General features: G+C 53.1%; 1 protein-coding gene across 1 annotated transcript; it reads right to left on the bottom strand.

The window, feature by feature from the left end:
* Positions 1-18,540: 18,540 nt before the first annotated feature.
* LOC125961111 (collagen alpha-1(XIII) chain-like) lies at positions 18,541-52,688 on the bottom strand. The gene is made up of 3 exons (XM_049697324.1): positions 49,859-52,688; positions 31,070-31,139; positions 18,541-18,661 (listed from the first exon to the last, which is right to left on the bottom strand). The coding sequence occupies exons 1-3, from the start codon at positions 50,150-50,152 to the stop codon at positions 18,621-18,623; spliced, it is 405 nt and encodes a 134-aa protein (XP_049553281.1). The 5' UTR covers positions 50,153-52,688; the 3' UTR covers positions 18,541-18,620.
* Between the last annotated feature and the right edge of the window lie 8,260 nt (positions 52,689-60,948).

Raw genomic sequence — 60,948 nt, 5'->3', positions numbered from 1 at the left:
CAGGGTGGAAATCAATCAGGGCTGGGGCATCCATCAGACTCTGCTGGCTCTGACCCTTATTCCGATAAGGATCTGGGACCTCACTTGAACTTGTCATCCTTGACTGAATCTCCAGGAAGCCACGAGATCCTCCCACAAGCTCTGGAGGTACCTCCCAAGAGGAGTTACCTCCTGCCCCACCCCCACTGCTCACCTTGGGTCGTCCCCAAGAAGTCAGCAGTGTGCAGGCGATGCTCCCTTGCCACATCCAAGAGGCACACAGAGCTCTCCAGCAAAGGTCACCACATGTACACCGCGGCTTCACACCGTCTCCTCTAGGTAGCTGGCTTTGAGTTACCATGATCCCAGAGTACTGTGCACGATTCTCTCCAAGCCCTCAAGATATTCAGTTAGTTACTGGTCTCATTTCTATGTGAGAAAGCCAATTCCATGTTTTTCTTCCTTGTCTTTTCTGTTAGACTGTAAGCTTTCTGATGGGTGCAATCATTTACTCTTTGGTCACTATTCTAAGAGAAGCTGAGGGAGATTAGATGCTGCCGACTCCAGTGCCTGTGTAATACACGCACTGGAGTTGTACGTGTCTGTACAGCCAGACAAGTAATAAGTGAATAAAGCAGGCCAGGTGTAGCGCGATAGGGAGTGGTAGAGGCTGTGGCAAAGCACTAAAGGCTTGCTTGGGTGCCTAAAACAGAGTTACCACCTATGAGTTCCAGCCAAGTACTGCCAGGTGGGGATGCAGACACACTATTGTCAGATCTTGAAAATATTTAAGAAAAGCCAAAATTGGATATTTTATGCAAAATCTTCTGATTTCTAAACGTTGATACTAATTAAAAATTTTTTTTAAACTATTCAGCAAGCCAAACAAAGTTGCATTTGGTCCTTGAGCTGCTAATTCACCGTACATAATCTCTGGGGATCTTCCAGACCTGATGTGTTCCAATTCCACAGCCAGAATACGTGCTCAGTAGATCCTCGCTGAGGACATGAATGGGTGGATGGCTGGATACACTGGTTATGACGGAGAAGTCTGTGAAGAAACAGTGTCCTAACAGTATTTGCAAACTGAATTTATGTTTGAGAGTTAGCTTTAACCAAGTGTGGAATTGCTTAGTTATGCCACCTTCAAGCGTGTTTACGTCCCTCCCCTCTTTGCCGTCCTCCTCCTGCTGGGCATGGAAGTCCAGAACTGACGACTAGCACTGAACAAGGCCCGAACCTTAGGGTGGCAGGTGAGTTAGAAAGTTGAGTTTTACTCAGGCTTGGAGGTAAAGCAGGGTTATGTTGAGCTGTGACTGAGATTAACAATTAATGAGGTGCTTAATTGCACCTATTTGTATCTATTTGTATTGCACCTAAATTTTATCTATTTTTCTTAAATCTTACTTTAAAATGCACACAATTAAAAATATATACTGTGATGAATAATTAGTAAATGTTAATGTCTGGTCATAATACAGAGTGTTTTAACTCAGGGGTCGCCAACCCCCATCGCTTGCATTACCAGCCTGAACCATCCCCCGACTCCAGCCCCGTTCCGTGGAAAAACTGTCTTCCACGAAACCGGTCCCTGGTGCCAAAAAGGTTGGGGACTGCTGTTTTAACTTAGAATAGCATAATCAAGTGAAAAATTTGCTTGTCTCTGTCTCTCAATTATGTCTCAAGCAGCTGTGCTATCTGCCCACAAGGTCATGGTTAAGGTGTGCATATGTAATTGTGGGCCATTTAGCCCTAACGACATACATAGCCTCAGGGGCAGCAGCCTGGCAACCCAGCATGGGTCTTCTTCCATGCCACCTGCCTGGATGGTACCACCAAACCCTCTGAACAGGATAACAGCTAGTGTGTGCCAGACAGTAGACTGGGCATTTCCTATTCACTATTTCTAATCCTAATAACACATCTTATCTGCATGTATTCTAATTTACAGATGAAAACACCAAGGCTCAGTAAGGTTAAATAGATTTTCCAAGGTCAAATAGCTAAAAATGATGGAGGTGGCATTCTCTCTTGGGTCCATCTGACTGAGAAGTCCATCCTCTTTCCACACAGCACACTGCCTAAATAAGGGCACATCCTCTCTTCCTTTTACAGGACAAAGTTGTTCAGTACCCAAGATTCTTCAGGGAAGCACTGGCAGGGTTGAGATGGAAGCCCAGATGTCAGAGCCCTACTTGTAGTACCAGATTACTCTGGAATAGCAAATGCCTGGGATATGTACCACTCACTACTCATCTATCCAGGGCCTGTGGCAGACATAAGCAATCTATTTCTATGCTGCTTCTCGTACTTGTGGCAGCCACAACCAATCAATCACAGCTGGCTCCCATGAGGAAACATATTTGCCATCCTTGGCTAGGCTCTTAGCACAACTGCCAGTCAAAGAACTTTCATAAACTGAAGATGTAGAAACGCTAACCGGAGTCTGGTGGCAAGCAGAGATAGACAGAAACCACTATCTTCTGAACTGAGAGGGCCTTAAACATGTGATAGGAGAAGAGGCAGAAGGAAAAAGAAAGGATGAAGTTGGGCTCTGTGGTCTTATATCCTAACCTAGACAGGCTGGGGGGTCGGACCCGGTTTGCACTGCGAGTTGGGTGACCTCGTATGTCTGTGCTGAGGCTGTGGGGTACTGCGGTGAACAGGGGCCAAGGAACTGGATACGTCTGAGCTGAGAAGAGTGAAAACCCTTTGGATCTTGCATTAGGCTTTGCTTTCTAAAAGGAGTTTGGTTTGTTTTTCTGACATGTATTTATTGTTAAAACAGCTCTTTAGGAACATTAAAGGACATTTCGTGAAAGAAAAGCATCATCCCCCAGCCCCCTGCTCTCACACAACTGTCTCCGTTTTCCCTCCTCCCCTCTGCTCCTCTTCCCCACGCACGGCTAGGCGGGGCTGAGCTTAGCGAGCACGCAATAGGGGAGGCTGCTTTCTTTACTTTCCATGACAGGGTAATCGCATTCCCACCCTTGTGCCGCCTTCCAAGTGACATTTTGTAAATGGCTGCACAGTATAACATGATTGGCCTAGATTTGTTGGCTACTACATCTGGAAGTCTCTATGTTCTTTGTATTTTATGCTATGATGAATAACTGTGCATTTAGCACCTCTCTTGTGATAAATTATTTTCTTAGGCTAAGGAAGTGAGACTATTGGGTCGACATGAAACCTTGTATGAGCATCGCTCTGACTTTCTGCCCTTGCTTTTGACCTCACATGTGTATAAACCCTTGAGAGTTCTGGAGCACTGAACCCCATCTGGGAGGTTAAGAAGGCTACTCCAGGCCACCCAGCGGAAGAGAGGCCTCGATGGAACCGATGCTTGCCTCTCAGGCTCCTCGTCCAAAGCTCCTGCGTGCCCATAAGCCCTCCCTGCAGGGGTGGGGGGCTGCACATGGACAGGGGGTGGGCTGTGGAGCCCACAGGAAATGGGGACACGGCATCAAGAGGAGGGTGAAGCCTCTCTGGTGGCCTCCAGTGTCCCCTCCTCATGGAAGGTCGCCTTCCGACAGGAGGCCCTGCCTGACTTTTCAATTAAGAGAAGATGCTGTTTAGAGGGGGCGGGGCACCCCGGGAGCCCAGGTTGTCTTAGGTGCTGACCCGCATGAAGGAGCTCACAGCGGAGAAGCCTCTACCCACTGCATTCAGCCCCTCCATCCTACCCCCTGCAGCTGGACAGCCCGAGGCCAGGGCTTCGGTGGGGAGGGCAAGCGGTGTGAGAGCTCTGTGCAGGGAAAGGCTGGGTGGTCTCCAAAGCTCTGGTCCCTTTCTGCCCGAGGCACCAGGAAAGCACAATAAACACAGGCTGAGCAGCTTCAGCCCCAGCTCAGCCCCAGTCCCCGGCCCAGCCCCTGCCTCAGCTGCTACGAGTCCACCTTGGCTGGGAGTATCACTTCACTGCCCAGGAGGAACGTTTGTAAGTTGAGTCCAGCCGGTCCCCACTCCTCTCCCCACTCAGCCCCCTGGGGGCTCCCAGGACTGGGTGGGTATGACTGCAGGCCACACTCAGCACTACCCGGGACCTCACCTCCAGCCCACTGTTCCAGCCTGGGGTTCCACAGAACCGCAGGGCCGGTGCCCACACCCAGGGCTGGAGGCCAACCCTGAGCTCACACGAGCCCAGCCTCCCCACCCAGCAAAGTCCTAGCCAGCCCACAGTCAATGGTTGCTTATGGAGCTCTTGCTTTCTGTGTCTGGCACTGTGCTAACTTGGTGCTGGGGTCACAGAGGTGAAAAAGACAGAGTCCTGGCGTGTGACCTTGGGCAAGTCAACCTCTGAGCTTCAGTATCCTCATCTGTAAAATGGGGGTAAAGCAATACCTACCATGGGGGTGCTGTGGCAATTAAGTGAGGTCATATATGTGAGGCACTTAAACCAGTACCTAACATACAGTAAGAGGTATGCAAATATTAGATTTTACATTGTCATTATTCTTTCTAGTTGCAAGCAATAGACAAAAAAACAAACAAGCAAACAAACAGAAACAAAAAACAGAAATAAATGAGAAAAATCCAGGCATTGATAACTGCCCTGAAGTTAAAATATGGTAATGTACTGGAGAGAGGCTGGAATTAAATGAGAAAATGCTTTAGCTTAGATGGTGGAGGAAGGCCTTTCTGAGGAGGTGATACTAAGCTGGAACTTAAAAAACGAGAAGGAGCCAGTGTGAGAGGATCCAAGGGATGATTATTCCGTTCAAGCCACACAGCAAGTGCAAAGGCCCTGAGGTAGGAACAAGCTTGGGTGTCTGGGAAACAGAAAAAAGACCTTATAGCTGGAGCTGTGATATCTAATTCAGTGTCCATTAGCTACCTGGGGCCATTAAAATTAAAATTAAATAGAATTAAAATTAAATAAAATTAAAAATTCAGTTCCTCAGTCTCACTAACCACATTTCAAGTATTCAATAGCTACATATAGCTAATGGCTACTGTATTGGACAGCACAGGTATAAAATATTTTCATCACTGTAGGAAGTTCTATTAGCAGCTCTGCCCTAGAGCTTTGGGAGGAAAAAAAGAGATTGACATGAGATGAGGCAGGAAAGGCAGGTGGGGGCCAGAGCTCAAAGGATCTGGGAGGCCAGAGCAAGGAGCGTGGCATCTGTTCCAAGTGTACTGGGAAACCCTTGAGGTGTCCAGACTTTGGACTGGGCTCGGAAAGAGCTCCCTCTGATTCTCCCACTTTTCTGAGCCCGAGGAATCCTCCAAAGCCAGAGCTGAAGGGGAACAGACATAGTCACTGAGTCTGACGAATCCACAAGTTCTGAAGCGTATACAGGAATGCCCCAGAAACTCCCCGGGACCCGGCATTTCCCTGGGGGATGCGTGGCTCCCTTAGGGAAGGCAGAGGTGCTGCTGGCACAGAGCCCTCACCGTCAGTTCTTTTCAAGGATTGCCTTGGCTGAAGAGAAGCCCTTTGTCCAAGGCCGCCACAGCAGGCCAGCCCCCGAGCCCAACCTGGGACGGCGCTGAAGGGCCATCCCGGCTTCAGAGCGCCCTGGGGTGGGCTGGGCCTTCCTTGAGACTACACCGCAGCTCAGCTTCTCCCTTTGCCCACTCCTGCATCCTTCCCTTCCCGTCACCCGTTTCAAAGCCAGGTTTCCAGGGCACCCAGTCTGCCTCGGCCCCTCTGCATCACAGGAGAGCAGCTGGTCCTTTTGCCCGCTGGTGGGAGACAGTGGAGGAGTCAGAGCATAACGTAGTCCCCATGACGACAGCACTAAGTCAAGCACAGCCCTGACCGGAAGGCAGCCTCTTCTGAGCGAGGGTGGTCCCCGGAAGGTCCCCAAAGTGCCCTCACATTGGACATGCCCCAAGGGGTGAGAAATCATATTCACTGAGTGCCCTCCTGTGCCACGCGGTTTACACGTGTGGTCCCAGGGCCCCTCACCAGGCCTCTAGGAGCAGCATGGTAATCCTCATCCTTCTAGAAGCAAAGCCTGGGCTTTGAGAGACATCATGATGAGCCCAACTTCCCACAGCTCCCAGATGCCAGAACTGGGATGCGAACCCGGATCTTGTTGATTCTAGAATCCACTCTTTTTGCCTGTACTGCCCTGTGCAGCTGAAACTCACCGAGTTCCGAACACAAGGATGTCATGCGTTGAAGCACAAGTTCATGCTAAGGAACATGGACATTTGGGTCTCCTCTCGCCTTTGCTGTAGTCAAGAACCAAAGTGACTCTCTTCTCTCAACCTCCACCTCACCTGGGGGGCAGGTTATGGTATAGCTACAGTTACCATCTGTCATAGTCACCACTTTTCCAGGCTCTAAAATACTGCTTTGATGTGCTAACAGCCCCTAATGGAGACAGTGGCTAATAAATCATTCACTGGAGCCCAGGATGGTCAATCCAAGCTACTCTCCTGACCTCTGACCTCACTCGGGAGCTGGCCGTGGGACCACGGCACATCCCAGGCACTGGGGCAGGACAGCTCAGGGAAGCTGAAATCCCCTGAAGGCAGTGTACAGTGGGCAAGGCCTGGAAAGAGGCCAGGAACATTGCGACTTCAGCAGATGGGAAAAAACGCCCATAACAGAGTCACCTGGGGATGAGAGTGGTGACCTGAGCTGGGGACAGGTTGAGGCAGCCTGGGAAGATGTCAGGAGACACCAGCCATGTCAGTAGCCCCTGAACATGACGCAAGACTACACAGTTGGCTTCTGAAGAAACAGGACCCCCATGCTACTAGGGTCAGAAAGTCTGCAGAATAGGGGCTGGGGTTGGTGGCAGGGATGCTGGTAGGGCTGGGGCCAGGATCAAGAAGAGATGTGAAAAAAAAGAAACAACATCCTCTCCTCTCGTTAAAAAAAAACAAGAAAAGAAATCTACCATCGTGAGGCAATAATTCCACAACCCTTCCCAAAGACGGGGCAGAAGGGCTGCAGAGCCTGGTCCCTGCCCGTGGGCTCCGTGCTGGGGCGGAAGGAAACGGTGAGTTACCGTGGCTGCCCGAGTCCCCCTCGAGCACCTGGTCAGGTGACCAGGGCATCTGTGCCAGCCCCCAGCTGCCGTCCTGGAGGAAGCAGGAAAGGAATTCAAGGGGAGGGAAATCCCATCTTGTCTCTGGTGGGACAATGGGTCTGAGGCCTGCACGTGACTTTCTGCGGGTTCAGGGTCAGGAACCTGTTCCTTGTAGGCACTGTGGTTTAAGAACCTTTTAACACTCCAAGACATTTGAAAAATGGTCTTAATATTTCTCTTTGTTTTTATGGGGTTTTTTGGCTGCGTCGAGCGGCTTGTAGGGTCTTAGTTCCCCAGCCAGGGACTGAACCGGGCCACGGCAGTGAGAGCATAGAGTCCTCACCCCTGGACTGCCAGGGAATTCCCTCACTTTGTTTTTGGTAAAATTGTTAAGGCAATTTCAGTCCATCTGAGCCGGAGGGGAATATGGAGATGAACTGCCTGTGTGACTCAGGCAGAGAAGTGGGGCACGGTACCCTGGGCAGCTGGGGACCATGGCAACAGCAGGATACCCCATGGGGATGGTGTTGCAGGGGCAAATGCCGGCTGGATGTGGCAGCCCTTAGCTGTGCGGATGTCCGCACTGCCCGTGATACGTAGGGATAAGGAGAGCTGTTGGATAGGGCATGTCGGGGGTGGGGGTGTAGCCTTTCTTGCCCTTAAGCTCCCCACTGGTGCTGGTTGTTTCTTCTGTGGCGGATGCTTCATTCGGGTTTTATAAGAGGAGGGGGATCCCCTTCTTGTTCAATGAAACATCCTCATCCATCTGTCCCCAGAAAGACACAACGGAAGTCTGGGGTGCGGAAGACAGGTGAATCAGATGCCAACCACGTGAGACAGAAAATCAGTCCACACCTGTCGGGCTCTTCCCTCTTTCACTGAGGGGGGTTTTGCTTACACTCTCAGCATTTCTTATAACACTGGGAGCCATGAGCTTTGGAGCCTTGGAGCCAAACAGACCTGGGTTCAAATCCCAGCGACTCTCAGTAGCTATGGAGCCCCCCACAAGTTTCTTTTAATTTTCCGGGGCCTCAGTCTCCTTATTTATAAATGGAACTAGTAGTAGCAGCTTGTAAGATTGTCATGAGGGCAGGACACATGGATGCAAGGGTCTTGCACTGAATAAGCTTTTGGTAAATGGCAGCTTTACTTCTTGTTACTCGGCCACCATATGGGTCAGGATGTTTGCTATGGGTTGATTTTAATTCAATTCAGGCCACAGTTCGCTCATACTTTGTCAACAACCTCAGCTGTACGGCTTCGTGATACTCTTTGGCCGTCTATCCACCTTCTTGGCAACCTATGCATTTGTCCTGCCCCCTCCCCCACAGCCCCTGGTGTCAGCTGCTCCCAGGGGCTCCCTCACCTCCTGACTTAGAGAACCTGAGCAAATGATCCTAGAATCCATCAGGCCTAGACAACCCCACTCTTAGAACCCAGACAGGCTAGGAAGGGGAAGGTGGGTGGAGCCAGGGGGCAAGAAGGGCTGTGCTTCCTGCCTGAGTTCCAAGCACACTGGCTCTCAGAAGGTGCTCTCATGCCTGTGGGTCAGAATGTAGCCCTCCGCAGGCAGAGCGCCTCCTCCCCGGCCCCCTCCCCTTGGGCCAGTCCCATCCCACTGAGGACCTTGAGGGGAAGAACCTGTTGAACTTTCTTTAAGTTCTTGGCTGGTTTTGTGGGGCCTGCCTGGTTGCTTGTATGGGCCACAGATGGGGAGGGTAAAGGGAGAGTGATTCAGGGCCCCTCCCCCGCCTAGGCAGGAGCCCACGTCCCTCCCTCCCAGGGCTCCCAATCCCTGTAAACGCCTATCATCCTGAGCTGAGATGCTGCAGAGCCAGAGGCTTGTACACAGTCCCATTATTTATTGGGAGGCTTAGGGCCAGGATGAGGTCAGGGCCACATTCTCTTCTGTCCTGGCTCTTCTCACCTGGGTTGTAAGCAGGGAGAGAAGGAGAAAGGGGGGAGAGAGAGGTGCAGGGACAGGATGGAGGAAGGGGCACTCACGTGTTGAGGACCTACTATGGCCTGGTCCTGTACGAGGTATTTACAGGGGCAACTTCACTGAACAGATCACAGTAGGTCACTTTTACCTGAGGCACGTGCACGTGTGAGCAGTGTGGATGTGTGTGTTTGGAGACAGGATGGTACAGTGGTCAACAGTACAGCTCTTGAGTCAGGCCTGGGTCCAATCTCCAGCCCTGACGCTTAAGGGATGACTTCATATACACACATTCCTTCACCTCTCTGAGCCTTAGTTTTCTAATCTGTAAAATGGGGTTAAGAATGTCTACTTCCTGGAGTTCTAGAGGAGCTGGAGCCAAGCCTCAAGCACGGGTCCTGGCACACTGTACAGCTGCAGTAGACAGATGGTGGCTGTCACGAGGAGGCGGAGGAAGGGGCTAGGAGAGAGGGGCGTGAGAGAAGAGGAGAAAATAGGAGAGAGGCAAGGAGGAGTGTCTGGGCAAGAGAAGTCACCCACTTGCCTGGGATTTGCCTGGACTCAGTTTTCCAGCAGCACCCTGTGGGTGAGCCCCTAAGGAGAACCGCAGCTCCCACTGGGAAGCCCCGGCTAAGAATGACGGAGGGGGAACCAGAGGGTCCCAAGCAGCAGAGCTGCAGCCACTGCCCCCACCCCAAATGCCTGCACACCAGGTTTCACCAGGAGCCATTGCACAGAGGAGGGACATCTCGGGGTGGGGGTGGGGGATTTGGTCCCTCCTGGGGCTCCCTGCTGAGATTCAAAAAAGCACCCTGTGTCTTTAAGGAGGCACCTGTTGGGAGCGCAGGAGGGAGGAAGGTTAAGATGATTAGCTGGTGCTAACAAATTTAGGATGTGGAAGAAGTCTTTTCTTGGCTGTCCATCAAAGGGAGGATTGAATGTCCCTGAGGTTAGAGAGAGCAGAAGGAGGGAAGGAAAGGGCTGGGGGAGGGGGGCAGGAGGGTGTTATGTGCTTACCAGTGGAGCCTTCTCCCTGGACTGGCCTTTCCCTAGGAACTGGGGGTGTGTGGGAGTTGGGCAGGCTTGCAGGGCCACGTGCTGCCTGTCCAGCTGCTGGCCTCCCTATCAGCCTGTCTGTCATTACCCCTCCCCCACGGTCCCAACCGCAGCTCAGGTTATGTCCAAGCAGCTGGGCTGAAAAGTGATCCTGGAGGAAGAAGGCCCTTCCTGTTGATTAGGAACCGGGACACTCTCCCCTAACCCCCCTCTAACATGATAGACCCCTGCCTCATCCAGGCTCCCTGTTCTGGGGGGACCCCCGGCCTCTCGTCACCAAGGGCTGTACCACCCTTCATCTAGGTTCCCCTGTAACCAAGGGAAACCTGCATGGTCTCCCAGAGAGATCACAAACCACTCACAAAAGCCTTCATAAAAGGTTATTTCCGGCACAGGCTGGAAGGAGGGGGGGGGGGCACAGGATCCGCGCCACGTCCAGGAATGGTTCATTCAGAACTGCCTGGGTACGGGCTCTGGGCCAGGCCCTGTGCCGGGCACTGGGGAAACAGATAGCAAGGCACCGTTCCTGTCCCTGCCCTAGCTCCTGTCCCCAGGAATGCACCGTCCAGCGGGGAAAAGAGAGATGAGAACAAAACAATGCACTAAAATGAACCGTAGAGACAGCAGCAGTGTTCAGAACTCAGTGGGCAGAAGGATGACCTGGAAATGCCTATCTAAACGCAGGGTTCTAGACCACACCCTTGGAGATTCTGATGCTGAAGGTCTGGTGTGGGCCCTGGGCATCTATCTGCATGTTTAAACAGAGTGGGTGATTCTCATGCAGAATCGATGGACGTCAGAGTCATGGGGAGGAAGGCTGAAATGGAGGGAGCAGGGGTAGTGCCGAGAAAGGGTGTAGGGACGGGGCGCAGGAAGCAGAGAAGGCTTTCCAGATTTGGTGGCCCGAAGCTGATTTCTGCTGGGGAGGGTGGACAGGCTAAGAGAGAGGAAGGGTTGAAGGAGGCCTGCGGGTTAGGGAATGCCTAGGTTGGTGTGGCTGGAACGTAGAAAAAGACCAGGCTGAGCAACAAGCGGTATCTCGGGAGCATCCCAGGGGCATTGAATGTCTTCAGCAAGGGAGGTCTTGATTGGGTTGGCAGTTTTGAGAAACTGTTCTACCTGCCAAGTGGAGGGTAGGGGGAAGGGACCAGAATGGAGGAGGGGCAACTGATAGCACACTGTGGCAAGGATCTGCAGGAGGGCTGAGGGTGGGAGTAAGACAGTGGCAGGAGCTGGGGGGCGGGGAGGGGGGGTGGGCAGACAATGGGGAATATCAAGGAGGCTGAGTCCGTAGGTCATGGTGCCTGGTGGACAGGGTGGGGGGTGAGGGAGAGGGCGGAAGCAGCGTCAAGTTTCTAGTCTTGGTAGTGGGTGGTACGGCCTGCTTTTCCCTGAGGCTGAGGATACAAGAGAAATGAGCTGGTTCAAGAGGAAAATGGGGAATTTCATTTCGGACCCAGTAAAATCCAGGTAGAGAAGGAGGTGTAATCGGAGCAGATGTGAGGCCCAGGGGGGCAGGACACAGTGATGAGCTTCCCCCGGATCACTGATTCCATAAATCCTGAGTGTCTGGCATTTGAGTATCGGGCCTGTGCCCCATGCCCTCCGCACCAGCCATGCTGAGTTGTCCATCATTTCCATTGCACAGACAGCTTTTCTGCCCCATGTGTTAGCACCTGCTGCTCCCTGGTCTGGGCTGCCCTCCTGCCCTCTAAAAATCAAGCCCCACTCCTCCTTCAAGACCTAGATCCAATGATGCCTCCTCTGGGAAGCCCTCAGGGCTTGCTACTCCTTTCTTTTTTGCTTCTGACTCTCCTTGGGTGCTTTTTACATTCTATACTTTATTTGTGGGCATCTCTCCTGGAAGATGAGGACCATTTCTCGTTCCCGTTTGCGACTTATCGAAAACCTATCACAGAGCCTGGCCCAGAGCAAAGGATAAGCACCTTTTTATTGATAGGTAAACCCAGGTGTATTGATGCCTAGCTCCAGCACCTTTTTATTGGATAGCAACACCTCTCTGGTGGATGCAGCTGGCCGTTGAGAATGTACGTGGAAATGAACAGACTGTCACCAACCCTGTCGCCACCTTCACCATCACAGTAAACATCAGTGGACAATACTCGGGGTCCTGTGTCAGGCTGCTTCACATTCATTATCTCATTTAATCCTTATCAAAATCCATAGGCTAAGTCTCCTCATCACCCTCGTTGTATAGATCAAAGCTGTCCAGCAGGATGTTTTGCCGCGATGGAAATTTTCTATGTCTGTGCTGTGCAACACAACTGCCACGAGCCACACGAGCACTTGAAATAAGGCTGGGGTGACCCAGGAGCCGAATTCCAAACTTTAGTTTTAATTAGTTTAAACATAGTCGTATGTGGCTAGGGGCAGTCGTAATGGACATTTCAGCGTAAACGAAAACAGACTGAAGGGGCTGTGTAACTTGCCCACGACCCCACAGCTGGCAAGTGATAAAGGCAGGACTTGTACCCAGGGTTGTCTGGCCCCAAACCCATGCTTTGAGCCACCAGGCTTTAATTCCATCTCCTTTTCTCAGCCCCAGATTGTGGGTGTGGTTGGGAGGAGCTTTGCATCATCACACCAGCTCCAGTGCAGGCTGGTGGCCTCTGTGACCGACCACCAGTCGAATCCTCTGACGGTTTGTGCAGTGTGACTGCCCTGTGTGAGACTCTGGGCCTCCCCGGGGCCCTCCACTCCTGCTGTGACAGTGAGTGCTGGAGGAGATGATCCCACATCCCCCAGCACTCACATCCCACGAACCACGATTTCTTTGCAGGAGGCCTTTGGTCACAGGCTCCGCAGCTGGAGAATATAAACAGTTTACTCTCACTGCATTTCTGCAGTCCAGGCAATGGGGAAGATTTAACCTTGCTTAGTCCTGGCACCGACTTCCAATGTTTGCAGACCTGAGGCCTGTGAGAGCCACTGCTCCGGTGTAAATGGCGCTGGCCAATCACTGCAGCCCCTGTCTGAAACCCCCGCACAGTAGGGCCTGGAAGGAGCAAACCATGAGTGATGCAGTCCTTGCCCCCTGGCTGCTGCTGGGGACACTGGTCCCCTGGCAACACACTGGGGTTAGCATCTGGGCACCCACAGCCCACTGTGACTGCTGGAGACAAGAGGGTAGAGACCGCGGTGCAGTGGAAAGCCAGCATTCGGGGTGGGGATAATGTTAGTGCCCAGAGAAGCATGGGCAGATGAATGCTCAGGAGGTGGGAGGGGAGAGGGGAAGAGAATCCTTAGAGACGTGTTGACCTCAGCAGGGCGGGGGTACAGAATATGGATGTCACATAGGGACTGGGTGTGAGGACACCCCGGTTCTGGTCCCTGCTCTGTACAGAAGTCAGTCTGAGCTTTTCAATGCACCAATAGGATTAGGTCATGGCTCTGCTCAGTACCCTTCGGTGGCTCCCCATTGCTCTCAAGATAAAGGCAAAAACCTTAACATGGTCCACGAGTCATGTTCCAGCTCCTGCCGACCTTCCAAATCTCGCCTTATGCCACTTTGCTCCTGAGCTCCCTGCTCTGGCCATGCAGCGCCTCCAGTTCCTCATTCTTGCCACCCTCTTTCCCACCTCAGTGTCCTTGCACATGCTCGTCCCTTTGCCTGGAATGAACCCTCTCCCTCCCCTCTTTGCCTGGTCAATTTCTGCTCCTCAAGTGTCACTTCCTTGGGGAACCTTCCTGGACCTCCCTGACCCTGAGGACTCTTTCTAGCTTGTCATGAAAGCCTGTACTCCCTTTGGTAGGACCGGTCACCACTGCAATTGTACATTTGCTAGTGCGATCAACGGAGGTGCCTCCCTCACTAGACGGTAAGTTCTGGGACTTACTTTGCACACCCTCGGGTCCCCTGCACCTAGGAAAGTCCTGGCACGGAGCAGGTGCTAGGTAACACGAGTTGAATGCATGCACGGATGAATGTCCGAAAGGATGCTATTGTGATTGTGTGCAAGGCAATTCTGTTCTCTGGGCCTGATACCTTAAATGATGGTTTGTAGAGTATTTACTCCATGCCAGGTGCTGGGGAGGGCACAGAGCTGGCTGTGCAGAGGGAGACAGACATTTAAACAGGCCATGATGATGCAGTGGGATAAGGGTCTGCTTGGAGGACCAGCAGGCTGTGAGGAAGCTTTTAGCAGAAGCATTCGGTGGGAAAGGGGCTGGAAGTCGGGGAGGACTCCCCGGATGGGGATTACAACTAAGGCCCAATCCGAAGGGTAAGAGAGAGTTAACAGGCAAAGATGGAACAAGGGTGTTCCTGGCAGAGGGCAGAGCGAGGGGAAGAGAGCCCTAGCGAGGCTGCAAGGTGGGCGGGGGGCAGTGGGGAGAGATGGGGCCAGATGGGGACCGAGCTGGACTTTGTCGTGAAGGCGCTGGCGCCACTGCAGGCTTTCTGGCAGATGGACGACAGAGGAGTGTCCTCCTGTGTAAAAGGAGAGGACTGAGTGGGGCAGAGTCTGGGGCCCCTCCAGCTCTGGCGCCCGGGCGGGTACGAAGCTAGATTAGGAAGGTTCCTGACTCCATTGCCAGCACAAGCCTCAAGGGACTGGTTTCCTCCCTGACGTCAGCTTAAAGGTCACACAGATCCCAGGTTTCCTCTCCAGAGCCATTTAGGGTTCTGCATTTTGTCCTTTTCCCCAGATCCCTTTGGGATCCCGTGACATTCCCAGCCTGGACCACCTCGAGGGGTAAGCAGTCCCCTGAGCTCCTGAATCACTGTGAGAAGTAGGACTTCCTTAATTTGTCCTAAACTTACCTCGCTCATGTTTCAAAGGGGGCCTATCATCCTCGCCTGTCCGGAGTCAATGCTGAAGGAAATACACCAGGAGCTGTGCGGTGGGAAGGGGAACTCAGGACATCTTTACCCTGGGGGCCCTTTGCATCATCACATCAGCCAACAAGCTGTATGCCCACAACCATGCAGACAGGCCCGTCTCTCCCTCTCCCCAAACCCAGGCCCCTCTCTGCACCTAACAAACCGGGCATGAGCTTATGAACTGGAAGTGAAACTAGGCCATTCAACCAACTTCTCACTCTAGCCAACAGATGCCACAGCTGGGGGGCGTGTAAATAATAGGGCCACTAAGTAACCGGCGCCTTCACTGCCGCTGACTATCCCTTCAGCTTCTTCTTCCAGGCCTGATGCCATGCCTCCAGGAACCTGGCACCTTGGGCTGCAGCCATGCTCCAGCCCCATGCCCTGCACAGCCCAGCCAGGCAATGGCTCCAGCCAAAAAGCTCTCAGTCTTGCCTGGCTTCTCTCTTTCTCTCCCCGCCGCAGGCAGCCCAGCAGCAAGGCCTGCCAATGTTACCTCCAAAACATAGCCCAAGCCTCTCCACTTTTCCAATCTCCTCTGTCACCGCTGCCTGGACACCCACAGCAGGATCTTCTCTCCCTACCTCAGCACCCTGCCTCTGTAATCCATTCTCTGTCAATGCCAAGAAGAAGGTAAATTGTACTCTGAGTGTGTGGCTCCCCTTTTAAAACCCTCCAGTGGCTTCCTGGTTCATGAATGATGAAATTTACAAACCCCACAGGCCAGAGTCATGCAAGGCACCTCAGGGCTGCCGGCACGACCTCTCTCCCTTTCACTCACTCCATCAGGCCACTCTGACCTTCTTTCTCTTCTTCAGTCACACCAAGCTCATTTCTACCTCAGGGCCTTTGCACATGCTGTTCCTGCTGACTGGAATGCTCACACCCCATCCTCTGACATAATCAGTCAATTAATTAATTAGTTAATTTAATAGATACTTTTATAGTGCTTTGTTCTATGCCAGGCTTAGTCTAAGCACTTTTCAAGTTCTGAATCATTTGTTAACTCTTCACAAGGCAGGGTCCCTCTTGTCAGTTCAAATGTCACCTTCTCATGGAGGCCTTCCCTGACCCACCTTCAAACAGACACCATTGCCCAACCCCCAGGCTCCATGGAAAATAGGCCTTTGATTCATTTTCATCATAATAATCAATGGATATTTTCTTGTTTATTTCTTTATATGCTTATTAGCTCTCTCTTTTAGACTGGAAGCCCCAGGAGGACAAGGCCTGTCAGTCAACTTGACCCTTATATCCCTAGAGCCTAGCATAGTGCCTGCCCCTGAGAATGAATGAATGAAGGGGTCACCTGCCCCGGAGAGGCTTCTAAGACCACCACACTCTCTAAATGCCACAGCTGGCATGTACGCATCGCAGGATATAAGTGGTGAAATGATTCTTGTGGACACTGCTTAGGGCCCAATCAGGAGATGAGCTTCTAGAAGGCGGGGACAAGATCTGGCTTGTCTTTGTGTAAATTATGAAAATAGCAACTGGTATGTTTGCAGCAAATGGCAATTCACTTTAGAACTTTCAAAGGAGCTTGCATACACATGAACTCACTGAGAGACTCACTCAGTGAGACTGTCATAGCTCCATTTTATAGACGCGGGAGCCGAGGCCCAGAGAGTCAGGGCTACACCGTGTTCACAAGAGCCAGGACTCAGTGCAGATCTGAAGCCTTTACAAATGTTGTATCCACCTGAGTGCCCGGTGCTCTGTATACAGCAGGGGCTCAGTGGAGATTTGCTGCAGCCAACAGGCAGCTGTTCAAACAGATTCCTCTGGAAGGGCTGGTCCCAGGGCAATGGTGTTTCAGAGGCTCAGGAGGAGAGGCAATGTGGGCAGTCAAAAGAGTACTGAGTGGGTGTTCAGGAGAGGTGAGTAACAGCAGCTCAGTACCATTTAGTAGGCACCTCCCCTGTGCCCGGCACTGTGCCGAGGGCTTTACCTACATCTCAGTGCCCACAGCAGTGCAATGAGATAGATGGTATCATTATCCCCATTTTACAGATGAGAAAGCTGAGGCACAGAGAGGTTAAGTCACTTGCCCAGTAACTGTAACATAGTCAAATCCTAGAACTCAGCCAGCAGACAATCCCACCACTCATTAGTCCAGATGCTTCCACACATGGCTGAAGGAACCTCCTGCCTTCTCTGGGTCTTAGACTCTGTCTATAAAGCCCGACTTCAAACTAGATCCTGTCTAGGCCTGTCCAGCTCTGACACGAGTCTGGGAGGGATGAGAGGATGTGTGGCCCCTTGCAACATGAGGAAAGGGCTGCCTGGATGCCCTGGAGCAGGGGCAGACCTTGCCCTGCCCAGGACTTGGTGGATGGAGTGCCCAGGGGCAAGCAGTCCACAGGGCCCTGGTCTCCTTTGCTGGCTGGATGACAAGGACTGGGTCATACGGGAATGGAGAAGGGCTGGGGGATCTCGGAGCTTCCCAAGACCAAGAGAGTGACTCATCATACCACAGGGGTTGTCAAGGTGGGCAAATTCTGTGAGTACATCCAGCCCTCCCACACAGCTGCTAAAATGAACATCAGAAATGGGTCCCCAGCCTGAGCTTCCTCTGGATAATAACATCTCATTGTTCCTTCTCTGTATGTCTCTTTCTTTCTTTCTTTCCTTTTTTTTTTTTTAAGCAGAATCTTGGAGTTGTTGTTCTATAGAAACACGATCCTACTGCCTTAGGTGTCCACCCTACAAGGAGATGGGCAGAGAGGATGGAGAAGAAGTGAGAGTCAAGGCTGATTTCTAATTCGCAAGGAACCTACTGCCCTCCGCAGAAGCGAGACGGGGGAGTGACACATGCCCCCGGGGAGGAGTCGAGAAGACTGGATCTGGATTCATCCCTGGAAATAGTTGTGTGGTGGGTGGTGGCTTCAGGGGCCAATCAGCTTTAGAGACATGACAGCATCTTTTGTTCTGGCAGGAAGGACAGGCTGTCTAATGGACAGATGAATCCGGAACCAGATACCCAGCTTGGCGGGAGCTCCTGGCCTCAGGACACATTACGGTGTTGGCCGACACTGGCCACTGGGCTACTCTACAGTCCTTCGCCTTGCCTCAGTTTCCACAGAAGTTCTCTCTCCCTGTGGCCCCAGGTGTGCCTCTGGGGACCCGTTTGGAGGACAAGACATGGCGGAGAGAGCACGGCCACTCCCCATCGGGCTGCGTAGACTGGGGCAAGTTCCTTTCTTCCTCCTAGAGCCTCATTTTCCCCAACTACAAAGTGAACAGGTTGGATGACACCGGTGGATTCTGAGTCCTGCTCCTAGAGCATCGAGCTACCTGGAGGGGTCACCAGTGGGACACCCCGATCCCACCTGTGGGGCTCTGCCCCTGTGTTTACATGACAGGTAAAGTTGGGATTGCAGGGAAGTTTCATTCAAAGAAAGGGTTTGCCGCTGCCTCCCTGCCCAAGGTGGCCTCTGGCGATGTCCCTTTGGTGTCGAGGTCTGGATTTGGCGGCTGTAAGGAGGAGATATGCCCCCCTCCGTCCCTGCAGGAACCCCCTCTTCCGTACCTGGTCAGGATCCAGAATTAGGCCGATCTCACCCCATACCTTACAGGCTCTGCACTCCCCTCACTCAATGCCCAGCTTGCCCTCCTGTTCCTTCCTCAGCTAAGCTGGGGAGCACTTGGCAGATGCCAGGATTATAATTGTAAGAGTTGGGAGCCGGATTCTGCTAGAGTTGTTGAACAGACTTTTCAGACTCAAGGGCACATGATTTCAAAAGAATAACATGATTAAAAAAAAAAAAAAACTCGTGAACTTCCAGCGTTGTTTCTCAGAGTCAGCGTCCATTCAGTCCAGTAAGTCATCTGACCCTTCCTCAACCCCACTCCCTGAGGTAAAAACAGAACATCACGTTCTGGTCAACACCTCTGGGCACCAACCAGCAAAAAGCGAAGCAGCCGGGGTGATGCTGTCAAGTACCGGGAACTATAGCGACAAGGAGACCCGCCAATCGGAGCCAGTGCCGGCGCCATGACTGGGTGAGGCCATGGCAATGGCCCTGCGGCCAGTGTCCAGACTCACGAGCGCCTGAGGGAGAGGAGAGGCTCATTCAAGGAGGACAGGCACCAGCTTCTAAGCCTGAAGGGCCACGAAGAGGACGTTCCGGCCGCCGAAGCCCTCAGGCCCTAGGTGTCTGGGAGGGAGCCTGGAGGCACGGCTGGGACAGCCCCCCACGCCAACATGCTGGGAGCCCACGGCCCCCTGATCTGTCCTGCTGCCCCCCGAGGTCTGGGAGCTGCCCTGGCCTCCTCACCGTGCGCCAGGCGGCCCCGTGACTGTGCGCAGAGCTGTGTGGAGAGCTGGCGTCCACTCAGCCACCCACGCCTGCTGGGCCCGGCGCCACGCCAGGCGGTCATGCATTTCCTCCCCACTTGGGCTGGCTGAAGCGGCAGGCCGCACTGCTGGAGCCCTCTGCCCGCTCGACCCTCATTCCAGGCCCCACAAGCCTCCCCAGGGTCTCCACCAGGCGGAGGCGTTCGCCTGCCAAGGGATGCGGTGCCAGGGGCGCCAGACCAGCCGCCCCCGGTTCCTCTCGCTGCACGCCCCGCCCACTGGAGACATTCCCACTTGCCTTGCCTGCCATACCTGCCTCGCCGATGGCAAAGGCCAGAGGGGCCGGGAAGGAGCGCCGGGCTGCAGAGGAGTTCGCGAAGCGAGCTGGAAAGAACGAGCAGGCAGGCCCAGGGCCAGCCCTGCTGCCACTCAGCCACTGCAGGGCCAGACGCTTTTGGAATCCTCTCCTCTCTCCCTCCCCTACTCCCGCCGACCTCTGCCACACCCCCTCGTGCAGAGCTGGGGGGCTCTCCTGCTTCTCACCGAGGAGCCTGGTGCAGCTGAGCTACTGGGTCTCTTCTGACCCCCCTGGGCTAGGGCCTTAGGTACAAATGCCAGCTGTGCAGGCCACCGTCAACAGCATCGGTCCCCGCCCTGCTTGTGGTCCACCTCACAGAGGTGACCCCAAGACTGCAGCTGGACTGCCTCACGCAGAGCACCCACCTGCCCCCCCTGCAGGGCTGCCCCCACCGGAGCCCTTGGTCTCCGCAGCAGCTGCTACTTTACCTGTGCATCCCTTCACCTGAACTGTGAGCCCCTCTGAGTCTCCTGAGGACAGGGCATGGCACACAGCCAGTGTTTGTTGAGTGAGTGAGTGAGTGAAAGTGACAGAGACAGAGGGAGGGAGAGCGAGTCTGCATTCTGACACTGCTCTGGTTTGCTCCGAGTCAGACTTCTTGGGTTAAAATAATTCTGGCTCCAGCACACGCTAGTTCTGTGACCTTGGCCACATTACATAACCTCTCTGGGCCTCGGTCTTCTCATTTGTAAAAAGGAGATAATAATAGTAACCGCCACATAAAGTAATTACGAGGATTAAATGAGATAATGTGATGAAGCGCTTATAACAGAGCCCGGCACAGAGTAAGCCCTCGATACATGTTGTTACCATTATTAATTAATGTCCTCCAGCCTTATCTGACACCACCTCCCTGGACAAGCATTATGGCCATTGCCAAGTCCTCAGTTTGCTCTCGGGGAGCACTCTGGTGGCTGGAGAATGTACACTAGAAGCAAGGAACTTCTGACGTTTCAGGGCTTGTTTCAGGTCCCAACCCTGCCACTTCCTAACCCTGTATCCTTGAGCGAAGTGCTCTGAGCTTCAGAGTCCTCATCTAGAAAACACAGTCATGTGAGTCTTAACCTCAGAGAGAGGCTGGGAGGAAGAAGTGAGGTGTACGAGGTACGAAGTGAGCAGTCAGACTAGCTGCTGTCAGAGACCATCCAAGCCGCCTTGATGGTGGACAGCAATCTGCCGGGGAGTAGCTGAGAGGCTGGCTGGGCTGTGACAAGGAGTGGGGCTCCAGCAAGGACGTGCGCGGCAGGGTGGCTCCAGGAAGAACTGAGGGATGTGTCCACATGTCCAGCGTGCCCTACCTTCTAGCCTCTCGTAAGGGCCATGGCCCTTCCGGTTTACCGCCCCTTTCCTGCAAAGCAGCACCTGGCATTCCTTTAGCATCACTGTGGTAGAAACTTCTCTTGGGACGGTTAAGTGGCCTTTCCGATGCTCAAAAGCAAGGCATAGAGAGCTGGGGTTCCCCGAGGGCTCCCACCCCACCGCAAATGCTGCCATCACCTCTCTGAGGGCAGGCATGCAGCTCACCCGCTTCGCAACCTGCAGCGCAGAGCCCCGTGTCCTGTATAAAGGTATCCAGAATTTACGTCAGTGTTGGAATGACTTAGCCACCAGCAGGGCAGAGAGGGAAGTGGGAGGGAGCGAGCACCTTCTGCGGCTTCAACCACATTCCCGTGTTGCCTTCAGTGCATGATGTACATTCTCTTCCAGGACCTCACATGGCCGGATGCAACTGGGCAAAAGCCTTTTCCACTCAGCATCATCATCAACATCATCATCATCATCATCATCATCACGGCAATGGACAATCGTCAAGAGCCAAGTATGTGTCAGGCCCCATGTTGAGCCCAATAAGGTGGGTACTATCATTATTCCCATTTTATCTGAGGTCAAGAGAGTAACTCATCCACAGTCCCACGACTAATAGGGGTAGAATGGGATTTCTGGGACTTGACCCCGGAGATGATGGAATTCAGAGTCCACACCTGTAGGCGCTGGGTTAGCCTGATTCTCGAGGGCAGGTCAACTGGGAACCACGGCTACTGAAGCCGGGCAATTGCTTCTCCCTACAGACAGCACAGCCCTGCCCAGGGTCATCCTCCTGTAACGGGGAAGACAGAGATATGAAAACAGATCCTGGGACTTCCCTGGTGGTGCAGTGGTTAAGAATCCACCTGCCAATGCAGGTGACACGGGTTTGAGCCCTGGTCTGGGAAGATCCCACATGCTGCAGAGTAACTAAGCCCATGCGCCACAATTACTGAGCCCGCGCTCTAGAGCCCGCAAGCCACAACTACTGAGCCCGTGTGCCACAACTACTGAAGCCCGCGTGCCTAAGAGCCCGTGCTCTGCAACAAGAGAAGCCATCACAGTGAGAAGCCCGCGCACCGCAACGAAGAGTAGCTCCTGCTCGCCGCAACTAGAGAAAGCCCGCGCGCAACGAAGACCCAATGCAGCCAAAAATAAATAAAAAACAAATAAATTTAAAAACATGCCTCTTATTAAAAAGAAAAGCAAATCCTGACAAAGACTCTGGATAATAGATACATAACATTTCATTGAATATTCATCTCTATTAGGTGGGCCCTAGTACCTTCAATTTATAGTGGTGGAGACCGATGCTCAGAAAAGATAAGGACCTTGCAGGGCTGTCAGCCCTCAATGCCTGGATGCTCCCAGGGCCACCAGCTGTGCCTGGGAGAGTCACGGGAGACGTCTCAGAGGTGGTGACACTGAGGAAGGGAAAGGGGGCAGCACAGCAACCAGGGGGGATTGGGTGCTAGAGTCCAGCTGAATAAGGCTTGGCCCCCTAGACATGGGTCTTGGTAGGGCTGGCACTATTGCTGCCAGAGGTGGCAAAGGCCCCACACATGGGACTTAAGCTCCAAGCGGTGGCACATCCTCGTTGTTGGAGAATGCCAATTAGGTATCACAGAGTCAGGCCCAAAGCTTCCTTCAACATCTTCTAATCCAACAGTATCTTCTAATCAAACTTATGATTAAAAATGTTTTATCTTGAAATGTTGTAGATATTCAAAAAGGTTTAACATGATGTGTTACTGAGTAATAAAAAGGAATGACATACTGGCACATGCTACAATATGGATGAACCTTGAAAACATTACACTAGATCCAAAGAAAAGAAAATAGATTAGTGGCTCTCTGGGGCTGGGAAGGTTGGGGTCATGGAGGATGACTGCTAAAGGGTACGGGGTTTCTTTTTGAGGTGATAAAAATGTTCTAAAATTGACTATGGTGAGAGTTGCACATCTCTGTGAATATACTAGAAACCACTGAATTGTATACTTTAAATAGATGAATTGTATACGTGAATTATATCTTTAAAAAGGTTTACAAAAAAATATAATGAACCTGGCATACCCACCATCCAGCTTAATCGTTACCAATACAGCCAACCCCCCCAGGACCCCAATCTCTACCTCCTCCTCCCCACCTCCACTGAGTTTGATGTTCATCACTCCTCTCCCATGCATTTCTTTACATACTTATTACTTATGCATATACTCCCTGAGCAATGCATGGTGTTGTTTTATATGTCTCTAATTTTACATAAATGAATTATATTGTAAATATTCTCTTCTCATTTGCTTTCTCCCTCAATAGGATGAGATTCATCTATGGCATTGCTTGGTCTGGAGGTCAAGTACATCCATGCTCACTGTGTAAGGTATTTCACTGATGAAAGTACTGCAATTTGTGTCTCCACTCTGCTACTGACAAACATTTAGGTTTTCTTTTCCTTTTGTCAGTAGCACACACAGTGCAGAGGTGGACACCCTTCCCTCTCTTAAGCACGTGGGAGTGTTTCTCTAGGATGTGGCTGGGAGGGGGGCAGCTCTCCACACTTGACCAGATTCTGCCAAATTGTTCTTCAAAGGCGTTGAGCTCTCTTTACCAGAGAGGAAACTGAGGCCCAGAGAGAGGGCAGTGACCTGCTCAGAGTCCTCAGGGTCTGGGACCGTTTCCCAGTCCCGGGCCCTTCCGGGCACAGCACACTGCCTGTCCGGAACCCTCCATTTCCTTATTTTTATTTTCTCTACAAATCGCTGCGACCACCCGGGTGGGTGTTATCAGAGCCGATCTAGGAGAAACACATTATCAGCAACGTCCAGGAGGGCTGGGGATCTGGAAGTGCTTTCCAGAGGAAATGGGGAAGAAATTAACTTTAGAGAATTCCCCAGGCGGCTCTAAAACTCCAAGCTGAGGGCCTTGAGAGGAGAGGCGCTTCCAGGGGCAGATGGGGGCAGTGTTTTCTTTGGGGGCAGCACCTAGCTCCCAGCTCTATGGCCCTTCCCATGCCTGTTCCCTGACCCTCCCCTTTCCATGAGGGCCGGAGGCTTCCTTACAGTCAGGTGCCCTCTCCAAAGGCAACAGCCAGCTCCTCTTCTGGGGAAAGCTGGGGCTGAAATGGGCCATAAAGGCTCCAGGACGTGCCTTCATTTGGAGCCCAGGGAGCAAACTTTATTGACTAGTTGTCTGATTTCTAAAGCACAAGGTCCCCGCTCTGGTTTGACTGTGGCTCCCTTCACCTACAGCCTCTCCATCCAAATGCCATCAGATGACCAGCAGCATGGGTGTCACCAGGGAGCCTGCTGGGCATGCAGAAGGGAGAATGGCAGAAGGGAGACTTGGCGGGTGGGCAGATCACATTAGGGACTTGGGCCTTTATGCTAAGGGTGATAGAAAGCGCTGAAGTGCTTTCTTTTTTTTTTTTTGCGGTACGCGGGCCTCTCACTGCTGTGGCCTCTCCCGTTGCGGAGCACAGGCTCTGCATGCGCAGGCTCAGCGGCCATGGCGCACAGGCCCAGCCGCTCCGCAGCATGTGGGATCTTCCCGGACTGGGGCACGGACCCACGTCCCCTGCATCGGCAGGCAGACTCTCAACCACCACGCCACCAGGGAAGCCCATGAAGTGCTTTAACTAGGGTTATGCATTAAGTTTAAAAAGACCATTCTGGCTTCGGGGTGAAGGGGTATTGGAAGAGGCCAGTTAGGGGCTATTGCAGCGAGTAAGGTGAGAGATGGTGGCAGCCTGACAAGGGTGATGGTCGTGGAGATGGAGGGAATCGGTGGAGTGGGATCCTGAGACTCAGTGGTGAAGGGGATGGGAGGGAAAAGGTGGTGTCCAGGCTGATGCCCAGGTTCCAGCCCAGGTGGGCTGACGGCACCATTCCCCAGGACTGGGAATATTGGGAAAGGGCCAGGTGTGGGGGAAAGACACTGACTTCAGCCATGTGCCTTTTGAGGATGGATGGCCGGTAACCCACCCAGGGGGAGATGTCAAGAAGGCTGCCTGGTAGGGTTTGCAGGCGGGGAAGGTTCTCCCTGGCTGGAAACCCACAAAGGCTCCTCTCACTATGTAAGTGCCTCATACTGAGGTTTGCTGTCAAGCACCTGTAGAACCTACATCAAATCATTAACGATGATGGCCAAGGAGAAACCTTCGCAGGTATATACGTCTAGGTCTGTTTTCACTTCTCATTTGAAGACAAATTACTTGTCGCAGGCCGTGGTTTTGCCTGGATTATGCATTGAGCACACACCAGGCATTATGTTAACACAGTAACCAAACAGCAGAACTACGTTGGGAGAGAAGGACAGAAGGAACTGCGGGGGGATGCTGTAGCAGGCCTGGAGGGGTGAAGAGTTCATGAGGTAGAAACAGAGAACAAAGATACCAGAACAGCATGAGTGGATGCGAACAGGTAAGACACTAGCGTACAGGCAGGGCGGGTGAGCAGCCCAATTTTACTGAAGGAAAAGGAGTACAGCAGGGTGGAATATTGGTCAGAGACTAAGCTAGAGAGATAAGGTGGGCTTATCATTGGGGTAGGGGGTGTATATAAGCACTAGGGAGCCACGGATGCTTTTTGAGCAGAGGAGTGGAACTGATGGAGCATAGGAGGTGCGGGAGAAGGGGACACTGATGCTGCCACAATGGGTTGCAGCCTGAGCATCTGGGAGGTCAGATGGGTCTGCAAAGGACTGCAAAGTCAGGAGAAAGAGGTGGGACGGGGGAGGGGGGAACAAAGCTGACACAGCATGTGAAAGCAGAACAAGGGAGAGTCTGACTTGAATAGGAGCGTCTCTTCCCAGACTGGTCCTCAGGGATGTGTTTTAAGGAATAGCCAAGAATGACTCAGAATTAACCCATCAATTATTTACACGTAAAGCAGTGTTTCTGAGGTACCTGAAAACAGTATTTCTTTAGTTTAAACGTCCTCCCTAAAACAACCACCAGCCCTGCAATCCTTTTCTTCACCAATGGCACCAAAGGATACTTTGGTCTGCATTCTCCCTTTTTCTGTGTTAGCCAAGTCTGAAATAAGGAGAGCCACAAAGAAAGCGGGGCTACGGATCTGCTCTACTGCAGCCCAGTTAGGGATGGACGCTCTGGCCATAGGCTCTGCCCTTGTAAACACCATGAGACTGTTGGGGGTGAAATCTGGTGCCAGGACAAACAGGGCCATGCTAGACAAAGGAAGGACTTCAGGACATGTGGACACCAGCTCTCACCACCTACGGAAAATAACCAAGCCCGAGAGGCAGTTCCAACCTCAACACAAATAGCAGGGCATGAGAAAATAAAGCTCTGTTCACAGAATCACAGACTTTGTTGCTGGAAGGGGTTTCTCTACCCTCTAAGCCATCCTTCACGTCATTCCTAGTTATTGCTCTAGAATATCTATTGGATCAGGTCACACTGCCGCTTCCCCAAACCTCTCTGACACCACGTCATCTCCTGTGGGGTAACGGAGCCAGGGCACAGGCATAGCAGCACATTAACTCCTATCATATCAGACATCATTAAGCAATTGCCACATTTTCTGATGAGCCTGGCTGCAGCCGCAGAATCTCAGCAAAGCCTTGCAGGCGGCCATTGCCAAAACACTACCACTCTCAGGATGACAACCGCTTGCCCCCCACTGAACAGAGACAGCCAGATCTCCTCAGCCTGTCCCTTTGCTGTCTTTTTCCACCCATATTTTCCATCACTACTTCTATGCTCCAGCTTCCTTCAACTGCTTGCCATTCCTAAACAGACCTGCCTTTTTCTCACTCTCTGAGCCTCTGTCCGTGTCGTGATTCAGCCTGGAATGCCCTCTATGCGGAGTTCCTCGGTATCTGTTCTCCTACCTCCCATAACAATAAAGTTGTATCTGGGCATACAGCCACCCAGCAAAAAACACTGCCTGGCCTCCCTTGGACCTGGGGGGTAACCATGTGCTAAGTGCTGGTCAATGGGCTCTGAGCAGAAGTGATGCATGTTTTATTTTTCTTTCCAGGTTTTGCACTTAAGGGTTTGGGCATATACTCCCCTGGGCCCCTTCCCTTTTACACTGGCCATTTGATGGTGAGAAGAGAGCAGCTGCCAGGGGCCCAGAGATGGAAGCCACATGATGAAGATGGCAGGGCCAGCCTCCCAGCCTGGACCACTGTCCTCTGGCCTGCTAAGGAAGAGACCTCCCCCTTTACCTTGTTGGAATCCCGGGTGGGGTGGGGTGTCTCTGGTTTTGGGGGCAGCTGAGTCTATAACTATATGCCTTCCCACCTGCTTCCTGTTCCTTACAGCCACCCTCCAGTGCCACCTCCTCAGTGAAGTCTTCCCAGAGTCCCAGGCTCCTCTGGGATCCACCGCACTTCGTGCACACCTCACGTCGGCAGTCCTAAACCACAGGATGGCTACTGCCCCTCCCACTAGCCTGGCTGAAGGCATCTTCTCTCCTCTCCATCCATCCTGTGGACCAGTGCGGGCGATGGCACTCATGCCCAAACCTGACCATATCACCCCCTTGCCTTGGCTCTTGCAGTCCAGACCTCTTGGCTTGGTGGTCAGCACATGACTCTGGCCTATTCTTCGCCTTAGAGATGAGGCCCAGCTTGTGAGGGGATCTGCTCCAGTGGCTCAGCTGGTCACGGCTCCCTCTGTGTGTGCAACCACGGACCGTCCTGCCTGATGCCCGCCCCACCCAGCCCCAGCGTGGCGGGCCTGAAGTAGCTGCTTCCTTGCCGACTGAAGCCTATATTGTCCTGCTCCTCGTTTGTTACTGAGAACAGGGACAGAGGATGGGGAGTTTCCCTGATCTGTGTATTTTTCTCAAGTGGCCTAGAAAGTCCCACAGCCTGTATATGTCTTCCCAGGCCCTTCTCCTGTCCCACCAGGCCAAACGCTTTGCAAATGGCCCACACCTATTCCTCTGAACTTCTGGCCACTGTGACCCTTCTAACAAGGCCCGACCTTTGGCATCCCATTCCGGGGCTGCAGGCCCATCCCTCCCTTGGCAAACAGTGCATGCAGCCCAGAAGCAGGATGCAGCAGGATCTCAGCTAGTAGATGGCTATTTTGGGACAGGGAGGATCCTGGGAGGATGCTGGCGAGGTCAGAGTAGGAAGGGAAAGAGGTGGGTTTTCTGCCCACGATTATGTGTCCCAAGCCTTCTGGATGCTGCCCAGGGGCCCGAGGCTGCCACAAGGAAGAACACACCCACCACAGGGCTCCAGCCGTGGCCCGGCTGGCTGCAGAGGAAAACTGGGGGCAGGCACAGGTCTGGGGCTCTAGGTTCCAAATCCAGTGGCCACAGTGGGACGGAAGAGTGTGTGTTTATTTTCTGTGTCCTAACAGCAAGTGATTTCAGCATCAGGCAAGAGTCAGAGCCGTCTCGGAGGGGGAGAGGCGTCAGAAGCCAACCGGAGGTCAGATGGAGAACACCGGAAAGCTTCCAATCACCCGGCAATAATTATTGATGATAATTTGTTGAACATTCATTGAGGATCTACTATGTGTGGAGCACAATATTAGGCGCTGGCCAGAAAAAAAGTGAATAATGCTTTGCGGCACTTTACAATTGTGTAAGTCCTTCTGCAAGCATCAGGAGCCTTAAAATGGTTCATAAAGTGGTTTATAAACTCTGACCCTCAGGAGATAATCGCAGATGCATGGTTCGCGTACAAGGATGAGAGTGGTGCTTTACTGACTTTGGGGACCGCAGACATTTCAGAATGCCAGAACTCCACCGTGCCTGTTTCCAGCGTTCCCGAGAAGGCCATCCGTCAATGTCAAGTGCTCAGTACTGTGCCTGGCACAGAGTGGGTGCCCAGTGAGGGGCAGGGGCAGTAACCGCTGTTACTCAGCACAAGGTTGGCAGCCATGTGGCCCAGGCCTTAGTGTGGAGGAGGTACCTTTACCACAGGGTGCGAAGCCTCAGGCTGGGCAGAGGGGGCAGGTTCAGGGACCCAGCAGGACTCAGCCCATCCTAGGAGATGCATTTTACTCTGTCGTTCTGCTGTCTGAGACACCTCTGTGCAGCCCTCCAGTCCTTCCCTGCTGACTCTGCAAAATGCTGGGAGAGCATCTTACTCTCCTTCTGATTTTGCCTCCGCCTGGGGCCTCTATATTCCCCGGTGTTGCTCACCTGGCTCTGAGCTATATACTTCGGGCCAAACTGCCCTCTGGGGAATTCTCCGACACTCGGGACACCCCTCACAGGTTCCCCTGCTCACTCTCCTCCCATCTCCTGGCCAACTCAGTCCCTGCTGGTGGCCCTTCGCACAGAGGACCGGCGTCAAGCCCTTCTTCCCCCCCAGTACCTCCGAGCATCCTTCCTCTCCACCACCTCTGAGCGGCTCATACTGCTTCACAGCTTCCTCTTCGCCATCCAAGAGCTGAAGCACCCTTCCAGTCCTTCCTCCCTCCTGCCACATCCCTTCCTAGCTCTCAGCCTCCCAGGACCATCCGAGTCAGACTCTCCCAAGCACTAAATGGATACCTATTGGTAGGCCCCCACTTTAATGGAGGCAGGACATGAGAAACCCAATCAGGCGGGGAAGGGAGAAGGACGAGCCTGTCTGCCCGTAAATGTGCCCCCGACACCGGGACACAGTGTTTGATAAGGATTTCAGTGCATCTTTAAAGTGCAAGAGGAATCGAGGAGAAAAACAAAAAAAATAACAGTAGTGCTCACTAGGAATCAGGGAAGTACTAAGTACTCTCTATGAGGACCTCACTGAACCTCTGCCATATACCTGCAAGGCGGGTATTATCCTCATTTCTCAGACCAGGCCACCGGGGCAGAGAGAGGTTAAATAACTCTCTGAAGGTCACACAGCTGGTAGATGTCAGAGTTGGAATTCAAACCTAGATCTTCCATGGTTCCAAGTCTCCTGCCCTTCACCAGCATTCTATACTTCAAGCAAGAACAATTGCAACTGACCAAGACCTACGAGGACGATAGACACGGTGGTTTGAAACGCGGGCTGCCCCACAAACCCCGATGCACACAGTTGCTCTGCCCAGGCCCCGTCAACACACCCTCACCTTCATCTCATCTCATTAATCCTGGCATTCTTTCCCCAAAAGCCATCACAGATCCCATGGCTCAATCTCTGGGACCCCAAGGGAGGGAGGGAGCTTCCCAGGGCTCCTAGACACCCTTTTAATTAACCCAGATGACCCTCTTCTGCCTGAGGCCAACTGAATCCCGTCACGGTCTCACCAGCTCCCGTGGCACCTGAACTGTGACTCCCAACTGTGACTCAGCCCACTCACGCTCCAGTGAATGTGGTCCCTCCACTTCCCCCGTGTTCAGCATCTGTCGGCCTCTTGTCCCTGGCTTGGGGACCCTGAGTGGGGCCTCCTAGGGCTCCTCGGCCTCTGTGTCCAGTGGAGTGTCCTGCCACAGCGGGCATCCAGGGCCACACTCTGAGGGCAAACCCTCGGCGGTTCCTCGGGAGTGGTACCTTGCTCCACACCCTGTTTCAGCTTCCTCCCTCAGCCCCAAAGGGGTGCAACCCATTCCCATGACTCATGGCAACGGTGAAACTTGCCCATCTGTCATTCTCGTAGCTTAATAACGATGGTGGGTAACTTAGAAAACCATGACTTGTCAATATTACTAACTGTAGACAATGCAGTTAAACCTCTGCGCTCGGGACCCAGGCCACAGCTGGGACTGAATGAGTAGATGTGGTAAGGAGGCGGCCACACAGCACAGGGGAAGGGCACTGGAACACGTCCTCGGTAGGGAGCTGCGCATACAGGGTAGGAAACAGCGAAGGCAGACTCGGAATCCACCTTGGACTGGTCAGCTTGATCACACCACATCACGCAGCAACCTTAAGCTTGTTTGTGTGTGTGTGTGGCCTAGATACCAGGCGGTGAACACACAGGCCCTAAGCCACCTAGCTGGGGCAAGGTTTTGCAATTACAGGGCAATTCATTCATTTGGGCAACAAGCGCTTCTGAACCGACTATGTGCCAGGAGCGAGAGGCACAGTGGCGGGCTTCTCTTCAACTCCACGTAACACCTCACAAGTTGCCACACCCATTATCTTGCCTGATTTCACAGCCCGGTGTGCACAGTACCTGGCCCATAGAAGAGTTGATGAATAAATGAAAGATTGAATAAGCAAAGGAATGATGGATGGGGGATGGGGCCAATCAATCGGTACATGGAGGGTGAACATCAAGGATACTGTCATTTCCATCTTCCAAATGAAAAGTGACGCTCTGAACAGGGTGTGGCATGGCCACTGAGAGGGCCTCTGGTGTGTGTCCCCATCCTTGTCACCCCTTCGCAGGGCTCCTTACCTGGCGGGCAGTGACACCCTGGAGACGTCTTCGGGGTCTCCCGGCGCCTCCGTGAGTGGAGCTTCCATTTCTGCACAAGGAGACAGAGAAGAGCGGTCACTGGGAGTTGTAAACGCCAAGTTCTGGAAAGCGGCTGGGGGCTGGGGGGTGGGAGAGAGAGGGGGCGGGGGAGAGGGGCCGCCTGGGGGCTGGCAGGGGGACTGGTCCTGGATCAAAGGCTGGCCACCGGGCATCTGGATAATAAGAAGCAGACGGAGAGGTCCCGTCTTGGTAACCTCGGGGTCTGATGTCTTCGGAGAGCTCTGAAGGAAATTAACTCGAGCACAGGACCCTATAAAGCAGTGTGGCCTTCCTGCAGCTCACGGGCACAACGACCTGCTCTTCTTGGCTCTCTGCTAATTGCTTCCTGTCTAGCTCTGGGCACCTGTGGATCCCGGGAGCAGGGACAGTGACCTCTTTCCTTCCGGTGTTGCTCACAGAGCCAGGTACAGGCAGGCCCTCTGTCCCTCCATCAGAGCCCTTTCTCACCAGCTTGCCTATCCTTGGGCCAATCTGGAAGGCCCCAAAGATGCGGCAACAAGAAGACTGAGACACCTGCCCTCAAGGACCTGCCACATCCGTGGAGATGAACCGATGACAGGTACACACCTGCCAGCCCTGACACCTGGAAAGGGCAGGGCGCTGAGCGCTGAGCGCCTCGGTCCTCACCACCACCGAGGGAGGGGATTGCGGGGTGAGGTGGGGGGAAGACAGAGGTTAACAGGTGTGCCTCTGGGTCAGACCGCCTGGGATCCTAGCAGTTCTTGGCCCCTGAGCTGATAACAGTCCTGACCTTATTGGTTACTGAGAGGATCAAAGAAGTTGGTGCACAGAAAGAAAGGTGCCCAGGAGGCATCAATAAATGTTAGCTATTATTACACTCATTTTATAGGTGAGGGACCTGGGCACAGAGAAGAGACTAACCTGGCCGAGGTCACAGGGGAGGAAGGCTGAGATTTGGACCCCCTCTCTCTGAAGCTAGTGCTGCAGTTAGAAGCTGGTGGTCCTAGAGCCAAATTGGCCTTTAGATGTTTTTTGGTTTTGTTTTTTTTTTTATGGTACGCGGGCCTCTCACTGCTGTGGCCTCTCCCGTTGCAGAGCAGCACAGGCTCCAGACATGCAGGCTCAGTGGCCATGGCTCACGGGCCCAGCCGCTCCGCGGCATGTGGGATCTTCCCGGACCGGGGCACAAACCTGCGTCCCCTGCATCGGCAGGCGGACTCTCAACCACTGCGCCACCAGGGAAGCCCTAGATGTATTTTTATTTGGTTCCCCCAGTGATTTTTTTTTCATTGAATTTGTCCCCAGTGTTTTGAAGAGGCTGATTTCACATGGAAGTCTGTGTTTCTAACTTCTCTTGAAAAACTGGAAGATCTGGGCCCATGGGGCCTGTACTGTGTGGCTGGCTGTGACTGGCTCTCCTGTGCACTGTGGTCCCCACCCTGACCTGTCAACCGCTTAGGAGGCCGGCTGGCTCCCCGCAAGCATTTCCCCAGCACATGGCTTCCCACTACTGTGGAGTTCTGCCACTCAGGGTGAAAGGTAAAGGAAGTCACGTGGAAGGTGTCGTAGGACGTGGTGTCACCTCTGGCTTGGCAGTGGAGAGGGAAGGTCAGGAAAGCTTCCTGAGGATTCACATCAGACTAATGTCTGCTGAGCGCCCACTGTGTACCGGCGCCAAGCTGGCTGCTTTCACAGGGAATCACATCTATTTCTCATAATCAAACTCTAAGGTAGGTTAAATAGTGACCTCATTTCTTGCTGAAGGAAAGTGAGGCTCAGAGAGGCTGAGTGACTTGCCCAAGGTCATACAACCAGTATGTGGTGGATGTGGGATGAGAACTCAGGCCTTTTGATATAAAGTCTACTCCATCCTGCTGGAGAAGGGTGTGTACAAACCCCCCTGGAAGAGGGAGCTCAGCCATTGTGTGTGTGTGCCTGTGTGTGCGTGTGTGTGTGTGTGTGTCTGTGTGTGTGTGTGTTGGGGGAGGGGCAGATCGACAGTGTTGAGGGGAGAGCAGAAGGGGGCTGGAGGTCAAAACACACAGGAGGAGGAGAAAGCGAGGAATGTCCCAAAGGGGAGACCGTCACTCAGAAAGGGAGGCTGGCACACAAATACTAGGTGGATGACTATCGAGGTGGGCACAGAGTGGCCACCGGGCAAACCAAGGACATACCAGGACAAGGTCTGGTGGAAGGCCCTGTGATGCCCAGCTCTGAGCCTAGCTCACTAGTACCACTTTCCAAGGAAGGGACTGTACATACCTGCTTCCACATCCCTTCCCACCAACAACCTGTGGGCTCTTCAAGGGGCTTATTTGCCAGTGGAGGAGACAGACAATGAATAGAGAAACAAATGAATATATAACCCAGGCAGCAATAAGCACTACAGAGAAAAATAAAGCAGGGTAAGGGGACGGAGAGTGACGGAAGGTGGTATTTTAAACTCGGGGGTCAGGGAAGTTCTCTCTGCGCAGGGGACGTTTGAGCAGAGAGCTGGCAGAAGTAAGGAAATGAGTCGTAGAGAGATGTGGAGGAAGCGTGTTCCAGGCAGAAGGAACAGCAGAAGTGAAGGTTCAGAGACGGGACTGTGTGCCGAGTGTTTGAGGAGGAGGATAGGGGACAGTGTGCCAGGAGGGACTCGGGTGAGGAAGGAAGGATGGGGACGTGGTGGGGGGGCAGATCTTTTGGGTGCTGGCAGAGACTTTGAATTTAGCAGCACACAGATTCCTGACATGTCCATGGCTTACTGACAGCCATAAAAATCTAGAGCTAGTACAGATGCTGTGGTGAGCCATCCGGGTCTCCCAGTCAGGAGAGGGTCAAGACTCACCCTTAGTGCCAGGTATGTTGGCTGCTGATGGCTGAGCTCCTCTCTAGGAACCACTCTCACCTTAAGCAGTTGCCTTGACCAGGGGTCATGTCCACTCCCCCGGCAACCCGCAACCAATTACTCATAGATACCGTCTGATCCCTAGGCCTCAATTCAGGATGAGCTGCAGAGCCCCACGGGACCAGCTGAGGCCTCTGTCGTGACCGCGTCACGGCTCGACCCTCTGCCCACCCTGCCTCCCTCGCCGTCTCCAATGTTGATCCGATAAGCCTCTTGCTCACAAACCTCCACTTCAGGCAAACCTGGAGTGACTTTCACCTTCCCTGAGCCTTCACTTGACCCTCACCGGCGCCCTGTGCAATAGGCAGGCCACAAATCAGCCCCATTTTACAATAAAGGAAGCAGACTCAGAGAGCGAAGGGGAATTGCCTTGAACAGGTAAGCCACAGACAGCTGAAATTCCAGGTCTTCCACCTTCAAGTTCGGTATTTTTGTTCAATTCATCCCATATACATGGAGCTCCTACTAATCGAGAGACTGCAAACTGGAGAACAAGACACCATCCCCACCGGCAAAGGGGCTTGCGCCTCCCGTGGGAGAAGCACGTTGAGAAGCGTCCAGCTGACTGCAGACTCTGAATGCTGAGTGGGTGATGGGGGCCTGTGTGCCCAGGTAAGGGTCCAGACCGAAGGAGCCAAGCAAGGGTTTGAAGCAGAGGAGGCACATGGTCAAATTTGGCTGGTATAAGGGCCCTCCAGCAGCATGCTGAGAACAGACAAGGACAGTGAGAAGGTTGGAGGCTGAGGCTCCTCTTTGAAGGCTGTCAGTCACCCACCCAACCAAGAGGTGCTGGTGGTCCAGGCTATGGCCTGGCAGCACGACGGAGAGCGGCGGGCGACGGGAAGGGGTACGCACGAGGAAGAATGGACAGAGCACGAGGTGGACTTGGTGAGGGGGTAGGGTCCGGGTTCTGCTGTGGGTGGCCGAGATGCCCCCATGGAGAAAGGACAGGGGCGAGGGCAGGCTTGTGGAAGGTGATGACTTTGGTTGAGGACAAGCTGAGTTAGTGGAAGGGTCCGGGTGGGAGGGGCACATGTGGCTCCAGCACTCAGGAAAGAGGCCTGGGTGAGAAAGGTAGATGCGGGAATCAGGAGCGTCCATCAGGAGGGGCAGGAGACGTGTGAGAGGGCAAAGCCACCGGGGACACAGAGGTGTGAAACTGGCTGCGTTCAGGGTGTGTGTGTGTTCTCTCGGCCCGCCCAGTGTTTATCTTTGAAAAGCATTAAATCGGGGCATCATCACAGCCCTTTGAGAGTCTGGGCCTCAGCCCCACCCACTGACCCTCGTCTGCAGCTCATTCCTTCTAATACTCAACCCCAGGGATCCTTCCAGCCCCTGGTCCTTCAATCCACGGGTCCTTTCACCTTTCCACTGTTCCTCGCCTGCCATGTTTCACTTCCCTCCTTCTCAGCTCTAATTCTGTGGCCAGTGACTATAATCACTCCCCAGGCTCCACCCGCGGCTGTCTTGATGCCCTGCCCCTTCAGCACATGCTCTCGGCCAAGCCACAAACCTGGTAGATGCAACGTTTCCACCTACCCCACTCCAGCACCCAAGCAGCAGATGAAGCTGGGGAAAGGGCCCAGCCTTGCTGACTGGCCTCACTTCATTCACGATCATTATCTCAGAGGAAAGCCCAGCAAGCATACCCCAGTCCCTCCATCTCACTGTCCTAGTAGTTCTCACACCTTCTGTCTCCCCAACCCCAATGTCACTGTCACCTGATGACCACGAAAACAGAAGCAACAGAAGAGCCCTTCCAGAGGCTCCCGCCCCGAGGCACACCCGCCCACCTGCATCTGTGCTCTCAGGTTAGGCCAACCCTCCACCAGCACGCAGGCAAGTCCCCCCTCCTGCCCTTATCCTGGGTCACTTACACCAGGGGTCAGCAAAGGTTTTCTGTGAAGGGCCAGCTAGTAAATATTTTAGGCTGTGTGAGCCACATGATCTCTGTCACAACCATTCAGCTCTACTGTCGTAGGCGAAAAGCAGAGGAAGCACGGCTGTGTTCCCATAAAAACGTACTTACAAAAACAGCCTTCCAGTGGGATTTAGTGGTCGCTCGCCCACCCCTGATGCAATCTTTATGCAAACATGCTGCTCTTCCTCCCACCATAAAAAATAAATGAAAAATCCTCATGGACCCTGTTTAACTCTTTTCCTAGAAAAACTCCCTGAAGGAGGGTGTCTCGCCTGCTCTCCCCTGGACCACTCCCACCAGGCTCTTACCCTCCCTCCACCTGGCTCGCTCTCCATGAGGCCCCCACCCCCATCCCGGTCCCCAGTGCCCTTCTGCAATATACTCGCTAGCCTTCCTCCTTGCTTTATTTTCTCCTTCAGATTCTGTTGTTGTTGTTGGCTTATTTATATTGCTTATTGTCTCCATCCCTAGAAAGCAAGTTCCACAAGGACATGAATATTTTGATCTGTTTCATTCATTGCTATATCCTCAGTGCCTACAACATGGCCTGGCACATGGTAGGTGCGCAATAAATATTTGTTGCTTAGGAGATGTCATGTAGGTCTAGATTTCTGATCTCTCTTGTAAATGGGAAGATCCGGCAACACTGGGCTGTGGTAACAATCGGGTGGTGCTGAGTGACGGCTGCCCCTTTTAGGTGGGCATGTGCTGTCCAGCTACCCAGAGTACCACCCCACCCCCGGCCAGTCTCACCGACTTAGGTCACCAGCCTGGCCCCCTTAGGCATCAGAGTTTGAGACCCTTGGTTTGAAATCCCCAGGCTGAGGCTCAGGGCCAGGTGTAAAACTTTCTGAGGCCCTGGGGTGGACCTCCAGCGGCCCTGGACAGAAAAGCCTTCCTGCTTCACCCCTGCTGCAAGCCAGGGCCTCCTGGAATGCCCCACACAGCCAGAGCTGAAATACCACCAGCCTGATCATTGCACCTATTAAAATGCCTGTATCAGTATCAAAGGGAAAATGCCAAGTGGCCACTTACTCTCCCCAGAGAATACAGCTCCGGCCTGGCCTGGGGTTTAGGGCCCACTCCCTCCCCACGCTCAGCCACAGGCCTCTTAAAGGGCTCAGGCTCAACCTGGGCCCCTGTAATATGTGGGTGGGTCCAAGTTGTGGTGTGAGGAGGGAGCCCATAGCAGAGGCCAGGTGAGCTCCTCACTCCACAGCCATGACCTTGAGCCTGGCACCTGCCCTCTCGGACAATCTGCAAAATGGGGATATTACCCACCTGCCAACCTCTTAAGTGTTGCCGTGGAAAGTGCCTTGGAAGCCATGAAGCACTTACCAGCTGGAATTATTAAATAGGAGTTAATATTAATAATAATATTCAGTAGCTACACATACAGAGCAGTATATACCGGGCACTGGGCTAAGTGCTTTAGCATTTAATAGTTAATTTTTGGTATTAGTGTATGACTCCTATTAGAAGCCACCTGCCCTTGGAGGCTGTGGTGGGACTCTCTTTTGGGTTAGCACAGCTGGCCCCCAAACCCTGATGAAGCATACTCCACGGGGAGCTCGGCAATATGGATACGCGCTTGAGTTATCTTTGGGAGTGCCAGGACCTTGGGGTCTAGTCCCGGCATTCCCACTAACTGTGTATTAAGAGAGAGATGGAACCCCTCTGGGCCTTGGTTTCCTCATCCATAAAATAGGAATACTATTAGTTATCCACTGGACCATACTGGACAGCTGGAGGGGTAAAATGAGATGGGATCAGAAAACAAAAAGAGGGGTCCAGATGTGAAGAAGGGTGAGCACCTGCTGTGCCAGCCTGTTTTTCTGAGCGGCCAGATGAAGGCCACTTCTCTCTTGAGCTGGTGCCAGGCCTGCCTCCTTCCACCTGCCACAGTGAGGCTGGCCTGGCCTGGCCTCATGCACTGCTGCCGACATGTGGTCACGCCCCTCCCCCTCCTGGGAAACTCAGACCCCCTCTTCCCACAAAGGAGAGGGTGATGGAGGGTCCTGTCTGCAACCCTGCCTTTTGACCACAAGAACTAGAAGTTGAAGGAAGGAGTTGCCCATTGAAATGAGCATGCTGGGCAAAGCTCTGGCCCCTGTGCCAGCATCTGATCACAGTGCTGGCTCACAGTGGGTGCTCCATTCCAGCTGCTGGAGCCTTCTCATTACCCTGTGCCATAGCTGCTACTGGGCTGGTGCCCCACTGGAGGCTGAGCTGGCCCTTTGAGGGAAGGGCCTGGTCTGGTGTCTCTGAGCCACACTTGAACCAAATTACTTACTTTTAGGCCTGTCCCCCGCTAGGATCTATCCCTGTGGTCCCAGGTGGGCTTTGGCCTGGGCTTGGGCAGAATTCAGCTCGATGGAGATGAGGGTGGGGGAGGGCAATCCAGGGAGAAAAGCAAAGGCACGGAGGCAGGGCCAGGGCTGCACAGTGCTGGCTCTGTGGGCCGAATCCCAGGGACTGCAGGAGAGGGACAGATGGGTTTTGTTAAGGGGACAGGCCTGTGTGTGGCTGCATGCCCCGGAGTGCAGGCAGCAGAGCCGAGTGAAATCGAAGCGGAGGAAATGGAGACGCTCAACCCACCCCCACCAGAGCTGGACTTCCCCGTCTGCTCCGGGAGCCTGTGTGCTGGGGGCCGGACCGGGTGCCGTGGGGGGCCTGAGGAACTGTCTTCTCCCTCCCTCCCCCCCTCCCCTTCTCTTTGTGCAACGGACTTGGCGTCTGATCATAGACTCCCAGGGCCGTGAAGCAGGGCTGGAGGATCCTCCAGATGCCACGAGCTGCCCCTGCCACCCTGCTTCACCAGAACCACGGAGAGATATTGCTCCAGGCTCTGCAGATCAGAAAATTGGGGAAGGAGGCGCCTGTCCCTGTGTGAACTTTCTAGCCTTCATATGAGAAAGTTCTTCCAGCTAAACTAAGTCTCTGCTGCTGCCAGGGAGAAAGGAGCTGGGCCCTGGACTGTGCAGACGTGGGTGGGAGCCGGGTTAGCATGGGGCCTAGGACCTCCGGTTTCAGGGGCTCGGAGGTCATCCATGGACCCAGGGCAGGATGAAGCAGGGTCCCCCACAGTGGAGTGGGGAGGGGCTGGGGGCAAGAGTGCTGGGACGGAAATCAGAGCCTCTCCCCCACTCCCTTCCCTTCCACAAATGGGTATCGAGCACCTATGTCAGCAGAGCCACGCAAAGTGCCGGGGACCCACATGTGAGCGGAGCAGACATGGAGGCTGTCCTCATGGAGCTTACTCTCTAGGGAGGGGCACATAAGAGTCTCCAAACCACACACATCAACGTGAAGCAGCCAGTGTCATCAGAGCTCTGGCCAGCGGGGGCCAGGTGCTGAGAGCCAGTCCTGGGGTACCGACTAAGTTGGTTCTTCGTGGGGAAGTGACAGCTGATCTGACATCTGAGGATGCGCAGCAACTGACCAGGGGAGGGGCCCAGATACAGGGGAAACGGGCTAAGACCTGATGTAATACTGTGCTTCTAGTGAACCAGGCAGGAGTATTGCACATATTTACTCACTCAGCACTCAGAGCAGCCCATTCATGAACGCGGAAACTGAGACAGAGACAGGTGAATTAACTTGCACACAGCCAGGAAGGGCAGAGGCAGGATTTGAGCCTGGCTCTGAGCCCATGACCCTCTCTGTATGCCTGTGCCTGTGCGGGTGGGGGTGAGGGGAGATGGGCTCTTTTCGGGAGATTGCAACATCTATTACTGGAGAGACAGGCACTGCTCAAAGCACTCATCTTAACTTTTTTTAATCCTAAAAACAACACTCATAAGATGGAGATACTCTTATCATCATCACCCCATTTTATAGAGATACAACCCAAAGCACAAAGGGGTTAAACAACTTGCCCAGTGTCACACAGCCAGTAATTAGCAGAGCTGGACTTGAACCCGGCAATCTGGCTCCAGAGTCTGTGCTCTTAGCCATGACCGTGTACAGTCATTTGGCTAGACTTCAAAAGTGAGCGGAGGAGAGCCATGAGGCTAGAGAGGGTGGCAAGGGCCCCATCCTGCAGGCCTCATGGACCATATTAGGAAGCAGTAGGAAGTCTCTGTAATCAGGGAAATGTGGTGATCAAATTCAGAGTTTTTGAAAGATTACCCTGGCTGCCATGTGGATGATGAAGAGAGCAGGGCAGGGTGAACGGGGGTAAAGGAGTTAGGAGGCTCCTGCCGTGGCCTGGGGGACCCAAGGGTAGCTCAGGTAGGGAGGTGCAGGCAGTGAGACAAAGAAGAAGACAGGTTTGTGGGAGGCCGAGAAGGTGCAGTCGGTAGGACATGGAATCAGTGCAGTTAGACGCCAGTGCTGGGCATGCCGAGGTTCTGGGGAGGGCCAGACTTCCTGCTCAGCTTAGAGACACTGAACGTGAGGTGCTGTCAAGACATGCTGGAGGAGTGGGATGACAGGTGTAGAATGGGTCTGGAGCTCTGACGAGATGAAGACCACACACAACATTACAGCCAGAGCTGTCTAATCATGGAACATCCAGCTGCATAAGGTAGTGATCTCCCCGTCACTGAGGGAGTGTAAGCCTGAGAATCAGGGGTGCTGTCGGGGATTCCTTTTAGCACATAACTCCTTTCTTTCTAACATTCTGAGTTCGTGGAGTGGGGAGACGCTAGAGGTGGCAGGACCACCCTCCCCTCCCATGTCACCGAGTCTCCCCCTACCCCTGGGAAACCTCAGTGCCAGCTCACAGGGAAGTCGCTAAGCCTGTTCCTGGAAAAGCCCCAGCTCATGCCCCTTTCTGCATCCCTGTCCCCAGAGGTCACCCTTCCTGTCCTGCCTTACAGGCCACCTTGTCAGAGCATGACCTGTTGCAGAAAACCTCCAAGTGATGGCTTAAGAGGCACCTTCATGGGGCATCTGCGGCATAAGAGGTGACTGCAGGTGTAAAGTCCCTTGGATGGCAGAATCCCAGGCCCTGTGACAGCCTATGGGGGGAATATGTGTCCTCTGGGGGCAGCAGGGCCTCCCCTGCTGAACTGAAAGAACAGGTAGGGGACTCCTCTGGCGGCCCAGTGGTTAAGACTCTGTGCTCCCCTTGCAAGGGGCACGGGTTGCACCCCTGGTTGGGGAACTGGGATTCTGCATGCCACGTGAAAAGAACAGGTAGGAATGAGCCTCCTGGCGGGGGGGCGGGCGGGAGGGCAGGTAGACCGGGTGAGCTGCCCCCAGCAGGAAATGCCTGAGCTAAGGAAAGACGGAGACTTCGCTTTGGACTGTGGGCATGGAGGAGGCCTGGGAGGCTGGGGATGGGTGACAGGAGAGGAAAGGGGGCTGAGGAGGCCCAGCCTGTGTGGACTCCAGCCATGCGGGATTTTGGGAAAACCCACAATAGCCTCCAGGAGGGGAGACAGGGGCCCAGTGTCCCCTGGAAAGGCTGTGCCCAGCCTCTCAGGCAGGCAGTTCCGCCCCTTTGTGCTCGGCTTGCCCTCACTCTTTGAAGGCTCAGAGGAGTCCCCACTGCCAGCAGGCCCATTCCCGCCCTTTGGGCCACAGAGAGTTTTCTGCAGGGAGGCCCACACCCAGGGCAGGAGGCCTGCAGAGGAGCAGGGAGTGTCCGCATGCCTCTGCTGCTGGGGCCTGCCCACCACGCAGCTGGGACCCCAGCCTGCCCCAGCCCTCCCAGCCCCTCCCCACACCCGGGCCTCAGTTTCCCTTGGAGGAAACTGCTGACTTCCTTTCCTTACGGAGGACTCAACAAGACTGCTTCTGAATATAAATGTTTCAGACATTACATGAAATTCCTAAAAATCTTATATGTTCTGGTATAATGTTACACGTCATAATTCTAGTTATTATTTTAAAATGTATATCTCAGAAATAACTAAATTTCCTTGTCAATTGCATTATTATGAACTTTCATCAAATCTTTAACCGTGGTCAGTTTTAAGTCTTCTGTTATTTACAGACAGTTCTGGGTGTACTCTGAGGCTTTTGCAAAAATGTTCCTATAAAAGGGTTTCATCTTCAAGGAATTCATGGAAAAGACTCTGACAAGTACAGGCTTCTGGTAACTGACTACACTGCTGAACTGAATGAATAAGCATTTTCAGAACTCTAATGGAAAACTGATGAACTCATAAAAGTGTTAACAAAAGATCAAGATAAAAAAAAATTAATTACATGGGACTGAGTGAACTGATGAGGATGATTATAATTTTTGTGACTTTGTCTGAATAAAAAAAAAAAAAAAAAAAGAACTGCTTCTGGGAGGGACAGAATCCAACCGAAAGAGGTGGGAGAAGGATTCCTAAGGCTTCTGCTGAAACTTCCTTTCTTCTGGAGGGCAAAGTTGATTTTATTTTTTGAAAAACCAAGACCAAAACCCAAACCCAACAACCCCGCTCCAAAACAATAAATCCCACTGCTTTCGCTTCTTTAACCAGCCCATACTTTCAAACTGTGCGGTGTACAGTAGGACTGTTATTGACATCTCATCGTGATCCTCATTACTGCCACCATCAGCCCCTGAAGCGCTGCTCAGGACTCAGGCGAGGGGCCTGGGGTAAACTGCACAGGATGCTCCTGGCTCAGGGGAACAGATACTGTCTCTGTCTCAAGTACTGTCAGCTGTGGAGTTTGTTAAACAACCTACTGCCAGACCCTACCCACGGGGATTCACATCAGGGTTTGGGGAAGGAGGTCAGCTTTGGTGTGTTTTAAAGTTCCGCCGGTGCCACTATGCAGCCTGCCCATCACCAGTCCAGGGACAGGCCTTTGAGGGTGTGCAGACATGAGAGAAGGAGGGGAGAGTCACTTAAAAAAGTTTAGTTACTATAGAACTTTTATCCCCATTTTGCTCCAAAAGGAGACACTCAGGCAGCTACAGAGGCACACAGATAGACACACATTATATAGCAAAGCAGCAGGACACAAGAGAGAGAAAGAAAAGCAAGGGCAGGGTGATAAAACAGAGCTGAGACTGGAGCTTATGCAAAACCTTCTGCCCGAAGGACTCTGCTCTGCCGTGGGGTGAACACCAGATTTGGGGCTAAGCTTCCTAGAGGACAGTTCAATGTCCAAGAGACAAGACCCAACTCATCCCTCCTGGAAGCCCAAACATTCTGGAAGCCAAGGCTGGACAGGGACTGTCTAAGGGTCCTCATCACCAAGGCCTGCTGTATCAAAAGGCATTCTCAGCTCCATTCTTACAACAAAGATGGTAATGTGAGCTGATGCCAAGTCAGTTCGGTAAATGCCACCTCTGTGGGAGCTGAATCAGACTGAACTAAACAGGTCCCTAGCCCTGGCCTATGTGACCTGCCTCAGCTGACAGTGAAATATGGTACTCTATACAGATTGTATACACATGTGGCTCTGAATGCCAGCTCTGGGGCCAGACTGCCTGGGTTCAAGACCTGGCTCTGCTACTTACTAGCTGTGTGACCTTGGGAAAGTTATGCACCTTCTCTGGGCCTCTGCATTCTCTTCCGTAAGAAGGGAAGAGTAAAAGTATAACCACTTCATAGGATTATTGTGAGAATTAACCGAATTAATAGATGTAAAGCTCTTTGGATACTGCTTAATAAATATTAGCTATTAATAAAAGTTGTAGACATGATACAGCCTCATTTTATCTCCACCACTGATGAGGGACGTGGTAATGGTTACAGTTGCTATTAACTGAATCTTGCACCATCTCTGTGAGGAGGATGTTATCCCCATTTTGCAGATCAGGACACCGAGACTCAGGTAACACAACTATTTAGCAGCAGAGGTGCTGTGGGCTTGCCCACTTTACTGTTTTGCCCCAACCAAAAACATGCCAGGCAGCCTGGGCAGGTGAAGACAAAGCTCCTGACACTTGGGAGTAGGGGATGGGAGGGGACGGATGCTCCTAGCTGCTCTGTACAGGTGGGCACACATCACACTGAGCTATCCCCACTCTCAGCCAGGACCAGGGGTTGCAGCTCTGACTGAAGAGGAGTTAATCAGTTCATCCTCTACTGATTGCTGTGAAACACCCAGCTCCAGGGCACACCCCCTGAGCAAATGCTGAGCAGACAGCTGGGTCTGGGTTGAGGGCAGTGGGCGGAGGACAGCTGACTGAGACGGCTTCACTGGCCTCCAGCAGTAGGACCTTAAATCAGCAACTAATTGCTGAGGGCTGCCTACTTTGTGCAAAGCCCCAGGCAAGACTCAGTCAAGGACTCAGAGACCAGTGACCTCCTATCCCTGCCACTGGGTTGTATGAGGTCAAATGGAGAGACGAGACGTTTAAAGGCAATGGAGAGGAGGGCACACTGCACAATGTGTTTGAAACTGAGCCGTGGTCGGCAGATAGATTTTTATCTGGTGCATTGACTCTAATAGACTGGGAGTGGCAGCCTGGAGAGCTGTGTCGAGAAAGATTCTGAGGCCTAGGTAGACTCACGGGGCATGGGCTGAGCGATTAGTAATGCCTGCCGTGGTTCTCGGGTAAGAAAAGTCAGCACGTGTCCTGTCTATTTTCCTTCTCTGAGCTAGATGCTTGGCATGGCCAGGCAGTTCTTCAGGAAGTCGGAGCAGGGAGAGGGCCTATTTGGGGTCGGGGTGGTTTGGGAAGACTTTCCAGAGGGCACTGGGGCAAGTCTGGAATGATCAGGAATAAGGGGAAAAGGCATCTTTCTGAGGGTGTCAAACTGTGAAACTGTGCATAAGGCAGATGGCATACTGCTTCAGATGCTTTGACTTTTTCCCACCGTCTTCTTACAAGGGCTGGCTACTTAATGAGGTCCTCAGTCTGGTTTGGAGCTACTTGCTAGGTTTAAGGCCTTTGGAGAAGCAATAAAACTTTAACAGCTCTCCCTAGTTTTATCTAAGGTAAATATTGCTCTGTATTTTAAAAAATTAATTAGAGTCAGGAAATAGCTCTTTATCTTGAACCTCAACTCTTGCTAGTTGGGTAGCAGTTTCCTGGAACAGTGTTGAAAAGGATTCCGAAGCTGTATGTAAGCTCAATGTGAAAGCGTGCGGCAATCGATTAATAATGTCTGCTGAGGGCCAAGAAGTGGAGAGTGGAGTATACACTTGCCTTGTCTTGGCCACCACTTGGCCAGACAATTACTACTGTCCAGAAAGGAGAAGGTGTGGTGTGGAGGAGAGGTGACTGATGGAGACAGAGGTCCTACCTCCAGCTACTCTGATACCTGGTGTGCAGCTTTGCACCTGTTTTCTCATCAGTAGAGCGAGGGGACTGGACTCAAGGGTCTCTGAGGATCTTCTCTCTATTAATTCCCCATAAGACTAGTCATTTACTCACAGTGTGGAAAGAGGAGTAGTATTAGGATTGACTCAGTGGAGCGCTGGCTGCATCTGAGGGCACCTGGAACTAAGCTCTGTCCATTAACTGAGGTCCAGGCAGCTGTGATGTACATAGGACACTCTACACAGGCCCACACCCCACCATTCACACACTCTCCCTTTAAGAACCTGCTCCTGTCCTCAATCCTAGAGGACCCCGTCCAGAGCCCCAATCTCTCAGCCACTGCTCTGATCTCTCCTCCAAATGCTCCTGGAAAGAGCGCAGTAGGGGGCTCCTGTACACACTCTATAAATGTAAAACATTCCCGTTACAATGGTTGCTATTGTTATTTTTAGGGATGAGGGAGTCTGCCTGGGGTTCCCTCAACATTTTAGCTTGGAAGTTTCAACCACTTCCTCGCCCAGGGGTTTCTTGGGGTGGAAAATGCCCTCAACACCCAAAGGACTGGATCACAGATAGTGAGATGGAGGTACAGTGACATCCGTTTTCTCAGCTATAAAATGGGGTAATGAGAGTATCAATCCTTAGGGAAGTCGTGAGGAGTGAAAGAGATAATACACGTAGCACTGGGCCATTGTACATACCCTATAAATGCGGGACACTCCTATTACAGCTGCTGTTACTCTTGCTGTTGGGGATGGGGAGTCTGCCTGGCATCCCTCAGCGTCCACCGTGAAGGAGGCTGCTGACACCCCTTGCTCCCCCTTGGCCTGCAAAATGGATCTGGCAAGTTTAAATTCCACCCTCTTCTCTATCACCGCACACCGTCTGCCCAGCCCTAGGTGCCATCTGATTTCCTCCATTTGGGCCATCCCAGTTTCTTTTTTTACAGCAAGCAAATCAAGTAACAGGCAGCTGGAGCGCTCATTAAGGGTTCCAGACCAGGAGAGAGGCGCTGATGGGGGAACAGCTGGAGCTGAGGCCTGGAAGCCACACTCCCAGCTCCCCTGAGCTGGCTTCCTGCCCCCATGCTCCTCTCCTGGCACTGACCCACCCCTCCCAGTGGCTCAGCCACTCAGATCTGGGCCTGTGCTCACATCAGTCCCAGCTCACCTCATTCCAGCCTCTTCTCCCTACTGGGTACCCTCAGCCTGGCCTGCCAGCTCCCTCTTCTTCCTGTCTCACAGTCACAGCCTCTGCCCCCAGCATGCTGCTTTCCCCACTGGGATGAGTGGTGTGCATGTGCCCCTGGATTCCTGCCTCCAGGCCTTTGCCCAGGCTGTGTGCCTCCCCAGGATCGCTCTGCCCGATGCCCTGCCTCCATCCTTCAGGGAGTGGCCCCGGGCTCACCTGCTCCGGGATGCACTGCCTGCCCCGGGTCCTCGGGAGCTCCCCAGACCTTTACAGAGAAGGAATCTGAGCTGCAGGTGCAGGGCACAGCTTACCTAAGGCCACACGGCTGGCAAAGCCCAGCTGGAATCCTGGCACATGGGGTGCCTTTGTGCCCCTCGCAGGCACGAACCCTCTGCATGTCCATTTCACAGAATCATTCTGCAACAAAACCATTCCCCCTCTCTCCTCTGCCAGGCCTTCTCACCCGGGGGTTTCCACTGGTCCCAGTTCTCACTTCTCTCCTCACCCTTCCTCACCTTTGCCCTTTGCTCTGATCTGGGAGAACAGACCTAGGAAAGGAAAGGGTGGAGGAAGGGCCTCCAGTTGCTCCTGAACACCTCTGATGGCCCAGAAGCTGCCTGCTCCTAGCACAGCGTCATCCCGTGGACCTTTCTGCGGTGACGTGCATGTTCTATGGCTGCGCTGGTGGCCACTAGCTACAGGTACCTTTGAAAGATGGCTAATGTGACCAAGTAAGTACATTTTAGATTTTATTTAAATATAATGAGGGACATGTGACTAATGGTTACCGTACTGGACAGGGCAGACCTTAGAGTGTCCCTTCCGGAGCCACTGGACTGCAGGCTCCGTCCAGGGGAGGCCTCCTGGGGTTATCACCATACAGACTAGACCACCTGCCCCCTCTACCCACAGGACCGCTCCCTCCCTCTGGTCCCAACGCCCTCTGCTACTGATCTCAGGTCCCACCACTGTGGCTGCCATTTCCATTCATTCCCCTGTCTCCACTAGTGCCCCTGACCAGGTCACAGTCCCCTCTGGCTGCACTAGCCTCTCGTTTGGCCTCCCTGCTCTGCCCTGCTCTTCCACTCATTCTGTGTACGTCGCTGCCTTCCTCAAGACCCTTCCACGGCTCTCCAGTGCTCTTACAAAGAATGAACCGTCTCTAAGGCCCCTCTTGACCTAGGCTGCCTGTCTCTCTCCAGCCATATCTTCCACCACTCAGTTCCCCAAGGCAAACCCCTCCCTCTGGCTTTCGGCTTCCAGAAGTTGTTCCCTTTGCCCTGTACTCATCCCCATTTGCCTGGAGAACTCCTATTCACCCTTTAAGTCTCCACTTGAAAATCACTTTCCCAGGAAGCCCCTGCCATCGGGTAGCTGCATGGTAATCCATCCCCAGATCTCCTCTGCTTCCATTATCGTAGCTTTTTTCGCACGACATGGTCACTGCCCATTCTCTTCTCTGTGTCCTATTTGCCTGTAAGTTCCAAAGGGCAGAAGTGTGCCCCCACAATGCCTGACCCACAGCTGGCTCTCAGGTTCAATTGCCGAATGAGTGGATGAGGATGAACAAAGGAAGGTGGCGGGCAGAGTGGGGAGGGCACTGGAGGCGGGGTCACTGGAAGCTTAGGTTCCAGTCCTGGATCTTGCCACATGACTCTGGGTAACCTACCGCCCCTCTCTGGGCCTTAGTTTCCCCATCTGTAAAATGGGGGTCTAGAAGTCAGTAGGAATTTGGAGAGGAGGACTCAGCCTGGCAGATAATAACACTGTCAGCCCCAAGGCCCTGAGAGTATGATGTTTGGCCTGGCTAAGTCTTAAGCAGAGGAAGCCAAGATCTGGGAAAGGGCTGGGCATGCCCTGGCCAGCAGGAGGGGCCAGGAAGGGGAGAGGATGCAGAGAGAAACTGAGCGGAACATCCAGGGTCAGATGTTTGTCCCTCAGCAGCCAGGGCCCCAGGGATCCCTGGGGCAGCCCTCACTGTCCTGACACCCTCCCCACCACCCAGCAGTCCCATGTGCACCATCAACTAGCCAGCAAAGGCCGCCTGCCGGCACTGCTGAGTCCAGAGGCTTCCCTCGGAGTCCCGGGGGACACTGGGTGGCCTGACAGAGCCCTCCAGCTTCCCTGAGGCCCGGTGGGGCATGGGAATGAGCTGAAAGTAGCAGTCATGGGTGCACCTCTGGCATCAGTAAACTTGTCCTATGACCACCCTGTCTGCTCTGGCCCTCTGACCTCGCTCTCCGTGATCACCCTGGAGAGCTACTTTGGCAAGGAGCAGCCTTTGCCTGGTAGAGGCACCCAAGAAGAGCCTGGCTGTGGGGAACTGGTGCACCATCGGCACCCACTGCAGTTAGTGCTGGGCTCTGATGCTTGCTGTCATCACCACCGCTTCGATGGTAGATTGGAACTCAGAGGGCTTAGGGTATTTACCGCAAGTTGCACAGCTTCAGTAGCAGAGTGGGGACAGAAACCAGGCCTGCTGGGCTCCACCTCCTGCTTTTCACTGTTCCATACCACCTCCTACTAAGTCAGAGGTCCCCTCCCAGCTCTTCCCCTCGGAAACCGTCCACAGCCAGCCTGTTCCAAGAGTTCTTCTCAGACTGCTGTGGCCTTTACCTGTGGGTCCTCCCCTTCATCCGGGCCCTGGATCCCTGTGCTGTCCAGATTCTCAGAAGTCACCAGGCCTCACGGTCTCCTGGCCCAGCCTTTACTCTGGTGGCACTAATGAGACCGTATGTCCCTACTTCCTGTGGTCTTTTCATGAAGTCCCGAGATTGCCCTGGCTAAGAGACACTAGTGGCTTCTAATACACTTGGGTTCGAGGACATTTTGGAAATGGGAGAAAGCTCAGCATCCTTTTCCCAGAAAGACACACCGACACAAAATGTTGGGGACCATTCCAGGGAACCAGGGACAAGAAACCCAGCTTCAGAACAAGAGGGTAAGCGCTTATTCATGCCCAAGGACAGCAGAACCAGAACGACCAACACCTGGGCCCTAGCGTTCTGGGCAGGGACCAGGACACCACCCCTTGCAAGGACTGCCTCCCTGTCCCCCTCAGCCCCTTGGATAACTCACTCCCTCTCTCTTCCCAAAGGAACATGGCAATAAAAGGCAGCACTGATCGTCGAGGGATAGATGGGGAGGGCCGCGGGGGCCCAGCAAGCCTCGCCCCCGGCCATCGGGCTCAAGTCCCACCGCGTGGGCGCTGGGCGGCTCTCTCAACACCCTGGCAGGGTGCCGGGAGGGAGAAGTGGCGCCTGGCCGCCTTTGCGCACCTCCGCGCCTTGCCTTCCATCACCTGCCCCGCGCGCTCAGGGCGATTCCGGCGCGGAACGCGGGAGACGCCTGCCAGAGGCTGGAGCTGACGGGTCCCGCGCTAGCCGCCCGGGTCTTCCTGGCACCCTGCAGGACGGCGTCCACCCCTGCCCCCACCCCTCCCGCAGACAACTGGTGCGAGGCCGGGGCGCACAGCGCGGCGTAAAGAGCAAGAGCCCACGGGCACTGGCTGGTTCAGAGTTTGGAGGCTGCGCGAGGGGGCACCGCGGGGAGGGATAAAAGGCAGCAACAAAGAGCACAGACCTCATCCAGCAGTTGGTTGACTCGTCCCAAAATAGCCGGCTCCATTTGCTGCTCCCCACGGTCTGCTTCCAGGCGCTGCACCCGGGCCTGCAGCTCGGCTGTCCGAAAGTGGGCGAGCAGGCTGAGCGCCAGCGAGCAGAGGGCCAGCACCAGTAGCCCGCACGACCCCGGGCTCGGCAGCCGCGCGCAGCGCTCCGCCGGCGCCACCGCCAGCGCCACCGTCCCGGGCGTGTCCAGCTCCCCAGGGCCGCGGGCACCGGCGGCTGTCGCTTTGCGGGAGCGCTCTGCTACCATCCCCTCGCGTATTGAGAACCAATAAATAAATAAATAGAATAAATAAAGGCGAGAGCCGCTGTCCAAAGGCGCGATCCAAGCTGCGGGGCAGGGGGAAAGGGCTTGTGTCGCTGGAAAATGTCCCTATCCTTGGCTCCCGGCAAAGAGGATGGAAAAAATAGCAGCTGGAGGGGGAAAGCCGAAAAAACACAACCAGCAGTAATTGGGGTACACCCAGGTAAGAAAAAGAAGTTACTTCGAAGAACGTTCCAAGTCCAGGAAAGTTAGGGGAATCTGGCCGGCTCTCCTTTCCGCCCCGTCTTTCCCTTCAAGTATCTGCAGAGTCCTGGAGTTGGTTCTGCGCCGTCTGTCCTTCTTGGTGTCTCCCGTCTCCCGGGCGAGCCAGTTTCAGTCCCGGGGCGAAGGGGTGCACGTGGAGGGCCCCACGGGCAGAGGTGGGTCGTGGCCGCTGCCGAGGAGCGCTGGGGCCGATTCCGGCGCCTCTGTAACTTGACACACTGGCTGCGGCTGCACGGATCGGATGAGCAATCCGTGCTACTTCCCAAACTAATCTCTCCCGCCCCGCTCCCTTCTCCTCCTCCCCGCTCCTCCTCCACCTCCTGCAGGGCCGACGGCTTGGATTTGTTTATTTATGCAAACTCGCCCGGGGTGGGGGGCGTGGTCTGCAGCGCCCGCTGCCCCCACCCACCGGCCCTGGGAGCCCCTCTCCCGCGCTCCCTGTCCCCTTTGAAGCGACACTTGGGGTTATTTATAGACAGGAAGGGGGTGTGGAGTGGAGCTGGGGCTTCACTTCTCTCCCTTTCTCCAAATTCACACTGAGGGCCCTCTTTGCTTTCCTCATAAGTCATGGGTGCAGGCATCACTTTGCTTTCTAACAAGTTGGCAAAGCCAGCCTTTGGGATCCTCCAAGGAGCCCGGCTGAGTTACTGTCAGGCGTCTAGATGTGTCTTTATCTCCCGAGCAGGACTATCTGAATCCCTTCAGCTGCCATTGGGCATCCCTGTCCTGTCTCATCCTCTCTCTTCCTACCCAAACCAGCCCCACCTTGGTCTCCATACCTCCCACGTCCTGCAGCTGCCCCAGCGCCTTGGGTGGGGCTCATTTCTCCAACCGCATTTTTACTCCAGTGTGAAAAGTCAGCCCTCCAGCGGGGTAGCAGAACTGGTGCCCTTGTCTCTCTTTTAGGACCAAGACATAAGGTACAGGTGAATAAAAACTGAGCAGAGGCTTATTCCAGAGTACCCAATGGGCCAGGCAGTCCTGCCGCCTGCCAGTCCTCATGCCTCCTCTTCTTGTCTGCCATCGACCTGAGACCTGTTCCAGCCCTCCGCTGTCAGACCAGCCTGCCCCAAACATCACAGCCATTAAAGGTGAGCAGTTCTCTCCTCTGCTCCCTCCTGCTGTCATTTCCTATGCTCCAGTTGAGAACGCTGCCTGAAGGGCATTTTGTAGCTTCCTCTCTTCTCTTGTCACCTCTCCCATTTTAAGTAACATTTGTATCCCACGAGACTTTATCTCCTTGCACCTCTTGACATTCCTGCGGATGAGGTGATGGGACGGAGTTTATGGAGAAAGCCTACTTCCCAGGAACAGTGCGGGGGCGGGGTAGGGCATAAAAGGCTGGTCCCTGAAATGGAAAACTGAGGTGGGTAGGGTGACAGGGGTGTTTCTGTGATTCCATTTTATAATAACAGGGTTGCCAATTTCACGTTTTATATATTGACCTGATCAGGCTTAATATATAATCCAGTATCACAGCACACCTCAGAGTGTGGCATATTTAATAGAGTAACATAGCAACATAGTACTTGTATCATAAATAATAAATGTTACAACATTGCCTGCCAGGTCAGTTAGCCACTAGGGAGGACTACAGGGATAGAAAGTGATGCTGCGGAAAGGACTGGTGGCCAGGAGCTCTGGGTCAGCTCCAGCTCTAGCATTTCCTTGACATGGGACATTGGGTAAGCGTGCCTGTTTCCTTACCCTGTGAAGGATATCTCAATTGAGCTGTAGAGAGTAATCCTTGAGAGAACACAGTGGTGTTGATGACCACCAGGGGACGCCAGAGAATTTCTGCACTGAGAGGTACAAGCCCCGGGATCCAGGGACTTTGATTTGGCTCCACCTTCACACACACCCCCACACCCCCGGCAAGGGTAGCGGGAATGGAGGAATTAAACTAGGAGGGTAGTTTCATTCCTTCCTTATTCCACAAGCTGATCTTTTCCCTTTTAAGACTTTGGGACCCTCAGGAATGCTACGGCAGTGAAACCTAAAAGATTTGGGGCTACAGCATCCTCTGTGATTGGGAGCTGAAGGGGGAGGGTGCAGCAGTACTAGCCTGACCCTTGCATCAGAAGTGACATGTCTGGTGGCTTCCCTGCTGGCGCAGTGGTTAAGAGTCCACCTGCCGGGGCTTCCCTGGTGGCGCAGTGGTTGAGAATCTACCTGCCAATACAGGACACACGGGTTCGAGCCCTGGTCTGGGAAGATCCCACATGCCGCGGAGCGACTAGGCCCGTGAGCCACAACTACTGAGCCTGTGTGTCTGGAGCTGCGCTTCGCAAAAAGAGAGGCCGCGATAGTGAGAGGCCCGCGCACTGCAATGAAGAGTGGCCCCTGCTTGCCGCAACTAGAGAAAGCCCTCGCACAGAAACGAAGACCCAACACACCCAAAAATAAATAAATAAATTAAAAAAAAAAAAAAAGAAAAAAAAAAAAAGAGTCCACCTGCCAATGCAGGGGACACGGGTTCGAGCCCTGGTCCGGGAAGATCTCACATGCTGCGGAGCAACTAAGCCCGTGCGCCACAACTCCTGAGCCTGCGCTCTAGAGCCCGCAAGCCACAACTACTGAGCCTGCGTGCCACAACTACTGAAGCCCGTGTGCCTAGAGCCCGTGCTCCGCAACAAGAGAGGCCACCGCAATGAGAAGCCCACGCACCACAAGAAGAGTAGTCCCCGCTCGCTGCAACTAGAGAAAGCCCGCGCGCAGCAACGAAGACCCAACGCAGCCAAAAATAAATAATTAAAATAAATTTATAAAAAAAAAAATAGAGAGAAAGAAATGACATGCCTGAACCCTGAGGCATCCAGGGGGCTCTGGGGTCACAGAAACTCGGGAATTCTCTGTCAATGTTGGATCAATGTTCTGTCAATGTTGGAGTTAACATCTCTAGAAAACAGAATTTCTTGCTTGTAGCAAGAAGATAGACTTTCAGTGCTAACCCAAAGAGTTTGACTTTAATCTGTGGTCATGATTCCACTCCTAGATAAAAACAGATACTCTTGGGTGCCAGAATGGAAAGCTAAGAAAAAATGTCCCTGCACACACAAGCTGTACTGTTCCTAAAGTATTTTCTGTGTTTTTCTGCTTCCACATATTTGCTCATGCTGGTCCCTCTGCCAGTGAAGTCCATCCTTCACTCACCTGTTCTCTGTACCTTAAAATCCTGCCAATTGCTCCAAGTTGAGTCCCTGTGGCTCTAGTGGGGTTGACCCCATACCTGGCTCTAGGGTATGTGAACTAATCTAACCAATTAGCATCTCCATCTCCCCTGGCTACAGTGATTGGGCCCAAGATGGGTATGTGGCCCAGTTCAGGCTAAGGAGAATCAGGCTGGAATGATTGAGAAGGGAATGCTATTTCTTTGCAAAGGGTTTTCTGAAAGAGTAACAACTACCGCAGTGGGCAACTTGCCTGTGTTCTTAAAGATCCTGCCTGAGAATGAAACCAACACAGGAGGCAAGCAGAGGCGGAGACACTGAGTCATGAAGACAGTATTTGAACCCTTGGATCAAGTCCCGAGTCACTACTCATCTGCCTGTTTGTTTGGCCCTCAGTTCATTCTGCCTGGAACTGCTGTTCTCTTTCCTGTGCATATAGGTTCCTACACAGGCCCCATGGGACTGCACGCTCTGTGAGCACCTGACACTGGGTCTTGTTCCCACCAGGAGCTCAATGGTAGGTGTGGACTGACTGATGGATCAGTGACCTGCACCATCCCTCCCCTCAGTTGCAGGAACACAGAGTTTGGGAGGAGATGTGAACTCTTGTTCGGTCTTTGCTGTATGTCCCCAGTCTCTGTAGCTATGATCATGGCAATGATGGGCTGTGTTGAGTACCGACATGGCACTCAACATGCACCATCGCATCCAATACTCACAGCGGCCCTAGGAGATAGGAATTGTTCTCCCCATAGTTCAGATTTTAAAAGCAGGTGCAGAAGTGGTTAAGAATCCACCTGCCAATGCACGGGACATGGGTTTGATCCCTGGTCCAGGAAGATCCCACATGCTGTGGAGCAACTAAGCCCGTGCGCCACAACTATTGAGCCTGCGCTCTAGAGCCCACAAGCCACAACTACTGAGCCCGTGTGCCACAACTACTGAAGCCTGAGCGCCTAGAGCCCGTGCTCTGCAAAGAGAAGCCACCACAATGAGAAGCCCGTGCACTGCAACGAAGAGTAGCCCCCGCTTGCCGTAACTAGAGAAAGCCCGCGCACAGCAACAAAGACCCAACACAGCCAAAAATAAATAAATTAAATTAAATTAAATTTAAAAAGCAGGAGCAGAGAGGCTACACAATTTGCCCAAGATCACACAGCTAGTAAACAGTGGAGCCAGCACCTGAAACCACTCAGAACAGCCTCCAAGTGAGCAGGAAATGGGTTCCAGAGCTGTCCATGAAATGAGGCCAGGTAGGAGATTTGTGCCGAATTATTCTTGAACCACCTGAGACCAGAGGGATGTGAGCTATTTGGAGCCTCCAGCTGTTCCTGCAAGAGGTCATCAGGAGAAAGCTGGGAAGGGTCTGGGAAGTAGAGTGGACAGTTGGGCATGACCTTTGCTAACCACAATATTCCCCAAATCCAACTTTTTAGGGTCAAGTGATTCTATGGACAGGTCCACTAGCCCACCCTACCAGGCATTCTTCTCAGGCTGGGGTAGACAGCTACATCTGTGGATTCCATCTGGAACCAGGTTCATAGGTAGGTCCCTCCCCGACAAGAATCTGGGCTTGGCCAGGTGACTCGTTTTGGCCAACGAGACATTAGCAAGTGTCACACAAGCAGAGGTGTCATAAACACTTGCCACTGGCACTTGCAATCTCCCTTTGAAAGCCAGCCACCATGCTGTAAAGAAGCTCGGGATAGACTGTGGGATGATGAGAGGCCACCTAGAGTGGCCCCATGGGGATGAGAGGCCATCTGGAATGTTCCAACCCCAGCCAAGCTCCCAGCCAAACCTCCACAACACAGCCTCAGGTGTGACCTCAGCTATGTTACTTGGAACAGAAGAATCACTCCACTGAGCACTATCAACTCACAGAATTGTGAGAAATAAGAAGTCATCCTGTTTAAGGAACTAAGGCTTGGGGCCATCTGTGATGCTGCTATAGATGCCTGAAATACTGTCCTGGTTACTGCACTCTCTCTCCTAGGCACGGTTGGGGTCCTGACCATTCAGAAGCACGCACACGTTCTCATACACACATCTCGACCAAAGCAGATTGTCCACGGGTAAGTCAGCACACACCCGTTCTGGGCACGTGTACGTACGGGTGCACATCCTCATCCACGCACACGCTGGGGGTGGCTTGGAGACAGCCCAGTTGTGCTGTGGGGCAGCTCTGGTCACCCACAGCATTTGCACTCCCCTGCATGTACATCCTTGTACGTGTGTGCAGAAATGTGCATGATCTCATGTACCAAAGCACAGGAGCAGAAAAAGGCAGGTACACACAGTGAGACCCTAGGTTGAGGGAGCTGGGGGGGGGGTGTCACACCCCAACACACGTGCACACAATCATTCATGGCCTGAAACCGTAAGTATCCAAACTCCTCCAAGTGAACAGGGTCCCCCAGCGTTTTCATCAGCGTAGCCTCTGCACTTGGCTCTGCTCTCTACTTAATGAGAGAGTTTGTTTTGGCCCCAGTTAACAAGGCTCCCAGGGCCTCCTGGGCAGGCTGGCCCTCCCCCGCACATCTGCAGCCCCTGTCCCTCGACACCCATCCTCAGCTCTGCAGAGTCACAGCCCGTGAGCTGATTGGCGTGGCTGTGTGGGAAGGAAGTGGGGACTCAGGAAAAGGCATTTCCAAATGTCCTATCTGCAACTCCAAGCAGGGGCCTCGGGCTGGCCCCCAAAACCCCAGTGCACTCTCCTCAGAGACACTGCATGCTACTGTCCTCTAACCTGGGGCAAACTAATTTAATCTCAGAGCCTGTACAAGGGCAAGATTGAGAGCTTGAGGCCAAGAGAATGCCTGCCTTGCTCACCTTATTCCTACTCCAGGCCTGGCCTTGGTTCATTCTCTTTGGGATCCCCATCTGGTGCAGGTCAGTACCTCCCAACGCCCAGCACAGGGGCAAAGCCTCTTCAGTGGCTCCCCTGTGCCCTCAGGACAAAGTCCAAATCCTCTGTCCTCCTCAGCCCCTGCCCACCTCTTCAGCAGAAGCCCCCACCCTGTCCCTTTGCACTCCACATTTCAGCCTCAGTGAACCACTGACAATTTCCCCCAAACACCACACTCTTTCTCCCCTCCAGGCTTTTGTACAGGTAGGTTCCCCTGTTTGGCGCGCCCTCCCTGCACCCCTTTATCTGATTAACTCTGCTCATCCTTCAGGTCTCATCCCCCGAGCACCCTCTCTGTCCTGCATTGTAGCTCTTATCCCTGTCGGCCTCCACCATTAGTCTGCCTTGTTCACCACTGTGTCCCCAGCACCAGCACAGGGCTTGGCAAGTGCTCCATAAATATTTGCTGAATGGATGAATGTTTGAGTTAGGAAGACCCTTATACATCCCAGTTCTCCTTGCCTTCCCTTGCCCATCAGTTTCTAAATCTTACAAAAAAGGAAGTAGATGCCCAGGTTAATGGAGCTGAGAGAGAACCAGAACTAGAATCCATCCATCCATCCATTCATTCATTTGCTCATTCGTTCATTCATTTGCTCATTCACTCATTCACTCATTCAAACCACCATTTCTTGGGCATCTACACTGTGCTGAGTACTGAGCATACAGAGATAAATACGGTCATCCTGATCTCTAGAAACTCATAGCCTAGGGGAGGGAAAAGACACAGGTCACAGTTAGGACATGATTTAGCCTACACAAGACAGACTAGGATAACAGTGGCTCAAATGAAGTAAGTTACTTCACTCGTGTGAAAGTCTAGGCTTGTCTGTCACCTCAACTCCACAAAGTCACCAGGGGCCCAGGCTCCTTCTATCTTGTTGCTCACTACATGCAGGAGTCAGAAACAGAGCTGAGAAGCAGGGCTGTGATGCCCATGATCATAAAGCCTGGGAGAGAAATAAGGAACAGGGAGTCTGCAGTGTATGGGAGAGATTATGGTAGGTCCCCAGGCCAGGCCTCCTTGGGTGAGGTTTCCCAGTTGGGGCTACTGTGTGGGAGAGTTGGACCTGTTTAGAGGACTGGGCATGGGGCAGGCAGCAGAGCAGAGAAATCCAAAAGGAAGGACAGATCTGAAAGAAACTAAGCAGGTGGAATCTACGGAACGTGATCCCAATTGGATGAAGTGGGTAAGGGTGAGGGAAGAGGTGAACATCCAGCCTGAGCCTCAGGACGATGCCTATGCCACAGACCAAGGGAATGAAAGCCAGGCAGTGCCAGGGGAAGCTGACTGTGAGGTGAGGTGGTGGGGGAGGAGAGCACCGAACAGAGCTGCCAGAGGCAGCTGGAGACACGGGTGAGAAGTGCAAAGACCGAACAAGAGTTCACATCTCCTCCCAAACTCTGTGTTCCTGCAACTGAGGGGAGGGATGGTGCAGGTCACTGATCCATCAGTCAGTCCACACCTACCATTGAGCTCCTGGTGGGAACAAGACCCAGTGTCAGGTGCTCACAGAGCATGCAGTCCCATGGGGCCTGTGTAGGAACCTATATGCACAGGAAAGAGAACAGCAGTTCCAGGCAGAATGAACTGAGGGCCAAACAAACAGGCAGATGAGTAGTGACTCGGGACTTGGAGAAGGAGAGAAAGGTGGAGACTTAGAGTTGGGTGAAGGTGCAGGATGGCTTCCTGGTAGAGAAGTGAGTACTGAGCAGGGCCCTTGAGCATGGCAAGATCCAGACAGAGGAGAGGACTGGGATAATAGAGCAAAAGTTCCAAACTTTTGTGGTACATCCTTGCCAGGGATGCATCATGTGACCACCTGACCCCCAACAGCCCTAACCATCTGTCCCTTCCATTCCTCTCTTCTCAGGTGGCATGGTCTGGTCATGTTTGGCAAAGATACCAACACTCCCATTCCCACATCATCAGCAGACATCACTAATCAACTACAGACCACCACTCCTAACACACACACAAAAACACTCTGCTTAGGCTTCTCAAAGCAGGAAGCTATTATCAATCTATTGAGGTTAGCGCTTGGGGTGAAACCATTTTGCTGACTCAGACTGAGCTAAAACAAAGCACCATCTTTGAAAACCAGAAACGCTGAATCCTGGCCTCTCCATCTGCCAACTGTGTTCCTTTCAGTTAGTGTCTTCACCTCTCTGGATCTCAGCCTCCTGCCTGGGGCAAGAGAATATTAATTCCTACTCAGGGGAGTGCTGAGAGACTCAAATGAGACCATGTGTGCAAGACTCTAGTAAAGCACAAAATCCAAAAGAGATGACGGTGATGGCCACGCTGCAGCCAGACGTCAGAAGCCTCGAGCAAATGCATCCGTTAAGGCCCCATTTGCAGCTTTTTGGAGGAAGAACAATCATTTCAGGAGTGAGAGTGAGACGTAGCCCCTCTGAGCTGTCAGCCCGTGGAAACAGGTCTTGGAATCTGGGCCTCAGCCTAGGGATGGTGGAAGGGCGCCCCAAGCATGTGCTTGGAGAAGAGGCCTAGGACTCAAGCTCTCCCTCACAGGGGGGAAGAGCTGTCAGAAAGGCAGGCAACTGTGGGTTAAGAGACAGATGTTTTTGGTTGCTGACAGATGGGTAATGAAGAGCACAATTAGTTTACTGAAGCAGATCCTTGTTTACCAGCATCTGGGAACTGCAAGTTATGGTGTTGTATCTCTGCGTGCTCTCCTGTCCCCAGCCTTCTGCCCACCCCCATCGCTGTGGAACTCTTTGTCTTGACCACGGAGCTCTGTCTCTAAGCCTCAACTTAGGAGTGGCTCTCCTGGATTGAAGGGGAGAGTATACCCCTTGCTCAGAAGAACCTTTACAAATCCCCCAAGCCTCCACTGGTATATGACTCCTGCAGAAACTGAGCACAGAGAGGTCAGAATGTGGTCCAAGGTCACACAGCATACTAGTGGCAGCGCTGGATCTGGGCCAGGTTTCTTCCCTACCAGGTACGGCACAGCCCCCAGGTTCAAGTTTGGCCCAGTGTCTGGACTGCAGCCGATGGCCAGTAAATTCAGAGGAGGCTTTGCCCTCCCCACAGAGCTTTGCTCCCTCTTGTTCCTTCACCAGCAGTAGCTGTGAAAGCAGAACCGCCTGGAATGTTTGTTCCTGTAAACTTCATTACAAAGGCCTTCTTTTTCTTTCTCCTTTTCCTAAAGCCTGTTGCTTTGTTAAGGTCATTTCTAAAGTTGGGAGGGAAATGCCCCGTTTGTCTTTCCTATATGTCCCATCAGGAAATGAGGGCTCTTGCTTTCCCTGAGTGATCCGTTCCTGACGCTAGCTCGCCAGTGACAGTTGGGTCTGCTGTAGATATATTAACCTGAGTCTTCCTTTGGCTTTATATGGCTCTCGGACAACATCTGGAAACAGATGTTTGCTTGGAGATGGAGCAGGGGCAGGAGGCCTGGATCCAAAAGCAAGCCCCACCCCCCAGAGAAGGGGGGCAGACGTGCTGAGGGCTCCTACAGGTGCAGGCCATGGGCTGCTGCAGGAATTCTGCACACTTGAAGGAATGGCGCCCTCTCTGGGCTAGGCACAGGCTGCTGCTACGCTGGGCCTGCCCAGGGATTAGGGTCAGTGCTGCAGAGGTGCTGGACTCTGTCCCCACAGCTCCCCTTTGCTCCATCCCATGGCCAAGGACTAGCAGTCCAGCTCCTTGAACATGTCAACTTTCTTGTTTTCCAGAGATGGAAAATTCCTGAAGGGCTGGAGACTTCATCAGATTCAAATTTGTTGAGGTTCCAAATGTGAAGTGCAGGGCTTGGCGCATTATAATCCTCAGGACGAGAGTGATGATGGTAGGAATGGTAGTGATGGTGGTGGTGGAGGTGGTGGCAGAGATGACAGGGGTGGTCGTGTTAGGTGGGATAGGTCAATGTGGATACAAACTAGGTTATACACCTGCTCGCCACGTTTCTCCCAGTTGCCATGTCTGTGCTTGGCACATGACCAATCTGGGCTAATCAAAAGAGCACACATTTCTAGCCATTGTGATTGGCCCAGAAGGTAACCAAGCTGAACCAACCAGGGAACTTCCCTGGGATTTTTCAATCTGAGCTTCGGAGATGAAAATTCTTTTGCTTTTGGGTCACTGAGCAGCCAGGATGTAAATCCCTGGCTCACATGGACAGGTGTCTGTCTACAGAAGAAACTTAAATGAACAGCAGAGAGAAGCGGAGATAAGAGATGGAGCATCCTTTTGGTGTTTGAGTCCCTTGGGAACAGTCATCCCTAGGAAGGTCTTGACCTTTCCAGTTAAGCTAGTTGACTTGGGTTTCTGTCACTTGCTACCGAAGGGTTCTGACGGACCCTGAGCAGAAGGTGATCATGGAAGTATAAAGACGATCATGTGAGAGGGAGCCTAACGGTGATAAATGAAAATGAAGACGGCAAAGACAACATCAGTGATGGAGGTGGTTATG

Source organism: Orcinus orca, chromosome 14, assembly GCF_937001465.1.
Source record: "Orcinus orca chromosome 14, mOrcOrc1.1, whole genome shotgun sequence".
Lineage (NCBI taxonomy): Eukaryota > Metazoa > Chordata > Mammalia > Artiodactyla > Delphinidae > Orcinus > Orcinus orca.
Note: the sequence above shows the minus strand (reverse complement) of the source record. Positions and strands in the feature narration are given on the sequence as shown.

Coding starts and splice junctions, on each gene's coding strand:
- LOC125961111 (XM_049697324.1), bottom strand. CDS start 50,152: ATGGTAGCAGAGCGCTCCCGCAAAGCGACAGCCGCCGGTGCCCGCGGC. Junction 31,140..49,858: donor TCAACCAACTGCTGGATGAG/GTCTGTGCTCTT, acceptor CTCCTTGTGCAG/AAATGGAAGCTCCACTCACG. Junction 18,662..31,069: donor AGGGTGTCACTGCCCGCCAG/GTAAGGAGCCCT, acceptor TTTTTACCTCAG/GGAGTGGGGTTGAGGAAGGG.